We start from the raw sequence: 72089 nt of genomic DNA, 5'->3' as shown, positions 1-72089 counted from the left end.
AGAGAATAAGTTTCCTTTTTGAAAGCCACGCAGTTTGGTAACTTCCTATAGCACCCCTAGGCAATAATACACATATTTAAGAAAGAGAGTACCTAATGGCTTCAGGACCCCCATGGTGTCCGAAGTGAAGCATTCCAGGAGGAAACAGTCTATCAGAACTGGGGCTGGGTGCAAGGAGAACTAGGGCAAGAAGGTTTGAGATGGAGAAGTTGGTGAAGTCCCCTCTTAGAAGTAAAATCTCAGGGCAAGGAACTCATCTGGGCTTCCATTTATCATGACTGGATGGAAGAAGGGAACCAGGAATTGGAACTTAAAAGTTCTTAATATCTGTTTTGTGTGTGCATGTAATTAGCAGGGAAATCCTTAAGAGCTACAGAAGTAGCAAGAGAGAGTAGATGGGAAGGGCTCTGGTCTATAGATTTAGGTAACTGGGAAGACTGTTGCACCTGTAGCCTGGTTTGGGGAGAAGATTTCCAAAAGAAAGAGATCATGGAGACTGGAAAAGAGAACAGAGTATTGTCTCATAGTCTCCTATTGGCTGACTTCCTTAGAGGGAGTCCTGGAAAACCACTCGGGAATGCCTCAGTGGGACAGCCCACTGTCACTTCATTTACCACATGGGCAACCTTCTCTTCCCTGCCCAAGTCTTACCCAGAGCTGTAACTTATATAACTACTTTTTCCATTTCTCAAGCCCAAAATATATGTATTATCCTCAATTTTTCCCTTTCCTTCACTTTCTCATCCCCACGTATCAGGAAATCCCGGATGGATTACTTCTAAATATATTTCCTTTACCACATCTCTGACCTTTACTCACCAGCTCCCTTAGTCCCTTGTACCATCATTTGCCTGGACAACACAATGACCTTTTAATTGATCTCCCCACTTTCAGTCTTCCCTCTCTAATCCATTCTTCACTTGATAGCAAAAGTGACACTCTTAAAACAAAAATCTGATTATATAATTCCCCTGCTTAAAATTATCCATTCACTGAGAATAAAACCCCAACTTTTTATAATGGCTTACAAAGTATTTTACTGCTATATCCTCTTTCTCTTTCTCTCTACTGTTCTTTGGTTCTAGTTGCACTGTTCTTCCTTCAGTTTCTCTACCTGGTACTCTTGCCCACTACAGGGCCTTTGCACTTATAACCTTTTTAAGCTGGAATCTTCTACCTACAGCAGCATGGCTAGCTATTCCCTAACCTCAGTTTCAGCTTAAATGACTCCTTGGAAAGGCCTTTCTTGGCAACCATCCAACTTTATTAATCTTGATTTTAGCACCTCATTTTTTCTTTCATCGTTGGTATTATAACTTGCAATTACTTGTTATCCCCTCCTCTCCACACACATATATCTCTCTCTTTCTTCTTTGTCTCCCTCAAAAATGTAAGATCCATAAAACTAGGGACCATAATTGGTCCTGTTTACCACTGTATGCCTAGCATCTAGCACAGAACATTGGTAGGTGCTCAATAGATATTGTTTGAGTGAATAAGCACTTAGTGCAACCACAATCCAACAAGGCCCCAGGACTGGAAGTTGAGGGGATAGTCAGAACCATTTGCTGGGAAGAGGAATTTTTTAAACGTGCATATGATGGTTAATTTTATGTGTCTACCTGACTGGATCAGAGGATGCCCAGGTATCCAGTTAAACATTATTTCTGGACATGTCTAAGAGAGTATGTCTGGATCAGTTTAGTATTTTTAATTTTTTTTCACTTTTAAGTGGGCTCCATAGCCAATGTGACACTTCATGTGGGGCTTGAACTCATGACCCTGAGATCAAGACCTGAGCTGAGATCAAGAGTTGGATGCTTAACTGACTGAGTCACCCAGGTGCCCCCAGATCAGATTAGTATTTGAATTGGCAGGCTCAGTAAAGCAGATGACCTCCCTATTGTGGCTGGACATCATCCACTCTATTGAGCACCTGGATAGAACAAAAGTCAGAGCAAGGAGGAATTTTCCCCTTTTTTTCTGCCTCATTTCTGCAGCTGAGATATCTCATCTCGACTCCTGCCTGGGATTTACATCATCAGCTCCCCTGGTTCTCAAGCCTTCAACCTCAGATTGAATTACAGCACTGGCTTTCCTCGGTCTGCAGCTTGCGGATGGCAGATGGTGGGACTTCTCAGCCTCCATAATTGCATGAGCCTATTCCTCTTACTAAATCTCCTTTTATATCCTGTTGGTTCTGTTTCTCTGGAGAATCCAGGCTAATACAGTGCATGAAGGATAATTTCACTCAGTATGACAGTAGCTGTATTTGCAATCCAAAATGCTGGGGGAAAATATTATACTTAAATAATGTTCATTGGGGCGTTATTTATAATAGCAAGAAAGATAATAGTCTCTTGGCTACAAGTGGAGAAAAGGACATATTTACTAACAGTCACCATATGGAACTTTTAAAACAATCAAACAAGATATGTAGAAGCAAACGTCAATGTGATCTTTATCTGTGATGTTAATCTGTCAAATAGAAGGTCAAGTTGTGCGTGTGCGTTTGCGCCTGTTTTGTCTTTGCAACTTAATGGAATAACAAATTTGTCTTTGGTTAAAGTCAATATTGTACAAAAATCCTGATGAAACCTAAAATTTGGAAATACCTTTCACAAAAAATACAACTGGATTCAGAAGTTGTCTGAGGATTTTAGTGGCCCAAATGCATTGCGAATGCCTTGTCTGGGGGGAGGGGACCAGTGGCTCTAAGATGGCCTGAAGCAGTGGTTCTCAGGGTGTGCTCCCCGGACCAGCAGGAGCAGCAAACTCTCAAGACCCATCTCCGACCTAATAAATCAGAAACTCTGGAGCGGGCAGTGGGAGCGCAGAGACCAGGAATCTGGGTTTTAGCACTTTCTCTAAGTCATTCTTATGCATGCTAACTTTTGAGAATTAGTGGCTAAAGCCTCAGGCTGGTTACCGGTTCTGTTTCCAGAGATCTGCCAAAGGGACGATGTTCTGTTCTTGAGCAAAAGAGCTAGTCTCCCTGTGGACCCTGACCTAGCAAACAGCCCCACAGTCCCTTCTGCACCTTGGGAACACCCCAAATCCTGCCAGGAGTGGTGAGATTCTGTACTCCATAAATCCCCAGATTTGGTCAGGAATCCCCTCCTTCCTTCCCCATTGGGTTTTAGGAGGATCAGATTCAGTAATAAGTTTGCTTGCTTTGTCCTTGCTCTGTGAATGTGTCTCTGGGTAAAAAGCCACTTATTTAGGGGGATGAGCTACTTTTAACACCTCTGGAGTTGAAAACTGGTTCTTAGTCTAATACACTCCCTGTATTGGGTCTTGCATGAGATGGAACAAAACTGGCTCTAGAGTTCCCGTAGCTGAAACAGAGACTCAATACACTCCTGTTAGACTTTGTAACAAAGGAGAGCACAGGATCCCAGAGGGCAGAAGTCTGAGGTTACAGAGTTTATAAGGGACAGACCTCAGACTAGCCCCCCAGGTTTGCTGCTTCTAATTCAGTACTTTAATAGCTGTCCTCAATTCAGTTCCCCTTCAATTTCCAGACTTCCTCAACTGGGGAGCAGGGCCAATGTGAATACTCAGGCAGTTTTATACTGATCAAAAAAGAGCTGCGGAGGGGTGTGGGGGGAGAGCACAGCCTGAGCCAAGCCCTGACTCCTGGCTCGGGTGGGCGGCGTCTACCAGGAAATCCTTTACAAATGTGGAAGCCCTGCTGGGGACTCTTCCAATCCTGATGTCTGAGCCACACCTGAGACCAATTTGATCAAAACCTCTGAGAAAGGGGACTGCCATCCATGTTTATCTATTAACATTCATCACGTGATTCGAATGTGCAACCAGAGTTAAGAACCACTGTTCAAAATTATTTCCAAGCTTCCTTTACCACGCTATTTCTTTTTAAGATTTTATTTATTTGAGAGAGAGAGAGTGCATGATCGAGCACAGAGGGAGAGGGAGAAACAGACTCCCCGCTGAGCAGGGAGTCTCATGCAGGGCTAGATCCCAGGACCCTGAGATCATGACCTGAGCTGAAGCCTGACGCTCAACTGACTGAGCCACCCAAGTGGCTATTTTTTAATTTAGGTACAAGTGGCATATTGCATTATATCAGTTTCAGGTGTTCAACATAATGATTCGGTATCTGTATATATTACAAAGTGGTCACCACACTAGTCTAGTGAACATCCATCACCATACATAGTTACAAAGAATTTTTTTTGTGATGAGGACCATATTATTATTTGTCTAATCTTAACCTTGTCATCAAGGAGACACTAGAGATTTGCTCAATTATTGAAGTTAATATAATCTGGTCATCTCCACACAAAAGAGCACTGGTTGATGAAATTAAATATTTCATCCAACACTGAGCCATCAATTCCACAGTGTAGTCATTGGACCTTAAAAGCGAAGCCTGTTTTAAGGATAAAGACTATTTCTATTTCTATACCTAAAGACTGACGACTGGAAGCTGAAAATTTCAGTCCCTGGTTTTGCAAAGCAATGAGATTTGGGGGTAGTCAGGGATCAGTTTCCCCTTGTTCTGGCTTTTCAGCTATGACTCATAAAGTAAGAACTTCCAGGCTCTTGGAAGTATTGGATAGAAGCTTCTGCCTTCCTTCTTTTGCCAGCTCCTTCCACGGTAGGATTGCTAGAAGAGTGCTGAGCTATTGGCATCCATCTTTTCTCAACTAGACTGTCCCGGGATATATACTCTTCACCTCAGATGACAAGCTCAAGGGCATCCTTGGTCTGTCAAGGGTCCTCCCTCTGTGTGCAGCTCAGGAAAGAACAGGAAGTCTGACTTACTCATAGGTGCTAGCAGCTTACTCTAGTCCAGCTTAACTGCAATAAATTTCATATTTTGATCTTCATTCGACTTCTGGGTCTATTTCTGAACTGAAAGAATAAAGACTAATTAGTCCACTGGAGCAAAAGAATAAGCCTAATTAGTCCACTGGAGCCCTAACACGTGAATCTCCATGACCAAAATGACTAGCTTGACAGCCCTATTTGTGGTGTTTCCACAAACGTCGTCCTACCGAGTTGATACGCTCGCTGCAACATTATCTCTCCAGCTTTCAATCAAACCAACTGGTTTTGGCCGAGAGAAATGGTGGTGGATTAGGAGAGTCTGGGAAGTATTGGTCATCCTCATTGTGCTCTTGTGTTGATGACCGGAGGCTGACTAATTCAGTAGAAGGCTTCTTTTGTCATATTTTGTAATGATTCTAGGATAAACACAGCCTGAATTGATTTATAGCTCCCATGAATCGACAGAATGAGTTTGTGGTTGTTTTGGGATGGAGTACTTAGGATTGGTAGAGTCAGGATTATGTAGGACTCTTCACAACATTTGCAGGCCGAGTTTCATTGCTATTCTTGCCCTATTGGAAAGACATATTTGCTAGCGTTCTTAGAAAAGGGCTGGGTTACAGAAGTTTGGGGTTTATTGATAAGGACAACTGATTTAATCTTTTTTGTGCTAAGATGTTTCCAGTTGTCAAATAAACTTTTACTGGCCGAGTAATCTTATAATCATTGCTACCGTGGGACTCAGTAGCCATAAAAGTGGTAGAAAATTAGTGAAACTTTGTGCTCAAATCCATAAGGTGAGAATTAGAAAACCGTATATAACAAGCCTCGATGATCTAGGTACAGAAATAGATTGAATTAAAGATAGTACCTTGATTCTGAAAGCCACAAATTGATATTTAAAATAGCAATTCACTTTTCTTCTTAGGAAACTGATGTGGCTACAATGCTTAACCGTGGGCGCAAGTTTGGCTCTTATGCCGGAGCTCAATTTTCTCGGGTTTTGAATTCTGAGGACTTCACTCTGAAGAAAATTGAATGTTTTCAGCCACAATAATTGGTTAAAAGACATTTCTGGGAAGCGAATATATTGATAGAATTATGTAGTCAAAGATTTAGGTAAATTTATGGGCAAAAGACTCTTTAATGTCCTCAGAGTACGTGATTAATAATTTAGAGTCAAATTTAGGGGCACTCCACCTAGAGAGAATTACATTATCCAATTTCTGTTAGGTTATCCTGAAGTGTAAGCAGCAAGCTCGTTAAAAATAAATGAGGTAATCAGACAAATTCTATGACTATGCGTGAGCTCCTCATTAATGTTTCACTAGACAGCATTAAGAAAGGACTAAATAGACTGCACTAGATTTAGAAGTAATAAATGGACTTCAAAAGCAAAGCAACTTAATGACCTTCCAGTAAACACGAAGACTTGAAACAGAAAGGATGAAGGATTTGAGAAGCCTGTCAGCTACACTTTTTGGCTACATCTACAATGGAAAACATGCAATAGAGTATGATCAATTAGCTGCTTAACTTGTTGAATCAAGAGGCCAGGTTTAACTATTACTTGGGAGCCGGAAATCACTGATTGGAGTGTCATTAACAGGTGGAAGTGCCTAGTTCTCCCTTCACTAAGTACTGTTTGACTACAGCGTGGTTTCTCAACGGCAACACTATGGACATTTTGGCCTGGATAATTCTCCGTGCTGGGGCATGTGTCCTGTGCCTTGGAGGTAGATGCCAGTGACATCGCTCAGTTGTGACAACCAAAAATGACTCCAGACATTGCCAAATGTCCCCTGACATTTGTACCCCACGCTAGTGACAGGAGGCATACCCGTTACATAGAGGCAGAGGACGCCCAGAATACAAATAGCACCTTTCCAATCAGAGTGGGAGGCTCGACACAGCATTAAATGAGAGGATTAACTTGCAATTATTTGGTCAACTTGGATTTCACAGACAATTAAACTAGTTAATTCAGATCAAAATTTCTTCTCCGAGATTTGACTTACCAGGATCGGCATCAACTCAGCTAGGGCTCTAACTGCTAGGTGTGTGTTTTATTTTGACTTCGGGTTTCCGGCCCAGAAATACCTCAAGAGCAAGGCTCAGGACAAAAAAGCAGATGGGGCTGCCCTCATCCGCACGATTCTATTTCTTGGGCCCTGTCACTGTGCACACACACATCCGCCTGCAAGGATTCCTTCCTTTGGTTTCTGGTGACCTGGTTCTTGCTCCAGAGTCTGAACTGCCCCTCTCCCACCCTACCCCTGACTAAGCAGATAGACCACCACAGCTTGGCTTACCAGATAGCTTGATAATTAAACGTATGTACTTTAGGGCCAGATAAAACTGTGTTTGGATTTTGACCCCATGATTTATCAGTATGTCATCATGAAAAAAGAGATTAGTCCTAACAATACTCCCAAGGTGGTTGGGTCAGTTACATGAATTGGTTAGGACACTAATGCTTCTGCCAAAAAGAGACCTGATCACAATGCTAAAATAGGTAAGCGTTCAATTTTTCATGTAGAAGTGGAGACGGAGGCAGCCCAGAGCTGGTATAGATGCTCCAGGTTGTCACCAGGAACCAACGCACATCCTTTATTTCTGCTCCGTAATTTTTGGTGAGTGGTTTCCAACCGCCAGGTTAAAAGATGGCTGTTGGGTGATTTCCTCACTCCCAGCAGAAGGGAAAGCCCAAAGAGTAAAGGAACTTTTTTGAAAGTGCTTCTCAGTGAGTTATTTTTATTCTCATTGGCCACACATGTGAGAGACAGGTACCGTTGTCCCCAGGAATTCAAGTCAACTATTTCCTCTTAGAGCTAAGGAAATTCAAATCTTCAACATACAAGGCTGCCTTGCTTTATTGGGAACAATAAAGGTGGGGACACATAGAATAGGGCACACAAACAATGCTAAATTGGGGGGAAAATAAAGGAAAATGTTACATTCATTGATCAGTTCACGTCCTTAGCAGTTTAAGTGGAACATCCAGTAAAAATGCATTTCCATCTATGTGGGAGAAATGCAAATTATTTGATGATTATTTGAAGTTTAGAATAATTGGGACTTTTTTCTTTTCCCCAGTGCCATTATAATGCTAAAAGTATAACACTTAATGAGTACTGATATTATTCATCAAAAAGTACCATTCCTTTTATTTTTCTCTAACTATAGAAAATCTGTGCCTGTGTGTTAATGTTTAATGATTCATTGTCTGATCTCAGGCTTGTATTTTGCCCTTTTGAAAGAAAATGCTAATTAAGTAATAAATGAGGTATCATGGAATTTCCTATGTACTACTCAGAATAGTTGTAAATCTGTGCTTTATAAAACATAGAATAAGTGTGGCAGACATCTTTCCAAAAGTCATTCTCCCTACCACCTTGACTACTTTCTTTCTTCCTTGGTAGCTGAGCCCTGATTTTGTTCAAGTATTTGCCTTCTCACATACTCCACCCCAGGAGGGACTCACTGATTCATTACTGTAAACCAGTTGTAATTCCATTACTCTTGCCAATGATTGGTGTAAGCATGGGCACGTGATGCCGTTTTCAGCTGGGAGGTTTCTTCTCTGAAGAGACACAGATGAGAACTGGCCCTTTCGAGGGTTTGGATATTGTAATGTGAAGACACAATGCAGCCATTTTTTTTGGCTACAGAGAAAGACATTGTTGGTATATTTTTGAATGGCATAACAGAAAGTTGGAAGGTGCCCAGACCTTGATAACATCCTTGAACTTCTGAAACAACCCTGAACCATCCTAAATTTTTAGGATGAAATTTACTATTTAAGCTCCTTGTTGGTAGGTGTTTTGTTATTTGCATCTTGATTGTTGAATGACATAAAAGACTTTGCTGTGGTCTCTTACGTGCTAGCTGCCTGTACAATTTCTATTGCCCATTGTTTCTTATTAACAGAACCATGATTGTATTCTTAGTAGCAGCTGACCACATTTCCCAGCTTCCCTTGAAGCCAGGGCTCAACTGAGATGCAAACAAATGGATGGGTGTGTCTTCTAGGCTTGCTCCCTAACAGGCACTAACTCAGTCCAGATGCTCTCTCTTTTCCCCTTTTCTCTTTCCTCCTTTTTCTTGCCAGGAATATGGATGTAAAGGGTGGTACTCCAATAGCCAAATTTGACTGTGGGTAGACTTTAAGGATGAAAGACACATACAAACAATGGTAGAGAAGGAAGAAAGAAGGAGCTATGGTCTCTGATTGGCCACAGAAATGCCCTGCCAGCACTGGACTATCTACCTTTGGACTTTTTCTTGTTTAAAGCCATTCTTCTTGGGATTACTAATACATGCAACCAAACCTTATGCTGAATGGAATTAGAAGTGATACTTTCGGAAGAAATTAAGGGAGAAGCAGAAGTCTTATTTCTTAGAAGACAGATTTCTTTTTAACTTTAAAATTGCCAATGAGTAATTTTGAAAGATCAAAGAGCCACTCAAATTGTATTTAATAATTCTACTATATATATATATATTTTACACAATTATCCTAAAAAATATTTTCTTTTGAAGCTGACTGAGAAAGCAAGGAATAGAGACCATTATAATACTTGTTACTATGTTTCTGTGAATGCCCAGTAAGGAGTCCAAAACTGGGTCACCAAATTTATGTAGGCTGCACATATTTATTGAGCACATAAAATAGGAGAGGCACTATGTTAGGCACTGTGTGTGTGAGAGAGAGAGAGAGAGAAAGAAAGAGGGAGAGGAAGAAAGAGGGAGGAAGAGGGAGGGAGAGGGAGAGACGGAGGGACAGATAGAGAAAGAGAAAGAATCAGATGTAGACCATACATTCATAGAACAAAATGAAGGTTTACTGGCAGAAAAGAATATGAAAAAGATAAGGCCAATTTTTTAAAAATCAAAAATCAAAATGCAAACAATTGCCTAAAGAATGGAAGGAAATAAGCCAAAATGTTAAAAGTTCTATGTCTTACAGTTATTTTCTTTCTTATTTTCTTTTCATGTTTCCTGTAAAGAACACCCAGTTTTTTGTCAGAAAAAACCCCAAAAACTTCATAAAATATTCTATTGTTTAAAAAAAAATGTAGTTGTTAAAAGCAAGGAATTTGGAGCCAAAGTCCTCCACCCATTATGTCCTGGGAATTCTTGGCTTTCTGAATTCTCTTTGGTGGCTGCTTAAAATTCTTTAGTTGATCAGAGTGGCTTTAGTTGCAGGTTTTGAACCTATTAAAATGCAGATTCGGTGGAAGGTCAGTAATCAGGAATACTCATGGTCTTTTAAGAAATAAATATTCCTGTTCCCATTCCTAGCAATACTGAGTCATTAAGTCTGGAGGAGAACAAAAGCAAGTGCATTTTTCCTCCCCGGGTGATGCTGATGTGCACTGTGGGCTGAGAACCATTGCTTTAGGTTGTGATCAGTTATTTGAACGTTTGTATAAATGGGGATGCAAAGACAAGTTTGCTAGGGAGTGAGGGGACATACAAAGGCAGCAGCACCTAACAAGGAAGGGACGAGGGGCAGTCAGCTTTGGAGAGAAGCACAAAACCTCCAACTTCACCCTTCTCCCAGGACCGTGCAGTAAGATTACAAAGAAACAAAATGTATGAAAACCTACCCTTTAAGTATTCAACTTATTGAGACAACGCAACAGCGAAGCGCTTGTCTCAGAGCGGTAGAAGGTAACGAAGAGAAAGAGAAATAGTTTGTATCTTCAGATACACGATACAAAATCAACTTGAACGCAGGTCTCATTTTTGAAGGCTTAAATCAGGACCAAAGGTCAGGACAGGGTCACTGGAGACAAATCCAGAAGATGTGATTTGGGTGTCCCCGGATATCATTAAAAATTGGGAGTTGGTAAAAAAAAAAAAAAAAAAAAATTGGGAGTTGGTGTTAAACATAGGACCCTGCTCCCTTAGGCGATTTAAGGGACCCAGATGGGGATCATCACAGCTTCAACACAGAGCCAAATTCTGCTCCAGGGTTTGCATAAATGACTCTCACTATGAATGGCACGCATCCATGCCAGGATGGGTCTTAATCTCCATCTTTGTTTACCACTGATAAAGGAAGATAACTATAGGAATCATTTTTCTCTCTTATATTTTGCCAGAACAAAAGAAAATCCATCATCGACCCTAAATAGCCAGTTGTTTATATTGGTCATTTTTTGAAAGCTCTTAAAGCTCTGCATTCCATTATGTTACAGTAATTTCTTCCTCCATTCTTAGAGTATTACTACTTGAAAAATAAACATATTTTTATTGCAAGTAGAATGATAATAAATCTTATAAATTCAAACCAGGAATCAAAGGCCCACTGAGTTAGGAGGAAATCAAAGGACTGTAAAATGTATCTCATCATTTTCCCCTGGGACATCTGATTCTTCCAGCGTCAGACTCTGCCTGCTTTCTTGTCCTGGTGGGCTGAAGGATGCGGATATTCAAGATGAGGCATTACATCTACATCACTGATTGTACACGTAGAATTTTGATGCTTACAAACGTTTAATGCATCAAAGGGGAAAAGACCTTTTTTTTTTTTTTAAGATTTTATTTATTTGAGAGAGAGGGAAAGAGAGAGCACGGGGGAGGAGCCGAGGGAGAGAGAGTCTTAAGCAGACTCCGTGCTGAGCAGGGAGCCCAACGTGGGGCTCGATCTCAAGACCCATGAGATCACAACCTGAGCTGAAACCAAGAGTAGGGCACCCAGGTGCCCTGAAAAGGCTTTTACAAAGGACTTCATTTCGTTGATCAGCTTCTAGGACTTATCTTCTTGGATTTAGTTGGAAAGATTTATCCAACTGAAGAATTAATTTTTTAAAAATCAAAATTAAAGGCAACTAAAGAACTTCCTAAGCTCAACATGATGAAAATCAGAATTTCTTGTAGGAATGGAGATGAATTCTTTAGTGCCCAGGTAAGCCTATCTATTTTCCTTTACCTATCCCTGAAAATAAAAGAGAATCACTGCAGAGAAAAGATGCCATTATCAATTTTATACAGAGAAGTAAATACCGTATTAGGTATTCTTACAGCAGAGAATATTGTAGTGTTGCTGATAGGTGACTATTTTACATTAGCTGCAGTGAAAACTAAAATCTTTCTCTTACTGGAAGTACCAAGTTAAGTACTTAAAACAATCACAGAAATGCTTTTTTTGTTAAGCGCAAGAAAAAAAAGACATTGGGTTACATACTTCCAGGGAATATAGGAAATGGTGATTCTTTCTTTGGAGGAATAAAATGTAGTTTCTCCAAAGGCAATCCTTCCCTACAAAAGAGGAGCGAACAGGCTGTAGTCTTAAAATAAATCATTGAACACTAATACCCAGTTACAGGTTTTATTACTGTAATCACAAAAGGCCAAAGACCAATATCTTTTCCTATAACAGCTGCGGCCAGTTAACAGCCATTTAGAAAAGACCACGTTCCAAGAACACACACCAAAATAATTGACGTCATCTGCAAAAAGAAATAGTACTCTGCAGCCTCCATCAGCAATCCTGAACCGTGGCAGTTATAAATAACCTCACTTAGCCCACACTGCCACTTCTGTCTGCGAAGCAAGCTCTGCTCCCCTAGATCGACCTTCTGAATAATGACACCCAACTTCAGTTACACACTAGAAACCACTGACACACTTTCTTTGTATTTGTTCACAAAAAACTGCCAAGCCTGGCTCTTTTGGAAGCTACGGATAATTTCTAGTTTTCAAGATGATATCAAGTTATGTCATCTTTCTCCCCCCCAATTAAGTAGGTGTGTTCCAAAGTCACCCCACCTCGTGCTCTGCACGCCTAGCACAATGCTGAGTACATGGCTCAGTGACACTGTGGATTACCCAGGGTGGGTGTCCGATGCCAAAGGAAAGATAGTGACCCTACTTTGAACCCTCACTGGCTACAAACCAAGGAATTTATGTCTCATCCATTCCAATTTCTGCAAGTTATAATAAAGCACCTTCTCAAACTCATGAAAGGGAGAGAAATCTTGATCTATCACTGCTGGCAGTGCCCCCCCTCCTTTCTTTCTTTTTTTCTTCCCTTCCTTCTTTCTTTTGTACTCACCTCCTCTTCCCCTTCCTTTCTACTGACTCCCGTAAGCATTTATTGTCGGGTATTGAGCTAGCTGCTGAGGCATATACGAAGAAATGTGTTTTTTGCCCACAACCTGCTCAGAGGAGCCCCCGGTTTACCATTCATAATAATGATAGCTCCATCCACTGTAGGAAGACTTCATTCCCGGGGTCTTTTATACATCATTGTATTTAATCTTCACAACGATCTTGAGAGGAAGTCATTCGACAACCCCATTTTACAGACAGGAAAAAAAGCTGAGTGGTAAATTAACTCACCAACGTTCACACAGTTATGACATGACTGGTTTGGGATTCAAGCGGTCTGTTTGGATCCCAAGCCAGTGTTGATTCCACAATTATATTCTGTTCCTAGGGAGGGGGTTGGGGGATATTTACCACTGCACTAGCAAATATGTGATCTTTCCTGTTTTGCGAAAAGATGTCTCCGAAAATATTTGCATCACAGTTTGATTACAATTCATAAAGACACACACTTAAAGCATGTAAGGATATTTAAAGCACAAAAGGCTATGATTTAGATCAGTGTTATTTCAAGCCTGATCTACAGACCAGCACCAGTAGGTGAATCAGTCTGTGATGAGATAAACCCAGAAACCGGGAGGAAGCATTTAGGAACTTTAATAGCAATTTGTTAGAGTCATGATAATAATTATATAATAATATATAATAATATAGCCTAATGATGATGATATAATAATAATAATACAATGTAGCATTCTATTTTGGCATTATATATATATACATATATAACATGTATATATATATATATATAACATTCTATATCTTTTTAAAATTATTTTTTCTAGCACTTCATTTTTATTGTATTTTAAACAAAGTCTGCATGAATTCAGCATTTTAAAAAACTGATACTTCACCAGAAATAGTTTGAGAAGCCCTGGTTTAAGTCACCATGAATATAAATAAGTGAAATTTAGCTACTAGTAATAAGCAATCAACATGATTTTCCAGACACACCTCTAGGATACCCAGAATAAATCTTTTCTGTTACCTGCACGATAAACCGCTAGCCGATTGCCGGGCCCGTTACTGTGGCCTTTGGAAGGATCAGGCCCCTTCGGGCACATCTGCCCCAGAGCTCCTCCGACAGGTGCCTGGAACAAAGGGAGGTTTCAGGAGGTGTTGATGAATGTTGACTGGAACAATTAGTGACCGGTGACCCATGAGGTAAAAGTCTTTTCTGAGTTTTAACTCATATTTCTTGGTGAAGAAAGAATGAAGTGTTGACATACTGGTGAACCTTCCAGTAATATTGATCGTGGGACTTAGTGACAGACATTGCAGATACTTTTAAGTGGTACTGTTTGCATACTATGTTGATTGGGAGTTGTGTTCTTTGCCCTACCTTGGTGGAGTATTTCAGGGAATAACGCAAGGCTATAAGATCATCTCAGGGCTCTCCTGTGGGCAGAATATAGACATATAATTTGGTACTTGGAAGAGACATCTTGGACAATTTATGTACCCAGGAATCAGAATTGGCTTATTCATGACTTCTAAGGGAAGTCATGCATTTAAGGAGTTGGTTATTGCAACTGGTGATAAAATGCTGCTGCTGGCAGAAAATGTTATTTTATGAAAGCTTTTAAAAGAAATCTTTCCACACACCCTGAATGATAATATATTTAAGATTTCAATTGCACGTGTCATTTCCTTCTTTTCAGAGCTGTGTCCTGGCTATGAAAACATCTTCTGCTTATAGTGACACCTTAACTGAAGTTGATGGGGTTGATTTTCGGCTGGTTGGTGACACGCATGAATCCTTCATGGAAAAATCTGAGCTATGGAGTTGTTGCATGGCTTCCCTGCCCCCAGAGACCAGCGGTGAGCGCACAAGACTGCTCTTTTATCTGCGACTAAGGAAGCTAACAGGATGACTCAGAGGCCAGGAGAAAACATGCTCTAGGGATTTTTTCTTTCAGACCCCTAAAATGGGAGGAAGATTAATGGCAGGGAAAGTCACGCTGCAGATTATAATTCTCTCCAGGCGGGTTACAAAGGTGTACTGACAAAAGTGCACTGCGAGGTGGGGGAGATGAGGAGAGGAAAAGTCTTAGAGCTGCTTTCAAAGCCATTTATCAGAAAAGAAAGTATCTCTTAATGACGCCATGTCTAAAAATTCTTACCTGGCATCCCTATCTGTTATATGCTGCAGTGTCAACTAAATATGCCTTCATAGCAATCAGAAAATAGAATTTATGCACAGGATATATGTAAATGTTAGATACATATGTTTAGTAAAACTAGCTGGCTTGTTTTAAACACTGAAATGAAGGAAGGCTAAAATTTCATAGATGGGTGTGCTCATCTATTTGATGAATTACACAGACTGGCAGCTTTATGAATACTCTAAGTACCCTGGCTTTCTGAAAAAATATGGAATATTTATTGTATAATATAGATAGCAGGATCTCAATATTATTCCAAAAACTATATATAAGAGGGAGAGGGAGATGTTCCCCCTGGAATTGTTATTTATTGCCAAAGATAAATTTGTTGGGCATGATGGGGTTCAGGATATGCTACCCCCAAATATGGCACCTTGGCTTATTGAATTTCTTAAGCTGAAGGAATCTGAGAAAATGGCAGGTGCAGAAAGGTCGCTCTGACCTTCCTCCGTTCGTTCTCCTTCCCTGAAAGCTGGAGATAAATCTCCCATGTGAAAAGTGCCCTCCCTGAACCAAGAGGAAGGAAGACATTCTTATCACTAGAGACAGGGAATTTGGGGCTGAGAAATCTGTACAAACAAACCTTCTTAAACTAACCCTTATCTTTCTAGCTATTTCTTCATTATTTACTACCTCTAGCCTAAATCCCTTTGTCTTGTCAATTTTTCACAAATTTACTGTTTCTTTGTCTAAAAGGTATAAAAGCTTCCTGTTCTAGCCACTTCTTTAGGCATTTTTTCTCTTGTGAAGACCCCTCTGTTCACGTAAAAATTCGATACACTTTGTAAGCTTTTTCCCTGTTACTTTGTGAGTTTAATTTTCAGATCCAGCCAGCAACCCTAAGAGGATCAAGGAAAACCTTTTCCTCCCCTACAGGAGGGATATAACCTTTAGCAGGATAAGCTAAACTAAGTCAATTCAACCATTGACAAGGTGTCATGGTCAATTCACAACCCAGGTATGAACTAGACTCCCATGTTACAGCTTAAGAAACAGTTCAAAGCTCAGCAACATTGAGTATGATCTTAACTGGGCTAAGAGAGAATTGCTTTCTTCCCTTTCAGAAATTTTGTAAAGGAGAAGTAAATTTTATTTTGGGGGAGAATGACCAGGGTGTTCATGGTTAATTAGTATTCGTTCGAAGTAGGGGAGTAGAATAGGAAAAAAAAAAAGGAAAAAATAACACTTATTGTTGATAGAAGATGTGGATAGAGGTCAGAACCTATTCTTGAGGTTCCTACAATAAAGTTTACGGAGTAATGAAGGTATAATATATTACATGTAATTCAATGTTAAATAGTAAAAAGTAATTTTAGAATTTTATACTCAAGCTTTACTTGTTCTGAAATGTTTTTCCATACCTAAGACTAACCACAAGAATCAAGAAATTTTTGGAGCCAGGGCATATCTGCATAATCAAGAAAAATAGGCAGATATGCCTTGACTCCAAAAATGAGAACATATTTCTATCTTCTAACTTAGCCAAAACATTAAGATATTTTTTTAAATTTTGGAATAGATAACAAATCACAGATTAGGAAGAACGTATCCAAACATTCTCCAGACACCCTCCCCCCAAATCAATCTTACATTTAAAAACCTGTAAAATATTTAAAAGGAAGATCATGATTTTCCAAATTCAATTAAGTAGTAATAGGAAAGGTTGAAGCCTTCGGGACTTTCCAGATAACAAATTACAGGGGGGTAAATCCTTCTTCCTCTGCTAGCTTCTAAGCACAGTTCAGGCTAAATAAGAGGCTCTTCATTCAACCCGTTAATGGGAAACATCCATCACCTCTGAGTCCAGCCTTAAAATGGTCCTCAAGTGGAGACCATTATTAAATGTTTAAAGAAAACTGAAGTCACAGAATGACATTTCCCCAGCTTATGATAGCAGGGATTAATCAATGAAGACAATTTGTACATTATCTTTGGGATGCGAATATAGAATGGTTTTAAATATTCCAAATCCTCAGAGCCTACTTAAAAACTGATACTGATGATACTTTCTCCAAGCTGTTTATAAATGACTTTATTTGCAGCAGTGGTCAATATGAATGCTATTTCATGTGCCTATTACAGAGCAAATGCGTAATAAACATTTGTCGTACAAACGAACGAACAAATGAATGTTAAGCAATATAAAAACAGTCAGATCTGTGTTACTTTGGCAGGATTAAAAAGATGCATTTGACCAATCCCAGAGTAGCTTATTCTATTATGTTTGTAATTTACCTACTGTATACAATCACATATATTTTGTTTACATTAGACTATAAATATTTATATTAATGTCATTTGATACAAATTCAATATTTATAATTGGGTATATTGGTTTAATTTGAGAATTTATTCAATGTCCTTAATGTACCTCGATAACATTGTATACATTGTAGGGAATCAATTATGTCCTTTGAATGAATGTTCTGAGAGCTCAGGAGTAATTACAGGGATCTTTTCATGGACCTAAAAAGCAAGAAAATGTCAAGGACTTTTATTTAATACATTGTTAAATATTTCTATCATCTCAAGTCTTTCTGTATCATATCCCCCTCTTCCATCACTTTGCCCTTAAAATTTTTCACGTTTGTTTAATCTAAACTGCTACATTGGGAGGAGAGAGGGCATGTGGCTTCTTTTTGCTTATTACTGTGAAAATGTGTTTTTTGATAGAGAGGTCCTGTGAGCCAGCTAATGCATTGGCACGTGAACCAGGTTTTACTGCCAAATGAGTCAGCTGAGATGGGAACATTAATTTATTTGAATGGACATGAATCGACAATGCCATAAAGAGGTATTGGTATAGCTTAATGGAACAAACGGTCAGGAAAATGTAGGTTGGGTATGATGTGATTGGCAAGCATCGAGAATGTTTCCATGTTCACTAGTATCTCCTCTTCCTAATCTGAACTGTTGTTTCTTGGATTCCTCCACCGAGTTGCAAATACCCCGGAGGAATGACACCTTCAACTATTATCAGGTGTTAATATTAGATTAAAATTGCTGATATTCAGATGTTTTGACCTACATAAGTAGTACTTTTATTTGATCCAACATCATACCTTCTTAGGGATAGTTCATGAGATTACCTTGTTATTGAACTGAGGAGAGAGGACAAGAAATCTCTAAGACAGGAAAGATCTAGAGTATGAAATATTGCCTAGAGTTGACTGTGTTTTCAGGACCCATGACACTTCCCTCATTCTAGACTTAATGATTCCATTTTTGCTTCCAAGATTCCGTCTTATATGGCCATTTTATATTCATGTAAAGTTTATAGTGCACTCATGTAAGGCTTGATGTAGACTGAAATCCCCCAAGGTTTTTCATTTAGGTTGATTCAAAGCCATGTTTTCTAGGACTTGTCCCTGAAAATTGGTTTTTAACATCTAGAAATTAATGTTCACCTCTATAAAAATCATTTCAATTCAGCTTAGTTCTGTAGCCTCCACAGTCTGGTTAGTGTTTACTGAATACTGGTTAAGATTATAGACTTTGGAGCCAGATAGACCTGGATTTTACTAAGTCTAACTGCCACCTGTTGGTTTTTGGACCTTTAAAGGCAAGCTGTTTACTCATTTTGAGTCTTAACTGACTCGCCTTTACATGCCACTCATACTTCTCAGAGTCATTAGATGAGTTATATGCGCATTAGATGAATTACTGTGCTAATTCTGCACATTCCAAAGAAAAGACTAGTCCTCGAATGGTTCCCAGGAGATAACCTCTTACCCCTTGGCATATCCTGCCTGGAAAGAATGCTTTAGGATGCCTGCGGTCTTGGGCTACACTGTATCAGGTGGACAAGATAGTTTATGCTAATAAGACGACTTAGGGTGAACCCCTGTTCTTGTATGCCTGAGGTCCTGGACCACATGTTAATTTGTTTTCTGGGGACTGGAGACCGAACAGCTAAGGTCAGTAATGCAGGTACTGTATGCCTACATGACAGATCCCCAGTTCAAATCCTGGATACCAAGGCAAGGGAGAGCTTCCCTGACTGGCAACACTTCACACATGTTGTCACATTTTATTACTAGGGAAGTAAGTACTGTCCTTGTGACCCCACTAGGAGATGATAACTGGAAGCTCATGCGTGGTTTCTCCTGGTGCCTTCAACATAAGTGCCTTTTACTTTTGCTGTTTTTAATCCGTACCCTTTCACTGTAATAAATGGTGACCACAAGTATTATGGCTTTCTTGAATTCTATGAGTCCTTTCAGAGAGTCCATTCTGATGTTGGTCTTAGGGACCCCCACACATCCGTTTACACTCTGCTAGCTATATATCCTTGGTCAAATGTTCTAACCTCATTTAATTTCATTTTCTCATCAGTAAATGGGGATGATAATAATTATAGTAGCTACCTTGTAGTGAAGTTCTGGGACCCAGCCTATACTTTATTTTCTCCACAAGCATTACTTAAGAGTTACTATAGAAATTCCAGGAAAATATAAAGTGCCAGCACACAGCGTATATACATACATATATATATATATATATATTTTTTTTTTCCAACAAAAGTTAGTTCTCTTAAGCAATCTCTTTTGCAAATTCTCATATCTTCTCCCTCCCCTGGCCCCAAGATAACATTTCTGGGCCAGGAGATCTAACTTCACCTAGTGCAGAAATGTCTTCTTCCAAACTATTCACGCCTCATGGACCTCATTCTCCTCTTATCAGTGGCTGACTTTTCCCATTTTCATCCCCAAATCATCTCCTTGATGGAGAAGTCAGGCAAAATAGGAGCTTTGCTTGAGCTTTGTCATCTGATTGGCTTCAAGCAGTAAACTGATCTTCCTTGATCTTCTTGAAAAATTCCTTTTGTTTTCTTTTAATGTCTCTGGAATTTTTTCTTTTTTTCCCCCCATTCCCAAATGTTTTATACTTTAACTTTTCTGGCCTTACTCCTTCCTACATGTTTGTGATATTATCTACCCCCTTTTTTTAAACAAAGTTCTTCACTTAATTAAAAATTTTACATTATTGCTACTATTTTTCCTTAATTATGAAACTTATGATCAGAATTAAAACATTAAAAATATTTATATCTTAGAAAATAAAACTTTTTTTAAGAAGTCTAACTCTAAAGAAACCACAAATGTATTTCCTTTAAATAACTTGGTTCACAGCAGACCTTCTTATGTAACCACTGGCTTTGTTAATTACCTTCCCCATTAGGATAATTTCCTTCTCTATTAGGATAATTTGAAATGGCAGAGACAGAAGATTTTTTTTTTTTTTTTTTTTTTTTTTTTTTTTTTTTTGCGGGGAGAGTTTTTCAGCTCTCTCAAATTTCATGTAATGAAACATGCCCATCTGTTCCCTGAACTTTTAAAAAATATGCCTTTCTCAAGGCCATCGTAGAGATTTGAGCATCTCCAGATTTCTCTTCTTGGTTATCAGGAACACCCCTTCGTGCTTCAGTTTTAAAGTGAGGGTCTTACATTATATGGTCTAGAAGTTCTCATCAAGCACTATATTCTTTTTTTTTTTTAAGATTGTATTTATTTGAGAGAGAGACAGCAAGAGTGCACAAGTATGGGGCAGATGCAGAGGGAGAGGGAGAAGCAGACTCCCCACTGAGCAAGAAGCCCGATGCGGGGCTTGATCCCAGGACCTGGAGACCATGACCTGAGCTGCAGGCAGACGCCTAACTGACTGAGCCACCCAGGCACCCCCAAGCACTATTTTCTATGCTTCTACTGTCTATAGGAAGTTGTATAGATGAGCAATAATTGGAGAAGACTTTGTAAAGAACAGCTTTCCCAGGCATACATGCCTATGGCAAGGATCAAAGAAGTGCCCCAAGAATGCAATCATGGTAGAGCCAGTGACAGATTTGGAATCAAACCTGAGAGTATTATCAATTTTTAAGTCTCATTAATGAACAACCCTTGGAGATGACTGGGTAGTTGAGGGCAGCATGGAAGCTGGTCTAGAAAGTTGGGGTTTAATTATATAGCATGAAGTGATCATATTTTCTCTTTGCATCAGTTCCATACATACACAAAAATGGAGATAAAAGTATTGAGGCTACACTTGGAACATACGTCTATTACTTTATGTATTCAGCACTCTACTTTTCTGGAAACTGTCACTAACTCCCCTGTATTTACATGGTTTCTTTTGAAGCTGCCATGTTTATTCATTCAGTTATTCAACAACTATTTATTGAGTACCACGTGTGACACTTTTCCAGGCCTTGGAGACATAGCCATGAATAAAATATACAAAAAATTCCTCATGGAGCTTGCGTTCTGATGGAGGAAATAAGACATTAAACAAAATAAGTAAATATTTGGTATGTCATGTAAAACGTGCTATGGAGAAAAATCAAGTAGGAAAGTGAAGAAAGATGAAGGGACAAAGTGAGAGAAGCACTATGTTCCGTAGGTGGCCAAGGCGGACTCCATCCAGGGTATTTTTGGAGGTAGATCAAAACAGGATGGTTTAAACCCAGACTGTAGAATGAGGAGTAGAAAAAAAAAAAGCCTGTTAGAAGCAAAAGAGAAGCACGAAGACACAAGAGAGTAGCAGAAAAAGAGGATGTGGGTGGAGAGAGAGAACCTGAGAGAGAACTTTTCAGGTTCTGCGTAACATTCCAATATACTTCTGATAAATCCTTTTTTAAAAATCCTTCTGACAGATTTTAAACTGGATCAATTTCTGTCACTCCCAACGAAAGAATCCTAATTCATACACATATTAAGTAAGATAAATTGTAAATTCAAGGCTTGCTCAATGTGGGAGATGTTGGTTACCTCAGAAAATAAGAGCTCGATGCATCTGATGCCAAGAGTACAGATTTGATAGCAGAGTAGAATTAATTTTGCTGTTCCCTGGCATTCCAGAAATAAAATGTGCAAAAATATCCATTTTTCTGTTTTTTTTTTCAAGTTTTTATTTATATCTAGTTAGTTAACATCTATGGTAAAATTGGTTTCAGGTGTAGAATTTAGTGATTTTTTCACTTGCATATGACACCCAGGGCTCTTCTGTTTTCTTTTAATCGAATTAACTCTGATTCTGCACTGGCATGGTGGAAAATTCAAATGGAAGCATTATATTTCACCTCTATTTCTGTTCTCCCTCCACTCTCTCCACCCTGGAGTCACAAAAGAATTAGGGAAGATTATTGATGTCTAGACCACTGGGAAAAGGCTCTCTAATCCTCAAGTTGATATTGTTCAATCCTGCTTTAAACTTTCTCTTAAGTCCCTGGCTCTCTGCTTCTGGCCAAGAGAGCACAGAAATCTGTGCCGAGGCTAAAGGATGTTTTGCTTCCTAGGGTGCAGTCATCCCTTCTGAAGTTGTGGCACTTTCCTGGGAAAGGAAAAATCTGGAAGCAGGCTCAAGTATCCACTCAGGTAATCATGGAACCTGCAACTCCTTCACTTTCTCTGTCTTTATTCTCAAAATAATTCTATTCTCTTCTGGCCTCCAACACACCCCCATGCATAGTGTTTTTATTTAGCTTAGGCTTTTAGAATAGACCATAACAGTAAGTGACTGCCATTTCCAATTCAGCTTTCCACATTGCAAAAACTCCCCAAAGATTTTTTTGGCCTTTCTTTCTGTGGTATAATATACATTACATAAAATTTTCCATCTTAACCATGTTTAAGTGTTCATTTCTGTGGCATTAAGTACATTTACACTGCCGTGTACCCCAAAGATTTAATGAGAGTCTGGCAATCTGACTGAAATGGGGAAAGATGAAAATATAGAAATAAATACTACATTTGAAACATTGTTGTTTTAGGGCACCTGGGTGGCTCAGTCATTAAGCATCTGCCTTTGGCTCAGGGCGTGATCCTGGCGTTCTGGGATCGAGCCCCACATCAGGCTCCTCTGCTGGGAGCCTGCTTCTCCTTCTCCCACTCCCCCTGCCTATGTTCCCTCTCTCGATGGCTGTCTTTCTCTCTCTGTCAAATAAATAAATAGATAAATAAATCTTAAAAAAAAAAAAAAGAAACATTGTTGTTTTGTGTATTTGTTGGATGAATGGGGCAAGTTCCATAATTGGTAATTTTGAGCAGGAAAGAGGCATCATTAGTATAGTATAGTATAGTATAGTATAGTATAGTATAGTAGGTTTTAAGCTGCAAGAGGATGATGAGGAGAAAGGTGGCTGTAAGGAAACTTGGGGAAACAATGAAGACAAACTTTATCTGTCTCACAATACTCATACTATCATTTAATGTATTTGAAGCAGAAGTAAAATGAAGACTTTTTCTCCACTCTACCTTGTGCCAGGATCAGAACAATGTTCCTGAATTTCGATGCGGGCATAAATAACTTCCAGAAACAAAGTCTCAAATCGAAAGTAAAATTTAATTTTATGAATTGCAATAGTGCCTTTTAATATTTAAGCAATGGTTTACTAAGGGATGCAATCCACAGAAGAATGAGTATTAAAAATTTTTTTTTAAGTATTAAAAATCTTAAACTTATTAAGAATTACAGCGAGGGTCATACGGGGTGGGGTGGACAGGAATGCATCAAAATAAGCTCAAGTGATGTAGCATTGGCTTGGCCTAGAAGTTTCTTTTGGGAATTTGAAGAACTCGTATCCATTTATTCATTCCAAAGTATTTAGTTAAGCACCCACTATGTATGAGGCAATGGGGATACAGCAGTGATCAGGTAGTTTCCTTTCTTTAAAGAGCTTACCTTTAGGTGTATTTGAATTCTGAATCGTGAATCCGAGGGCACGATAAATCGAATAAAGCAGTGAACCGAGGGAGCCATGATTCTTTACAAACCGCGGCAAAATCTGTATTTTAAGTTTTCTATTTTTGTAAGTTGGGTCCTCTTAGTTCTGGAAGGCGGGTGGGCAGATGGGATGTAAGGAGATTGCCCGCCGAATATATACACAGACTTCGTGTTTGGGTTCAAGAGTTTAGGACTGGAACTCCAAATTACACCTGCAGCAGCGAGCTAACCCGACCTAGGAGGCAGATGGGACCACAGGAGAAAAACAACTTCACCGGAGCCCTCAGAAGGTACAGTCCCCTCAGCCTACAGAAGGCCATGGACTACAATTCCCACATGCCCTTGCGACCGCCCCTCCCGCCAGCACAATTTCGAAGTATGGGAAAGATGGAGGGACGTCGGGCGCACTCCTGTTGCGTCATTAGAGTGTGACTCCAGATACAAAATAGGTCTGGGCTACAAAGTATGGCAGCTGCTGAGGCGGCAGTGGTATCGTCGTCACCTTTGGAAACAGACACAGCCCTGGTCCCTGAAACTGCAGGAACAGCCGCAGCAACGGCCGCCACCTCATCAGCGACGGCTGCAGTCGCGGCCGTTGCGGCCGCTGCCAGAACCGGATCCGAAGCCAGGGTCTCCAAGGCCGCTTTGGCTACTAAGCTGCTGTCCCTGAGCGGCGTGTTCGCCGTGCACAAGCCCAAAGGGCCCACTTCAGCCGAGCTGCTGAATCGGCTGAAGGAGAAGCTGCTAGCAGGTACTGCAGCCCGGGTGGGGACCAGGCTGAGGCGGTTGCCGCGAGGGCGGAAGCCGCAGAGAGCCAATGGGCTTTTTTGCGAACTTGTGGCTCGAGAATTAAAAGGAGGGGAAAGGGAGGATGACCACCGAATTAGCTCTGGACAGAAATCTGGGGCATCTTGGGCTTGGACTTGCCCTGACGTGAACTCCTGTAGCCTAGTTGGCAGTTTTTGTTCTCAAGGGAAGAACAAAAAACAAAACACAAAACCCCACACTTACACAAATAAACCTCTTTCCTTGGGCAAACTAATATTCTGTAATTTGATCGCCCAGGAGACTTTTGTTTGGCTCACGTTGATAAACCCCACCTGAAGGAAGCACTGGTTCTCTACCCCCGAAGTTGCATTCTTAAAAATAGTTTGGAGATGCAGATATTACGTGATTAACCAAGACTTTAACGCAGTGGTTTTCACACAGCGGGCATGAGAATAGAGTCCCTTGTGCAAATGCAGAGTCCCGATCCCTGCCCTTCCAGAAATTGTGATTTTGCGGTTCTGGGGTATTTTTTAGGAAACCATTTTTAAACTGTTCCTCCGGGTGATTCTGGTGTAAGTGGCCTTTGGACCACATTTTGAGGAACACTAAGTGTAATTTAAGAGCATTCTTTTTTGTTTGTTTCTTCATGTACACTGGGAGAATATTAGAAAAGCCTGGAGGATCTCTCGGTTCATCAGCCCAGTAGATTATTTCTGACAGTGACATCAAGGAACTTTAGATTTATTGGACACCTACAATAAGCCAGATCTAACCTATAGAGCTGTGAAGATGAAAGATACAGTCTTTTCTCTTAACTGAGCTTCTAGCATAGAAATTTCTGCAGACTTTGGTGGTAAAACTATTTAGCTGCATATTCAGGGCTTTCCTGAATTTGGCCCTGCCCTGTCTTTCCATTAAAAAACAGTACAGGAACGTTTCTTCTCCCCTTCCCCCTCCTCCTTCTTCTTTTTAAGATTTATTGATTTTAGAGAGAGAGAGAGCACAAGCAGGGGGAAGAGGCAGAAGGAGAGGGAGAGGCTCTCAAGCCGACTCCCTTGCTGAGCATGGAGCCTGAAGAGGGGCTTGATCTCAAGACCCTGAGATCATGACCTGAGCCCAAATCAGGAATTAGCTGACTTAACTGACTGACCCAGGAACTAACTTTTTAACATTGTTTAGTGTGCCTTGGCAAACTTTATTATACTTTTTTAAAAATGCAAAAACAAATTATTCTGATAGGAATTTGTTGATTAAAACTGACACAATACGGATTCAAATGGCATTTTAATGACTATAGGTACACTCTTGCAGATGTTTAATTCCGGTGTCATATCTACTCATTCTTTTGTTATACTCCCCCTTTACTTTGTAACCTGTAAGAATGGGTCATATAGGGGATGTTGAAGGAAGGACTTGCATTAAGAATAAACTTTGTGGTGTCATCATAGAGTTGTTTCCTACATACAATTGCTTCCATTTGGCCTGATTTGTTAGCGGAACTAGGGCTTTTTTGATTCACAAGGTAATGATTACCATTCTTCCTCTCACACAGGAGTCTGATGGGATTAAAGCCATATCCTGGCCTTCTGGTTAATCTGCCTCTAAGAGCTAAAGTCCCTTGTTGAAACTTGGTTAAAACATTGTTTCAAGGCTGTTGTGAGGCCATCTTCTAGAAGCCTCTCACTCAGTTGCAGATATTCTCATTACTCCATTTCTATATTGCTTTGATTGGTCTATTCTGTGAGTATGTTAGTTAGACCAGGCTACCTGGGAAGGTTCTAAAAGATAGGAATTTCAAGGCCACACATTCTGATGCCAGCCAGGTTTGACACCCACCGATTCAGGCCACCGTTAATGGTCATAGCCTCTATTAACACTTCTGGCCTTTCCCTATATTGATTCATATTATACTTAAAATCCTTGCTCTTTTTTGTCTATGTGAATCCTTCAAAGCCCAAAACGTAAGAATTTTATAGCTAGAAAAGACCTTAGGAGAAATTCTTCCATAAATGTTACCAATAAGGTGAACCAAATTCCAATATAGTAGAGGTGGTGTGTCTTCAAACTTGAGAGAGGTAAATTTGGACACAAAAGGAAGAAGCAGGTTTGTCGGTCTTCATACTCTAAGGAGTGTCAGGTTGAAAAATACAGAGAGTTCTCCAAAAGTTTTCTATGAATTTATAGATGAGAGGTCCATGGTGAATTGCAAGTGAAAGGTGAAAGGTTTGAAGCCTGGGCCTGTCCGTATGCGTTTGTGTTAAAGCAGACAGCCAGGCCCTTCCAAGCATGGTGATGTAATCAGAGAGTGGCATGAGGGCTGTGTTCCAGACAGATGGTGTTCTGTAATTATGTGGTCAGGCCAGGCAACCCAGCACATCCTTTTGGCCGTCTATTCTGTCTTCTCCATCATTGCTCCGCTTCCCTTCTTTTCTTTTCTCTGTCCTCTCTTTTCATTTCTTTTGCTCTATTTTTTATCTTCTCTGTGTCAGTGGTTATAAGGGAAGTTTGATGAGTTTGGGAGATGTAGATCAATACAGCTGTTCTTTCCTTTCTCATTTGAAGTTCAGTGGCCAATATTCTGTCAAGGTATTGATATATATAATAATAATAAGGATAGTAATAATAATAACTTATTGTCAGAGTGCTGTATAGTTTCCAGAGAACTTTCAGATAACATTATTTCAGTTTATCTTTACAATAGGAAGATGAGGTGGCCCAGGTTGGCATTTTCTTTTTTATCTAAATGCTTCAGAGTTTAAGAGGCAACTTAACTGTTAACCTACTTCCCACACAACCTTTTGTTAAGATTGGCTTCTTAAAGGAAATGAGAATTTTGATCTGGAGAGAAGGGCAACAAAAATAGATAGTTTGGGAACTTAATGTTCTTAGAAGTAGCCTTTTGAAAGGTACTCCTGACATTAGGAGTACCAGCAAAGAATACCAGGAAACCAGAGAGAATTAGAAATGAAATCAAGAACTTTTAAAACTAGCTGCCTGTATAAAAACTAACTTCTTTTCATCATTCTGTAACAGCCCACCCAACTCCTAGGAATTTACTAGGTTTTTCAGGGTGAGCCTGGATATTCACTCACGTTTAAAAAAAAATTTTTCCCCCTAATCTGTTAAGTTTGTACAGTCATTTTTGTTTTGAGTACTCCATCCACCCTCCCCCCATATTTATGGAGATCTTCATTTGTCTTGCTAATTGCTATTTCTCATCCAATTACTCTCATAGAAGCTGGAATGCCTTCTCCAGAATGGACCAAAAGGAAAAAGCAGACTCTAAAAATTGGACATGGAGGGACGCTAGACAGTGCAGCCCGAGGAGTTCTGGGTAAGAGATATGAATGGAAGTTTGATGTAACTACCACTTATTATAGAGAAAAATATTGATTGAGAACGAATAAAGCCATGCCATTTCCAGTCTTTTGGAGTATTTCAGATCCACTGGATTTATAATGCCATCTTCTAAAGAAGCCCTTAAGTGGTAAAAATATACCAAGCTATTAGAAATAGCCACTTTTGTGTGTGGATGGGACTTTGAGAAAGGATTTGTATCTGTGAAGAAAAGAATTAATGTAGCAGGTCTGAAATCACTAGGTTAGAAAGGCCTGCTTGCGAGGCTTGCTCTTGGTAGGCATCTGGGAACTTGGATTTTGAGAGTGTTCCCATCCCTCCCTATCTGATAAGGGTGGTTTGCTGTGCCCCAGCTGTTGGTGTGAACAGTGCGGTGTATGCCGAACACCTGCTTTCCTTTTAGGAGTCTGGAATTTTGTCCTACCGCTTGGGCAGGTGTGTCTGGGTAACCATCCTCATCTCCCCCAATTAAGAACTTTAGGTGCTGAGTTTCTTTCCTTTTTTTTTTTTTTTAAAGATTTTATTTATTTATTCGACAGAGATAGAGACAGCCAGCGAGAGAGGGAACACAAGCAGGGGGAGTGGGAGAGGAAGAAGCAGGCTCATAGCGGAGGAGCCTGATGTGGGGCTCGATCCCATAACGCCAGGATCACGCCATGAGCTGTAGGCAGACGCTTAATCGTTGTGCCACTCAGGCACCCCGGGTGCTGAGTTTCTAATAAGCTTCCCTGAGTAGGAACATTGCATACACTTTTTACATTTTGGAGAAAGGAACGTGCTCAAGTGTTCCCCGTCATAGGAGGAAGAGAGAATAAGGAAACTTATGTGTGGATTTCTCCAGTGTCCTTTTCCCTTATGATCCTACTATGTAAAATTATTACTATGTCCCTGTAGTAGCCATGTATGAATCTTCCAACGTGGAGTGTCTTGTTGGGGATTCCTGACAAGGTATTTTGCCCTTTTTTTTGTCTCAGATTTCATCTCTGAGATCAGCTCTTTTGAGAATGTGAGCCTTATGGTTCCTGAGAGGAAGTCACACTTTCTCTTGGAGATACAGTGAGCATTATTGCTTATGGAGGCAAATTGGTGGAATTGATTAACAGGAGAAAAATCACTTATCCCTTTTTATTCTTTTTTTTTTTTAATGCCTCTGGTATAGGTTCTAAAGTTTACCTTTACAGACTGCTTAAGTGTGTATCCACAGAGTAGAGTATGTTTTGCAAACTTTTTGTAGAACTCTCTCCATAGTCACAGAAATACATATGTTGGGATTCCTGTCCCCACATCCTAGAAACAGAGTTCTGTAGGACAGTACTTACTTTTTTACATGGTTTGGTGTTTTGTATTTTATTTCATTTTTTTTCATGTTGATAATCCACTAAATTTATTTCATGATGCACTAATGGGTTGTGATTCATGGTTTATAAAATACTATGCTACAGTGCCAGTACATTTTATTAGAGCTAAAAAATTAGGTACAAACAACAAACCTCATCTAAGCCATCCAAAGGAAGTGAATGCTTATTTAGAAGAAAAGGGTAAATTTGGTGAAGAAAATTCTATTCTTCAAGAAAGTTAGAAACAATGTATGATTTTGCATTTTCAAAAATTACAGTTTTTATTTAATTCCTTTGGAGAAATATCTTTACATTTTCTCCAAATACATTTGGAGAAAAATCTTTACATAGATTTAAAAAAACACAAGAAAGTCCATTTTCCTGAATTAGAGAACTTGAATAGGCAAATTCTGACAACTTAAAGTTATTGCTTCTTACCATAACTAATGATAATCATTTAATGAGCAACATACTATGCATGAAGTCTTCAGCTTAGGGCATACATAAATTATATACTTTAATCCTCTTGTAAACCTGTAAGGTAGGTGTTATTATTCCTCATTTTACAGAAGAAGAAATGAAGACCCAGAGAGAGAGTGCATTGTCATAGTTTGTGGCAGAGTCAAGATTTCAAGCCAGATGTGCTCAGTTCCAGAGCTTCTGCCCTAACCTGGCATGGCAGATACCTGGGCCTCCTGCCCTCCTGCCATGCCCATGGCAGGATTACCTAGCAGTCACAGCGTTCTTTGCGACTGGTCCTAAAAATGGCTTCAAGGTTTTTATCAGTTCTCCTTGAGTTGAAGCCTATTCATTGTAACCATTCTGTTCTACTGCTTTCCAAGGCCAACACCAAAAATATAAGAGACAGGATAAGGTCTGCTGTTTATTTATGAACAGATGAATTGTATTCATTTCTGGTAGTTTTTACTCATTGGTATGCAGAAAATAGTGATATTCAAGGCAGTGAATAAATAAGTTTATTTTTTACCCTCAAGTTAAGTGATTTTGTTGAAATTTCCATTTTAGTATTATGAAAGGCTGGCATTTGGCTAAGATTCATATGAGTGGAAGAAATTGCATTGCACATCATTTCCTATTTGAAGGCTTAATTTATATTTGATACCCCGGAACCTTTATGATGATATAATCTGTGCATATGTCAAATTTCTTAATTTTTCTTCTAATACCTGTAGTTCCCAATGAGGAATAAAGTTAAAAAAAAATGTAGATATTTAGTCATAGAATAAAGGGTATTCATTGTTCAAATGAGTAGTTCTGGAGACTTAGAAGTTGATTTTTGTTTTATGGTGGAATAAACACAGGGTTCTCATCATCATGAGTTTGTGAGCTGGCTGCTTTACTTACTAAGTATACACAGCCTGGGAAAATCTATAACCTCTGAATCTCTATTGTTTATCTCTTGAAAGGGGTAAGTAACATCTACCATTAACTTTCAGTAGATTTATTGAAATATATGAGATATCTGTAATGTACAGATATATGCTATACTCTGTCAAGTGCTTTATAAAGGTCTTTTTTTTTTTTTTTTTGGACAAAACTGGTCCTATGTGAAAAAAATACACTTTTACTTTCAACATGTAGACTGTTTTTGCTTGGATTTTTTTCCCTTGTAATATTAATGGTACAGATTTAAGAATTTAGTTGACAATTTCAGATATAATCTGAAGTTTGGGTTTATAATTCTATTAACCTATATTATATATAATATATATGACTTATATAATTCTATAAAGAGGGCTTGCAAGATTCTTAAAAATCCTATGGTAAGTAGAATATTGGCCCCCTAAATATGCCTATGTCATAACCTCCAGAATCTATGAAGGTTCTTCTTTTTTTTTTTTTAAAGATTTATTTATTTGAGAGAGAGCACAAACAGGCAGAGTGGCAGGCAGAAGGAGAGGGAGAAGCAGGCTCCTTGCTGAGTAGGGAGCCCAACTTGAGGCTCGATCCCAGGACCCTGGGATTGTGACTTGAGCGGAAGGCAGATGCTTAACTGATTGAGCCACCCAGCACCCCCAGAATCTATGAAGGTTCTGTCACAATGTATGTTAGGTTCTATCACAAGGGAGAATTAAGGTTGCTAATGAGCTGCCTTTAAGATAAACAGATTATCTTGGAATATCCAGGTGGACCCTGTGTAATCACAGCAGTCTTTAAAAGTGGAAGAGGAGCCAGAAGAGAGAGATGTGGCAGTGGAAGCAGTGGTTGGAGTGAGGTGATTGCTGGCTTTGAATGAGGAAGGGAGTCACTGAGCCAAGAAATGTCAGCAGCCTCTAGAAGCTAGGAAAGGCAAGGAGCCTCCCATAGAAAGGCTCTAGAGAGATTCTCCCATAGGGCCTTCAGAAAAGACTGCAGCCATGTAGACACCCTGATTTTTAGGTTAGTAAAACTCATTTCAGACTTCTGATCTCCAGAACTGTAAGATAATAAGTTCGTTGTTTTAAACTACTAAGTTGGTAACTTGTTACAGCAGCAGTAGGAAACGAATACACCCATTTATTATAAATCACCTGAAATGGAATCTCAGTTTCTGCCTGTCACTTTAAAATTATTTTGGGGGGCGCCTTGGTGGCTCAGTTGGTTAAGTGTCTGCCTTCAGCTCAGGTCATGATCCCAGGGTCCTGGTATCAAGTCGTGTGGCAGGCTCCTTGCTCAACAGGGAGCCCGCTTCTCCCTCTGCCTGCCACTCGCCCTGCTTGTGCTCTCTCTCTCTGACAAATAAGTAAATAAAATCTTTTAAAAAATTATTATTTTTTTAACTTTAGAGGTTATAAAATTACTGAAAAAAAATTTAGAAAACATAAAGTTAAAAATTAGCTATTTTTCACCTTCAGCAATAGTCACTGACATTTTTGCTACATTTTCTCCTAGCTTTATATCTATTGCAAAATTTTTAAGTTGAGCTGTTTTATTATATATACATTTGTATCCTTTTTTTTTTTTTCTTAAAGATTTTATTTATTCGACAGAGATAGAGACAGCCAGCGAGAGAGGGAACACAAGCAGGGGGAGTGGGAGAGGAAGAAGCAGGCTCATAGCAGAAGAGCCTGATGTGGGGCTCGATCCCAGATCGCTGGGATCACGCCCTGAGCTGAAGGCAGACGCTTAACAGCTGTGACACCCAGGTGTCCCTGTATCCTTTTTTTTTTTTAACAACATCATATCACAATCATTTTTATGTTAAAGAACTTTTGGTAGACATTTTTCTTTTTTTAAACTTTACTGAAGAATAATTGACAAATATAATTGTGTATGTTTTAAGTATTGAAATCATATCAAGTATCTTCTCCAACCACAGTAGTATGAAACTAAAAAATCTATTACAGTAGGAAAGCTAGAAAACTCACAAATATGTAGAAATTAACGCACTTTGAACAACCAGTGGGTCAAAGAGAAAATCAAAGAATATCTTGAAACAAATGAAAATAGAAACACAACATACCAAAACTTATGGGATACAGAAAAAGCAGTTCCAAGAAGGAAGTAAACATTATTTTTGAGGGCAACATAATGTTCTGTCCTAGCAGTCAAATACAATTATTTAACCATTTCCCTATTTGAGGTCATTGATCTTAGCAGAGTTTTGTTATAAGACTAATTTTGGATTTCATTTTGGATTATTAAGATAGATTTCCAGAGTGGAAAGACAGGTCTTTTAAGATGGTTGAAACTTTGAACTGCAAAAGCTTTGGAATTACATGTGTCATACCCTTGTCTGTTCCAAAGTGGCTCTCATCATTTAAAGTAGAATACTAGGACATTTGGATACGTTTGGAGATAGTGGATTTTTTATAGGCAGACATTTGAGCACAGGAAGTTTGGGAGATGGAGAGAGTAGTCATTGTGAGATAGTGCTTGGCAAACTCTGTTACTCATTCATTCTCCTAATTCTTCCCACTTTTCAGACTGTTGTGTCTCTGTTCATGCCTTTCTTTTCAGACAAACTGCTCATTTCTGTCTTTTTCAGTATTAGAAATCCTACTGACCTTTCCATATTTGGCTGAAACGCTCTCTCCTGCACGTGCAGCCTGCCCACCTTACTCTTTTACGGTGCTAATGTAAAACTTCATTCTATTCTTTGTTTTTGTTAACTCACAAAGGGCTGAAACTAGGCCTTACTTACTTCTGTGTCTGTATAATAAGTACTGAATAAAACGTTGAATGATTGAATGAGAAAAAAAGCTGAGTAAAAATTCTGTCCAGTAAACTGTCCCTTGAATGAAAAGCTACTGGTTGGCTGGGCCTCACCTCCAAATAATCTTTCTACATACCACTTTTGTAGTACTCTTCCTAGAATTCTGCTTTCACTAATCACCTGGCTTCAGTGGGCCTTGGTTATAGAATGAGAAGGTTAAGCTGGGTAACTTTAAAATGCCTTCTTGTTTCAAATCCTATCATTCTGGATCACTGACCTAGCAGAGAAATCAGTGTTTCAACCATGATGAAGTCAAACATGTCAGCCTCTTCTAAGACACCTGCACTCTGGTTGATCAACCCACTGTGCTCGTTCTTGTATCTGAGAATTTGTGCAGTTTGTTCCTTTTTCAGGACATGCTTCTCTCTTCTCTGTATGCTCAAATTCTTTCTTTCTTTTTTTTTTTTAAAGATTTTATTTATTTATTTATTTATTTGACAGAGAGAGAGACAGCCAGGGAGAGAGGGAGCACAAGCAGGGGGAGTGGGAGAGGAAGAGGCAGGCTCCCAGCGGAGGAGCCTGATGTGGGGCTCGATCCCAGAATGCCAGGATCATGCCCTGAGCCGAAGGCAGATGCTTAATGACTGAGCCACCCAGGCGCCTCTCTGTGTGCTCAAATTCTAAACATCCTTTAAGGCCTATCTCAAGCTCTGTTTGAAGTGCTTGAATGAAGCATTATCTGGCCTCTTTAGTGGTTTAGAGTACTCCCTTCTTTGACCTCCTACAGCAATTATTCTGTGTTCATTTTGACTCTTACTCATAAACTCTTACTGCTGTTTAGCATTATTCACTCATTTATTCATACACCATTTTTTTGCGCACTTGCAATTTCCCTTATCTGCATTTTATTTTCCCCATGAGGTTATAAACTCTTTCAACGTCAGGAAATGTTCTGTTCCATTAAAAGTAGTGTTCTTGGGACTGTGTGCATAGTAGCTGCTCCAGAAATACTGACTGGGGATTCTTGAACGGAACACAGTTGCACTGGATCTTTGTTATGATACAAAGTTTTTTTTCTGGAGAGTAGCAGCTATCGTTTGAAGAGTATGATGCTCGACAAAGGACACTAAAGGCAGACCGTTGTTTTTATCTAGTCATTGAACTAATATGACTCCATCATAGAAGCTTGGGGGCATTTGGGATGACTTTATATAGGGGTTGAGATTTGAGCTGGGTTTCGAAGGATGGATTTTGAACACTAGATAGTTGGGGGGCTTTGTAGTGTGCAGTAGAGGTAATCAGAAATGGTTATAAAATGGTATGCAGTGGAAGAGAAAGGGATAGAATGTAGAACAGTCAGGTTGGTAGTGGTTTCGGCTAATTAGGTTAATGGCAGTGGAAAGAAAGCTTAGATGAGTAAGGTGGCAGAAGAATGAAAAGAAAGGGGGTCTACTATTAGTCTGGTCTGAATTTCAACTCCACCATATACTAGTTGTTAGATGCTGGGCAAAGTGCTTAGTCTCCCTCTGTCTCAGTTTCCTCATCTATAAAATAGGGATAATTGTATTATTTTTTAGAGTTGTTATAAGGATTAAATGAGCTAATGAATGGAAAACATTTAGACTGGAATTTGATACATGGTAAATGCAATGAATGATATCTGCTACAAATAATTGTGATAATTCTTTTAGCTGGTCAATCATTTCTTGTTTTTTCTTGCAATTCTGAAATTGTGGTGTTTATACTGTGTTCCTTTACAAAATTGTATCCATTGATGAGAAATACCTCAGTTCTTATGAAAATTTGCTTTCTGTTAAGTGAAGATATGATTGTAAACTCTCATTCTCTCCTGGTGAAATGTGTTGTCGTAAGGATAAATAATGTTTGAAATTGAAGCGAGAGGTGGGGCATTGTTGTACTTAATATGTGGTCTGTGTGAGTATACATTCTCCAAGCTCTCATTTTACCTTGTATTTTTCTTAGTGTTTGGTTGATCTGTTATGTTTCTGTTTTCTTGATTGTATACTGCTGGACACTAATCATTTTTAAATGGTTCATTAGTTATGATGATGGCTTTTGCTTTGTTTGTTAATGAACTCTATCAAAAGGCTTTCTCATACTGTGGTTTAAATTGTACTATGTATTTTTCACTGATCCACATATAAAATTCCAGTGAGTCCTCTGAGGGTGTTCTAAAGTTTTTCATTATGTAATTGTCTGGGTTGAGTTTTCTATCATGTTTAACACTTTGAGAGGGAAAAGAAAGTGTCCCACCCATCCTCTCTTTAGAATTTCTAAGTTGCATGATAAGTTCAACTGATTGGAGCCCTCTAGTTGTGCAACATACATGTTCTTTCCAACTTTATATTACATGTACCAAAAATTTTTGACCAAAATATATAGATATTTCAAAAATCTAGTTTTCAGACTAGAGTGTCATAATATTTCTTTCTTTGATTTATAGTGGTTGGAATTGGAAGGGGAACAAAAATGTTGACCAGTATGTTGTCAGGGTCCAAGGTAAGAACACTAGAATACTTTTGTTTTTCTTTTCTCTTGAATGTTTTTCTTAATGACCTATGTTTTGGATTTTAATCAGTTAAAAAATTGTGTACATTGCATTTACAGATGTTATTCCTGAGTATTAATTATGTTGATCATGATATCTGAGATTCAAAATATTGAGACTATAAATTGGAAATTCTTCAACAAATTGATTTATAGAAGCAAAAACTCTGCAGTGCTTATCATTTTAAAAATTCTGTTGTCTTTTTATATATTTCGTAGATGAAAGAGAACTTACAGATCATAAATTCTATTGGCAGATTTTTTTTAAACCTTGAAATTTTTATAGAAACAATACCGTTAAAAAAAGAAAGAATACCATTTTGTAACCCATACACTTTTCAGCAAAAGACCTGCTTTGTTCACTGGTTACAAAATGTTTACTAAAGACAAGTGAGGCTTTTTTAGGGTGATAAGTTACATCATTCATCTGTGAGAGTAACCTTGGCTAAATCAAAAAGCATTTTTTGAGGCAGTTGAGGAGAGAGAGGAAGGTTTATGCAGGGACAGGAGAGCTGTAAATCTGTGGATAGCTTCAGGCAGTCAGCAAGAACCCTCATGCAAAACAGCAGGGTAGAAGGAACATTGAAATAGAGGTCAGCCTGTCAAAGGAGTTAACCTCTCTGGGCCTCTTAGTTTTTCCTTAGGAAGAATGATTTGATCCCCTCTAGAGTCTCTTGCAGCTCTAAGAGAGACAATCATATCTGTATTCTGATTGGCAGTGAGGTGCTGGTTATAATAGTTGCAGCTAGGGACCAGCGAAAATGCCTATGCAGGGAAGATTAATAAACCACTTGGTAGAGAAGAATTTCAGCAAGTTCCTGGACTTTTTATGTGTTTTAAAACCCTTCCTCTAAGTGGGATATGAATAGTTGGTAAAATGAACTTGTCTAAATTGTTTCTTAAAATACATATATGGTCGAGGACCATTGAAATAAACCTTCCAGCTTATTGCAGACTAATGACTTTTGTAAAATATAATTTAAATGCTATGGCAACATCAAATTGCTAAATAAGTTTCTAAAGAGCCTCATTTTCTGAGCTTATCTCATTGCGGATGCTGGCTCATGGAGCACACTTTGAGTGGCAGTGGTCTAAGTAAGCTTTTCTTAAAATAAAAAGCCCTCGAGAACATACTGTCTTTGACATCCCATTTTAGTTATCAACTGGAATAGAAACCTGTATCTTTCAGTTGGAAAGGATCTTAATACCTTAGATAAATGGAAAAATTTCAGTTTGTCTTACTGCATAATCTTTCAAATATTGGTGTTGAAAAATCACAGAATATAAGAATTGTGTTAGAATGGCAGAGTTTGATGGTTTTGCTAAATTTGTGCATTGTGCTTAAATACTTACACATGGCTTTTAAAATTTTTCTCTGATACAGGGTTTCACCATTTGTTTAATATTTGTTTCTTCTTAATATTTGTTACTTCTCCCAAAGTATAGACAGTGGTTACATTGATGCAGAATTATGAATGATTTTTGTTTTCTTTTTTCACATTATTTAGTATTTTCCGAAATCTTTACACTGAACAAATCACTTTTATAATTATAACCAAAAAGATATGTTTGCATTAAGGATTTTTTCTTTTACTCCAAGATAAAAGATGTTGCATTCATTGGAGTATTCATTATTCACTTCTCCCCTCCTCCCAAAAGCACAAATACAACACACTGTTGAAAGGTTTTACATATAAATTCCAGGCGTATTTGCAGAAATATGACCGGAAATGTAAATACATCATTGGCTGTAGTTTAAGCTTTATTTATCACGAACCATTTTGGTATTCAGCTAGGAAAGCTGAATGTCATACAGTGAAATCACTGATCCTCGGATGACTGTATCCTAAATAGAAAATCCCAGGTGCATCTTATTACAGAAACCTAGTTCTTGGATGCTTCACATTTCAAAAATAGACATTTTTATCTTGTTAGCTATTTGTTTTTCTTACACTTTTAATTTTAGATTATGTACCTGTTTAAAAAATTAAGTCATTTAAATTTAAGTATGTGGAATATTACATTTTTATCAAAAGTAAAAAATTTTTAATGAATTTTTTAAAATTGATTTTGTCTTAGCACTGGAAGGAATCTTAGAGATTGCTTTCAAAAATTTTTTGACCAAGACCCATAGTTGGAAATTCATTTTACATTGTGACCCTATATACACATACACGTATAAAAAACAAAAATTTCAGGGGTGCCTGAGTGGTTCAGTCCATTAAGCTTTCGGCTCAGGTCATGGTCTCAGGGTCCTGGTATAGAGCCCTGGTTGGATTCCCTGCTTAGCGGGGGAGCCTGCTTCTCCCTCTCCCGCTGCCCCTCCCCCTAGTTCGTGTGCATGCTCGGTGTCTCTCTCTCTCTTTCTCAAATAAATGAATAAATAAAATCTTAAAAAAAACAAAAAGCAAAAATTTCGTCAAGCAGCTTTAACCCTATGTACAATGTCCTGTTGGTATTTTTCCTTCTACTTCATTAAAAAATATTGGTGCCTGCAGCCTCCAAACTAGGCACGGACCTGCCAGACCTACCAGTGGACCTAATGTTGACTCTTTCTCCACTTTAACAGGTGAATTTTATTTACATCACAATGCTACCAGAAAAATTTGTCTTATAGTATGTGTCAGGTAGAGTTACCTCAAGAGTAGAATTATTTTGTTCTCGGATGGCAGGTATTCAGTGTTCACATTACAGCCATATCACAGTGCATCCCTCCCTTACCATCCAGTCCTGATTAGAGACGTTGCTAATAGAACATGGCCTAACACTCTTTCCTGCTGAACCAAGAAACATCCTTAGAATTCATTTCATCATAATACCACTTCATACAGCCACTATCAATTAATGGGTGGAGTGCTGACCTTTTTAATATAATCCTTATGCCATCAGATGATTTGGTTCCATTCTTTGAAGACCAGAGACCATTCAAACCACCCAACTCCTTTCTTGCATTCTTTCCAATTCACATCAGTGTACGATCTAAGAGTCCCACTCTATGTTCTTCACTGCTTCCTCTCCTATCTTATAGTACTCTTTCCTTTTCCAATTATCATGTTTCTCTTGAGCTTTTTTTTTTACTGCATGCTCTTTTGGGTTACATGTATAATGTGTATATAAAGCATCTAGGTTTTCTGTGTAATTCCTTAAGTACAGAAGCTGATCAATAAATCCTATTAAGAGTTGACCCTTGAAAAATGCAAGGGTTAAAGGTACTAACCCCCTACGCAGTCAAAAATCACCGTATAACTTTGACTTCCTAAAAATTTAACTTACTAATAGCCTACTGTTTACCATAAACATTACTGATATCATAAATAGTCAACACATACTGTGTATGTTATTTGTATTTTATACTGTATTCTTGAAGTAAGCTAGAGAAAAGAAAGTGGTATTAAGAAAATCATAAGGAAGAAAAAGTGCATTTACAGCACTGTACTATAAAAAATTACATATAAGTGGACCCACGCAGTTCAAACCCATGTTATTCAAGGATCAGTAATATTACTGTTTCCAAGTATTTTGTGTATCCCCAGAGCTCTCTCTTGAGTTCCAGGCCTATTGGCGCTCTCTAACTACATGTTCCAGAGACACTGACATTTATGTTGTCTAAGCAAGTTCTGTTGGAAATCTTGAGTATAGTTAATTTCATTCCTTTTTCATATCTATGATTTCTGGTAGCCTGTGCAAAACATGGCACTTATCAGAAACAGGAAGCATCACCTACCAGTTCTTTAGGGAGAAACAGTTTCTCTGGGCGTTAAAGTGAGAAAGAAGTTTCTTACTGTGAGGGATATTGCATGACAGACAGTGGTTCTCAAAAATAGTTTTATAACACATATAGGAGTGGATCTTTATAAAATGTAACTTAGGTAAGATAATTCTGAGAGAAGTTAGACTAATGTGTCCCTTTGGCCTAACTTGATCTAAATACCTAGAAGAGGCAGTGGTTGCATGGTTCCTCTACTAGCTTCCCTAAATTATACTTTCTTTGAGCCAATCACTAAGCAGAAGCTGGATAGCAGATATACTTAGAAGTAACAGACTTTGATGAGATTTGGTAGTACTACCTTTGTTAGCTTCCTATATTGCTGATGAAGGTCAGTTACTTACATGTGCATTAGAAACCACATGAGCAGGTGGAAGGGCTGATGTCCCATTATGAAATCACTGGTGCCATGTGAAAACTAACTAGCATTTTGCAGATGTAAGGCTACTTTCCTATCTCTGTGGAGATAAACTGAAGTACCTATAGGCAAAGCCAGCATTTCCTCAGAAAGCAGCTTTGTATCCCTCCAACAGTTGAACAGATATTATCATTGGGGTATCCAAACTTTTCCACCCTGATGTATTCAAAAGACAGTAACCTTCCTCCAAGTATAGTAGTATTTTGAGGTTAACCAGTCAATGTCAACTCTGAAGTGTGACTTGAATATTGCTCCTGTGAAATATAAGCCAGCTCTCCAGGACTTGTGCATTTCTGTCGTTTTCTCCAGAGGCGAGTCCAATTTGTACCTTGTCTTTACACTCTATTAATATTCATGCATTTCATAAGTACTATATTGAAAATTTGAAGGGCTTACATTTATGATCGGTAAAGAGCTATTCCTTTTTTAATGAAGACATTCGAAGTGACATGTTCTTGGTCTGGTAGGTTTTAAAAAAAATTCTTCCTTATCGTAAATAATATTCGTTTGTTTGTGAAACTTTGAATCATAAGCTTTTAAATCAAACCTTGGAAAAAGCAGTTGCCTAGTTGAGATGGAAATGATTATGTATTCTTTCTGTAATATAAAAACAGTTTCCTTTCTCCTGAGGAGTACAGAAGCCAATTTGCTCTTAAAGCTGTCTAGCTAGTATCTTGCTATGGGGTTCAGGGAACCTGAGATGAGTAAAGTAGAGAGTAGAGTAGTACTAGTAGCAGAGAGAAACCATGCATCCCAAAGAGCACACAGTGTACTGGAAACTTCTTTAAAAATTCCATAGGACCTCCATTTGTTTTGTTGTGGTCAAATTATGTTGTAATGAATACCTTAATAGAATTCAGAATTACCAGGTGTGCATCCTGTCTCTGTGTAGAATTTAGGGCAGTGAACAGAAATACTTTGACCCCGTAGGAGAAAATGGTGGTGTGTGTATACACATTCCCATGTCTTTTTTCTTCTAAGCCATATCTTCTTGCTGGTGAGGTTTTGTTTCTCTTGGAGGCTTACCTGTCTGGGTGGATTTTTCTAAGTAGCTCGTGGACCATCGACTAGAATTAAAAGATTATTATCACTAGATGCGAAGACAAGGGAGAGCTAAAAAGCAGCTATAATTTAGATCAGCAGTTCATAACGTATGGTCCAGGGACTTCTGAGGCTTTTTCAGGGGTCTGTTGAAGTCAAAACTGTTTTCATAGCTTTGCAATCTGATGAGCATATTGTGGAGTTTTTCGGAGGTTAGCTGATTGATAGCATGACTCTGATAGTTAATGGAATGTTTGCATGTATATCAGTGTTTTAAACATTTTTGTGTTTTAATTTCTAACACAGTAACTATCAACAGATAGAACTCATATAAGAAAAATTGTGCTAAGGTTTCTAAATAACTTTGAAGTGTATATAGGGGTTTAAAACCACAATGTTTGAGAATTGCTGATTTAAGTATTATTTCCCTTAAAAAAAATCCAGCATGTAACCAGATTCATTGTAAGCAGAGAACCTGGAAGGATTTGAAACTTGGCAGGTACAATCTGGATATCCCAGACTATGGTGAAATGCACAGATAAGAACTTCTCCACCATGTATATGATTCTATCAACAACTTTTTATTAAGTAGCTACCACGTTTCTGTCTAGTAAGAAACGCAATAGAACAGCAATGCAAAATCCAAGCTAATAGTTTGTAATTGGAGAAGATAAGGATCAATGTATATCTTTGTATTTCTCATAAGCACCTAGGAGAATAATTTGTACATTCACAGTCCTTAAGAAACATGATTGAATAAAAGTACACACGAATGAATGAATGAATACATGATGTGGGTTTGATACAGGCCTTCATTCTTACGTAAGAAACTTGTATTGAGCACCTACTCTTAGCTTTGCTGTCAGGTAGGTGATTGGAAGTTGAGATGAATTAATAGGGTGGCTTTGAAAGATGAACAGGGGGTAGGGTTTGATTCTTAGAAAAGAGAGGAAGCTCAAGGCTAGGAAAGTACCATGTGCAAGAACCCCTGGAGCCTGGAGATGAGAATGAACATTACATATTGGAAAGCATGTTCCAACATTAAAAGGTTCCTGGTTAAAAATTGTTACATAAAATAGCGCAGAAATTTTTCAAGGCACAGTATACATGATTGTATGGTTTTTCTCACACAGCGAGATAGATGATTAAGGCAAAAATCAGAGCATTTTCTTGCTTTACTGTTTCTTATGGGAACTCACTATAACTAGTTGAGTTACTCTAACCACTGTTATTGTGAATCATTCTGTATCTTTTTTTTTTTTTTTTATATATAATAATGATGATAATAGTATTGTTCAGTGTTGCTTACCATGGCCAGGTCCTGTTGTTCTTGGCTCTGCCCTCTTGAGATACTATTATCATCTCCATCTTAAGATAAGGCCAACAAGGCTCCAACAGGAAAGACTGCCTTAACCTCCTTTACGCATGTGATGGAGTCAGGATTCAAACCTTTGAGTCCACGCTCTTTCCATTCACCCTGCTATATGCACTTCTCTCCATGGTACACTTAATCCAGGTTGATTGTTCCAAAATGGAAGCAGGAGTGGAGCATCTCAGGTGATGAGACTGAATGTTTAGTTACAAGAAACTAATTTTTGTCAATCCTAATGGAATTTTACAGGGAACTTTTTAAATTTTATTTTAATTCCAGTACAGTTAACATACAGTGTTATATTAGTTTCAGGGGTACAGCATAGTGATTCAGCAGTTCTATATGTTACTCAGTGCTCATCACAACAAGTGTACAAACCCCATCACCTGTTTCCCCCAGCCTCCCACCCACCTCCCCTCTGGTCACCTTCAATTTGTTCTCTCTAGTTAAGAGTTTGCTTCTTGGTTCGCCTCTTTTTCCTTTGTTCATTTGTTTTGTTTCTTAAATTCCACATATGAGTGAAATCATATGGTATTTGTCTTTCGCTGACAATACCAATGAAATTTTTAAAAGCTAATTCAAATACATTGGAACATTCTCTCCTGTATTCCATTGTTTAAAAAAATTATTTTGAGGGGTACCTCGGTGGCTTAGTTGGTTGAGTGTCTGATTCTTGATTTCGGCTGAGGTTATGATCTCAGGGTCCCAGGATTGAGCCCCATGTTGGGCTCTGCACTCAGTGAGAAGCCTGCTGGAGAGTTTTTCCCTTTCCCTTTGTTTCTCCCCCTGCTTGTGCTCTCTGTCTCTCTAAAAATAAATAAATAAAATCATAAAAAAATTATTGTGAGCTATGTAATAGAAGATGATTTCATCAATGGGCTCTAAAGCTGGTATAAAATGCTTGTTTATGGGAATTTGAAGTTTTAATATTTTTCTCATTTTTGTCTCTGGTTCTTCCACTAGCATAATAAACTTGTCATTAATAAACTTATGGTGATGGGTAGTAAGGAGGGCACGTATTGCATGGTGCACTGGGTATTATACGCAACTAATGAATCATCGAACTTTACATCAAAAACCAGGATTGTACTGTATGGTGAATAACATAATAAAAATATTATTATGAAAAAAAATAAACTTATGTTTCTGCAGTCTTTGAGTTTTCTCTTTAAAAAATTATCCAAATAACTACAGATTATTTTCAGTGGGAATTACATTCCTTGAATTTTTCTTACTGCTTCATGTGATGTTCCAAGTAAAACTTGAATATGATCAAAAAAAGAGCAGTATAAAGAATATGTAATACAGGGGCACCTGGGTGTCACAGTCAGCTGAGTGTCAGACTCTTGATTTCAGCTCAGGTCATGATCTCAGGGTCCTGAGATTGAGCCCCGCGTCAAGCTCCGCTCTCAGCAGTGGGGAGTCTGCTTCTCTCCCTCTGCCCCTCTCCCCGCCTCTGTGCTCTTTCTCTCTCTCTCTCTCTCTCTCAAGTAAATAAATAAATCTTAAAAAAAAAAAAAAAAAAAAGAATATGTAATACAAGTGTGCCCTGAGGTGAGAAGTAAAATAGTCCTCAGTTACCTATGAATGCTCTAATTCTTTGCTTATGAATAAATGATCAGTTCTTAGAAGTGACTTTTTTCCTTTCAGAGAGCTCAAGAAGTAGCTGTTTCTCTTTATGAAGAAAACACACATAATATTAAGCACACTACCTCTGCTGTACTAGTTGGGCCCACTTTCTACATATTTAGCTTTTGTTTAAATATCTAAACAAGTTACTGAGATTAGTCTTAGTATTTCATGTAGGAAGTAGTAAATTTATTTATTTATTTATTTATTTGACAGAGATAGAGACAGCCAGTGAGAGAGGGAACACAGACAGGGGGAGTGGGAGAGGAAGAAGCAGGCTCCCAGCGGAGGAGCCTGATGTGGGGCTCGATCCCAGAACGCCGGGATCACGCCCTGAGCTGAAGGCAGACGCTTAACGACTACGCCACCCAGGCCCCCAGTAAATTGATTTATTTTTAAATTAATTTTAATTGTATGTGTGGTAAAATTTTTGAGTCTTGTGATGGCCATGCAGGGATTTATTGTGCCATTCTCTCTACTCCTAAGTATATTTGAAATTTTTCCTTCAGAATCAAAACTGCCTAATATAAACCGGTTTTAGAAATAAGTGTGTAAGAACTGTGTTTATAAGCCGTAATTGTCAGTAGAATCAGGCTTTTCTTTGTCACGTTGGCTGGGGTGGGAGGTTTACACACGCGCTCCCCACGCATCAAAAATTAACAAACAGCTGTAGTCTCTTATTTTTGCCTTTATTTTGTGTCAAGTTGGTAGTATTAGTGAAATTCTGTATAAAACTTTAAGACATACAGAACAGTTTTTCTTTACCTTATGACCTATTTTTCTCCCTTGCTTCTCTTCCTCTAGAGGTATATTGCCATTGGAGAACTGGGGAAAGCCACTGACACGCTAGACTCTACTGGGAAAGTAACAGAAGAAAAACCTTACGGTATGATGTTCATCTAATGTAGTCGTCTTTTTTAACACTTAGAGAAAGTTTCTGTGAATTCAGAATTTTAAAATAAATCTCTCGCCGGATATTACCGGTGATTATTACAGTTTTTAGTACATTTTCTTAGGTTAATAGGATTGAAAGTTGTTGATCACATTTTTACTTATTTGGTATGAGTTTGTTAATAAAGATTTATCATCATTGCCTCTTTTCCAGTTCAGCATCTGGCTTTCCTATGTTTTTGTGTTGAGTGTCCTTAATATATATTACATACAGCCCCCGTACTGAGACCAGCCTTCTTCTTGGTCATAGTAGCTTCACTTGTCTTGTTAACATTTATATGTAACTTAGTATCTTACTTGACTAATCAAGCAACATAATCAAAAGATAAATCACTGATTTATGTTGATTTTAAATAAAATAGATGTTGAATTATCTTTGAAATTACTGTTACTAATAAGTAATAGCAGACTCTCACTTAATAGAAACCCAACCATGATTTTCAGTCAGAAAGCTTTTAAGAGATTAAAGAGGCCTAGGACAATAGGAGGATGTCAGAGATTTCCAGAGTATACTAAAGTATACGCCAGTACCTATATAATCAGAAGAATGGTGAAGAAGTAAAATTGGTAAGACTTCTTGATAGGATGGGATGGTGAGGGAGAGGACATTGTCAACCATGACCTAGGTTTCTAGGTTTTAAAGTTGGTTACATGATGGTGCAATTCACTGAGTAGGGATACTAGAAGAAGACCAAGGTGATGAAAATACAGTAGACCCTTAAACAGCACTAGTTTGTCTTGTGTGGGTCCACTTATACATGGAGTTTTAAAATACATACAGTACAGTACTGTAAATGTGTTTTCCTTTTGATTTTCTTTCTTTTCTATTTTTTTTTTTTTTTAAGATTTTATTTAGAGATAGAGTGCATGCTTGTGAGCAGGGGGAGGAGCAGGAGAGAGAGAATCTCAAGCAGACTCTGTGCTAAGTGCAGAGCCCCACACAGGGCTTGATCTCATGACGCTGAGATCATGATCTGAGGTGAAATCAAGAGTCGGTCACCTAACCGACTGAGGTGCCCCTTTCTTATGATTTTCTTAGTAACATCTTTTTTCTAGCTTACTTTACTCTAAGAATATAGTATATAATATATATAAACACAAAATATGTGTTAATCAGCTGTTTGTTATTGGCAAGGCTTTTGGTCAACAGCAGGCCATTAGCAGTTAAATTTTGGGGAATCAAAAGTTATACATGGATTTTTGACTTCATGGGGATTCTGTGCCCTTTAACCCCTGTGTTGTTCAAGAGTCAACGGTACTTAAACATTCCCTTCCTTCCTACCCTTAAGCGTTTTGGAATTTAAAAAAACTCTACTTCGTATTGTGTAATTTGTAACATTACTTACTTTAAAGGAAACTTAGTTTGTTAAAATCATCTCATTATACGTTGAAGTAAGTCATGGAAAAACCAAGTAACTTTCTTCAGGCCAGAAAGGGAGACCTCACTATAGTTTATTGAATAGTATTTGTAGTCCCAGACAATGAAAGGTCAGAGAATTTTGCTTATTGACATGAGTTTTCTGTACGATTTTAGTAAATCAGCAAATGTTTGTCATCAATTTAAGCTGCTATAGCAGGTACCAAGGGAAAGATAAAGAAGTATGAGACCTAACCTGTGTCCTTAAGGAGCTTCTAATGAAGAACGAGGACCTATGTTCTCAACCCTCTGAAACCCAATACTGAGACCTATAACCAATATTTTATAATGCCTTCTTCACTCTCTTGAACTAAAATTCAGAGATACTCTCCCCTACCTACATGCTAGGAAAAAAGTCACTATAACACAATAAACAGAATATAAAGAAGAAATAAAAGTAATCTATAATAAAATAGGTATGTTGCTATATAAATGCATGGCTATTTCTGCACTAAAAGTCGTAATGAACTAGTGCGATGTTGACACTTAACAGATATGAATGCCACAAGTATAAAGGCAGACTGATACAGGTGTGTTGTATTGATGGCTCAGTATTGAAAAATTCAGTATTTGAAAAACCGTACAAAAAATACTTTGTGTTTAAGTGGAAAACAGACTTAGATTCTAGCCTCAGGTGATTATAAACAGGCTTTCACCTACATGAATCTGGCAGACATCCAGAAGTTATGTGGTACACAGAACACTTGATTGCCCTGTCCCGGAGGACATTCAGCATTCCTGGTCCTCAACCATGAAATGCTGCTGATGCTGCCACCCCACCGGTCACTGTAACAGTAAAAAAAATGCAGTTCTTAATTGACCCGTTGAGGACAACTGACATATGGGTAAGGCAATAAGGCAGGATGCAGTAAATGGCAAATGAATGCTCTTAAGTCATTTTTGTTCTATCTAGACAAACACTATTTTTAGCCATTGTTTCAGAAACCTGAAAGCTCAGAAGAATAAGAAAATGAGTCTGGCTCAGTAGACTCAAAGCTCAAACCATATTAATAGGACCCTTCCTTTTCTTCTCCTTCATGGTACCTTCCTTTATCCCTAAATAGCTTTTCACCATTTATAAATACACATTTGCATGTTAATCCCTAAACTCTGGGGCTGAGACCGTGTCTCTTTGGTCCTCACTGTGCTCTTGGTTTCTAGGACAATGTGTGGCATATGTGAATAGATAAGGCAGGCAGTAAGTAAGCATGGCAGAGATGACTGTGGCTAAGTCACACAAAAGGCAAAGTTCTTCCTACCTTCTGCTGCTCTTATCCATGTCTACGTATTAAGTCTCAGGCATGTGTTGCTGGCATCTTTTAGGACACTTGGCTTCGTTGTGCTCATCTGCTCTTCACTAAGCTCAGGACACGAGGCCATGGCGTCCCAGGCTGTCTTAGATGTGGGCCAGGCTTCTGGGAAGTCCTGACTGCTTCTGCGATAAGAATAGGTTTTTCTGTCTCTTTTGTGGCTTTTTTATTGGGAGGCAAGAAGTGTGAAAGGAAAGTGGTATCTCGTGCTAATCCTCTGTTCTAAACACTGCAACCCCCTGGTCCCAAGGTAGGATGTTACCAAGGTCTTCTCTAACTAACGTATCTAATGGGAGTGGCTCTTCTTGGACTGCGCTTTGGCTGCCCACACTTCCTGGAGGAAGCTGACGAGTTGAATTGGGTCTTGAATTGTGATTTAAACAAATAGGGCACACACTGTAGTAGGGCTGCTGCGTGTACCTGGGTATCAATCATCTTATGGTGCCTTTTGTTTGTATTTAAACCTTTTTATTATGAAGTGTTACACAAATGAAGAAAAATGAATGAAACTTAAATTTACAGCTCAATGAACTATCTATCACAAAGCAAACTATCCCTGCAGCTATCAGTCTGGTCAAGATTCCATAGGAACAGTTTTCAAGCCCCATTCCATATACAACAATTTTCTGTTGATACACATTTGGGTTGACCCCAGTTTAAGGCTTTATGAATAAAACTGCTGTGTGTATTTTGTACCTCTTTTTTTGGTAGACACATGTACTCATTTCTGTTGGACATACCCCCATGTGGAATTGCTGGGTCATTGGGTAATCCTACTGTACTGGGAATTGTCAACAGTTTTCAACGTAATCATATAACTTTGCATTTTCACCACCAATAAATTTGAGTTCCCCTTGCTTGGACAACACATGGTCTTAATAGTGTTTTTAATGTTGGCCGTTCTGATAAGTGTGTAGTGGTATTTCATTGTGAATTCATTTGATTACTAATGACGTTCAGCACTTTATTATATGTGCTTTGGCTTTTAGCCATTTTCTTTTGTGTATTGTCCAGGTCTCTTGCCTCTTCTTCTTTTTTTTTTTTCCTTGCTGTATTGACTTGGCTTTTTAAAAATAATGATTTGTATGAGATCCTTATATACTGTGGATATATGCTCTTTTGTTATATGTCTTATGGATATTTTCTCCTACTCTGTGGTTTATCTTTTACCTCTCTTAATTGTCTTTTGAAATAGAAGTTTTTAGTTTTAATTTAGTTCACTTTGTCAAGTCTTTTCCTTTGTGATTAGTCCAATCCTTTTGGTACCCAGTTAAAAAAAAATTTCCTACCCCAAAAGTATGAAGATATTTTCCTATATTCCAGAAGTTTTATTGCTTTGCCTTTCACATTACATCTATAATCCACCTTTTTTTTTTCCCCCTATCTGGATATCCTGTATGGGTATTCCCATATGGCCGAGCACTTTTCCCTGCTCCATTGCTTCCTTGGTCACAAATCAAGCACCTTATAGATACGGGTTTGTTTGGAGTTTGGAATCTATTTTGTCACACTGGTCTGTCTGTTCTTGTGGTAACACCAAACTATCTTAATTGCTGTAGTTTTAGAATAGGTCTTGATATCTGAAAAAGCAAGTCTTTCTAATTTTTTAAAGATTTTTCTTTATAGGTTTTTTACAGCTTTCTTATCAGAGTAAGGAAGTTGCTTCCTGTACCTAATTTACTGTTTTTTGATTGTTTTAAATAAGCTTTACCCCCAACGTGTGGCCTGAACTTAACCATCCTGAGATCAAGAGTCACGTGCTCTACTGACTGAGCCAGCCAGGCACTCCATCTCTTGTATTTTTTTTTTTTTAATCACAAGCAGACATTGAATTTCATCAGATACTTTTTCTGTATCTGTTGATTTTTCTCCTTATTCAAATATTAAACTAACTTTACATTTCTAGAGCAAGCCCAAATTGATCATGGTATGTTATCCTTTGTATAAATTGTTGTATTTAGTTTGCCAGTATTTAGTTTAGGATTTTTGCATCTTTGTCTCCGAGTGAGATTACCTTCTGTTTTTCCTTCCTGTTAATATCCTTGACTGATTTTGATATCAAAGTTATGCTGACTTCATAAAATTCTTTTTTTTTATTCTTTAAAATTTGTGTAGATGGGCATTTTTCCCCCCTCATGTTTGGTAGAATTTACTGGTAGACATCTGGAGTTTTCTTTGTCAGGAAGGTTTTTAATTATGGATTGGCCTTCTTTATTAAATATCAAACAATATTTTTTATTTCTTGTTTCATTGTAGATGATTTTTACCCTAGGAATTTGTTTATTATATCTAAACTTTCAAACTTATTAGTATAAAGTTGTTTATACTATTCCTCTATGACCTTTTTATTTTGAAATAATATCAAACCTATTTTTATAGTTTTCAGTATGTAGATCATTCAGTTCTTTTGTATATGAAATCCCTAATTGTATTCAGCCAAGTTTCTTCATTCCTGATGGTTGTAAGAGCCCGCCTTGTAAGAGCTTTGGTAGTATGCTTTGGTTAATTTTGTGGCAACTCATGGTATTATGTGCAGCTTGGAGTGTAGCCAGTCTTCAGAGGACCCCTGTAGACTCTCTTTCTCTGTGTGGTTCTCTCAAAATCCAGCTGCTGCTTCTTCCCCAGACTCTGATTTTTATTCAGTGAGATTGTTACCAGTTGGTGGATTGTAAAATTCCTTGGTTCTTATCTTCTTGAAGGAAAGAATTCAGTTGAGAGACTTAAGAGAATTAAAGCAGCAAAGGTTTTATTTAGCAGAGGGGAGGGACACTCCAGAAATGTAGCAAAAGGGGTTGCTCTGAGGGAGTTGGGGTGGTCTCTGGGTGAAGACTGGGTGGTCGCTGGCAGTTTCCTATCTGCCATCCTCCTTTCTGCCTTCCTGTTCATGTCTGTCTATCTCCCTACTCTAGCAAGATCACAGTGCTTTTTTCGGATTCCCCTCCTTGCACCATGGTTCAGAAAACATCTGCAAGCGAAAGCAGGTGATCTTCAGAACGGCCTTGCCTGTTTCTTTCTCTTCTCTCAGGGATTACAGTCTTTGCTGTCTGTTGTCTGATGTTCAAAAACAGTTGTATCCTATATATTTTTTCCAATTAAACAGCTGCTTATAGTGATAATACTTGTCCAGTACCAGTTACTCTGCCACGGTTGAATATTGCTTTTAACTCCATAGTTCAGTTAAGTACCAGCTATCATGATGTAAATAGAGTCAACAAATTTTAAGCGAATAATAATGTGTGACATGATCTTGCATATATTAATATTATGAGAATGACTTTTTAAAATTAATTTCAAATGAATACTGGCACATCGATGATTTATTAGTCCCTAAACAAAGAATAATTACCCAAGTCCTATGACACTTTTATCATACCCATCTTCTTTTATCAAATCTACTTCTTTTGGGTAGTTATTCGATATAATTGCTTTACAGACTTTATTCTCCATTTCTTTTTAAATTCTTTGGAGATAAAGTCTGTATTCTTTTTTTTTTTAAATATTTATTTATTTATTTGAGAGAGAGGGAGAAAACACAAGTGGGGGAGGGCCAGAGGGATAGAGAGAATCTCAAGCAGACTCCGCACTGAGCAGGAGCCCGATGTGGGGCTCGATCCCACAACTGTGAGATCACGACCCACGTTGAGACCAAGAGTTGGACCTTAACTGACTGTGCCACCCACGTGCCCCTAGAGTCTTTATTCTTACTATTTATTATTATTTGGATTGGACTAATATCACATTTTAGAGATAGCCAGCATGCTTCACGACATACTCATAATAATCATATGATTTAAAATAATCATGTTGTATTCTATTGTATTAAATTCACCTTTACTGTAAAACAACTTGCTGCATAGGCTTTCTGTCTGGTGATTCAAATATCAGATGAATAATTGGCCTAGGTGACTTTTAAATGACCTTTTGACCTTGAGATTTTATCGTTCCTTGGCTAATTCAGCAAGAATGTCTTGAGTGCCACTGTAATTGTGTACATTACATAAGAAGAACTGCCTTTGCCTTTAAGGAGCTTAGAGTTTCATTGGTGAGATAATACCTGCATACATATTAGGTAACAGGTAAAAATTGTGTATGATCAATTGCAGAATGAACAGGATAAACCAGAAATGCCTGAGATGTTAAGTCAGAGAAAGAAGCACTGGCAGAAGTAGAATGACAAAGAGCACATCTTGTCATCTTGTGTTGGGAAGTGTCAGTAAAAGAGAGCCACCGAAGCAGGAAAACGAGTATGCATTGACAGGAATGTTAGTAAAGAGACCAACCTAGCAGAAGTTGAAAGCCGTTTGATCTTATTTTAAAAATGTATTGCTAAGTTATGAAGTATTGCAGTTCTCTCAGTAATAGCGTTTCTCTAGCAGTGGTCAGCTTGGAGGTAGCATTGGCTGTCTAGATTTGGAAGTTTTGCATCACTAAGATGCCACCAGTAATTGTTTTAATGTTGCAGTAGAGTGCAAATTTTTCATGGAAAAATCCTCATCATATCATGAGCTACATCTGTCTGAAAAAGAGTATGAAGAGAATACCCATCTGAGGTGTGTCTTTATGGACCTCTAGGTGTTGGGGAAATTCTCTTGAGTTCTGTAGCTCTTCTCTGCTTGAGTCTAGTAGATTCTAGTCTGTTATTTGTGTTAACTTGGGGATCCAGGTCCCACTGAGGTTAAGACTGTCTTGTTGTGTTGATTTTGAAACCTGAATATAATATTCCATGCTGTCTTTTAATTTCTGTTCTGGTGTTACCACAATAATTCAAAGCACATTAGGTTTTTTAAAATATTTTTTAATAAAATCAAATGTAGCATGTATGTATTAGAATAAAAAGTTTAAATAAATTTCCTACAAAGTGAAAAAGAAACACTGTAATTTCTTTCCATTGACTGTGACCTGAACAAGTTATAGAATATTTCTGTAATTATTGAATATGAAATACATAAAGTCATCTATGAATATGAAAATCCCAAATACTGAATTTCAGTGTGTTATAGTTTTTACTTGTTAAAATTACAGAAATATACTTTAATATTATAGTAATAACATTTTATAGGTAATAATATAGTTAATAATAATCTGTCGGAAAGAGTATTAAACAAAAGCTGAAAACATGACTAACAGACACTGAAGGCTTTATGTCTTCATTCAGATTTTCTAAATCATTGTTTAAAAAATGCTTAGTAATCCTGGTATCCTTGCTCTGTATATTCTTTTTTTGCACTGGCTTATCTTTAAAGTCAGACTCCTGGGAGTGTTTGTTTAAAAGAACAGAGAAATCCTAAGAGCAGTGAAGGGAGGGAAGGAGACAAGTAAGTACAACTGTACTTGGGGACAGAACTGAATGTGAAGCTGTGGATTTTATGCCGTACCATAGAACAGTTTTGAAATCTGGCAGGTAAAGTTTTTAATGTGGTTAACACTTAATAATCTTCAATACTGCATTAAGTTATTAACAGTCTTTGATGCCTGGAGAAACTTAAGCAACTTATGGATATTTTTCTTTTCTTTTCTTTTTTTTAAGATGTTGTTTTTAAGTAATCTCTACATCCAAGGTGGGGCTTGAACTCAACCCCAAGATCAAGAGTCACACATTCCACCAACTGAGTTAGCCAGGCGTCCCCTTTTTTAAATTAACTTTTTTTAATTAAAAAAATTTTTAAATGATCTATTTTTTAATTGAAGTATAGTTGACATTCAATGTTATATTAGTTTCAGGTGGATAACAGATATTCGGTGCTTACCATCTGTCACCATACAAAGTTACCACATATTATTGACTATATTCTCTATGCTGTACTTTTCATTCTCATAATTTTCTTACTTTACAACTGGAGGCGTGTACCTCTTAATCCCTCTTGCCTATTTTGCCTATCACCACTTATCGTGGTGAGCACTAGGTAATGTGTATTGTCAAATCACCACATTGTACACCCGAAATGAATAACATTGTATGCAATTATACTTCAGTTAAAAAAGAAAAAAGAACTTATCTTGTTTCTCCGCTTACCTTCCGATCTCCTCATTTTTGAATACTGCAGTACTATTTCTATAGCTAATGCAACGTTTTTCTCAGGTCTCCTAAAGGCTATAGTAAGAACCAACTAAATGTGTATGAGATGGCTGGTTAAGTTTTGGAGAAAATTTGGAGAAAAAAATTGAAGCAAAAGAAATGTAGTCTTAATATTCCATAATATAAAACTTTCTCCCTCTTTATCTCATTAATGTGAATTTTATTCATCTCAACAAGGTAGAATTTGGCATACAAATACATTTTGTTAGAAACTTTTTAAATGGAATTTTCAGAACTTTCAATGCTGTGAAAACAGCATGTATACTTGTGTGGTTGTTTTAGTGTTACATTTTTTATTCATTTTTGGCAGATAAAATAACACAAGAAGATATTGAAGGCATTCTACAGAAATTTACTGGGAATATAATGCAGGTACCTCCCCTGTAAGTTCCATTATTGAATTTGAATAAATGTTTAATTTTTATTTTTCAGTGTTTAACATCACTTTAATGAGAAAAAAAGGGGGCTTCCTTTTATGTATGGTGAGGCGCGTTTTAGTCTGATATACATATGATCAAGTAAAGGTGAGCCTGATTTAGGTTGCAGAGCTTCCAGCACTCTCTGAGGTAGTGGAATGTGGCTTCCTCTGTCTCTGGATGTGGCCACAGCCTGACATCTGTGCTATTCCATTGTTTATTGGTTTTTCTGGTTCCATCTGTATCCCTCAGGGCAGCTCTGGAGTGCAGAGATGTCAGTCTTCCTGGAATTGCTGTGAAGAGACCAGTCCAGGCTAGTATTGGTGTCAGAGCTATGATTCATAGTCCAGTTGGTACTCTTTTCCAGGTCTGGGGACCATTTTTTTAGGCCCAGAATCTTATGCTTCACAATTCTCTGCAACAAATGAAACAGATGAGATTTATAATTTATTAAAGTATAAGAATATTGAGTACAACTTAACCGTATTTTTTGTGCACATTACCATTTCAAGCAAATTGCTTCTTATTAAAAAAATGGCTAAATTGTTATGTGTCAGGAGAAGTACTGACAGTTCTTTTAGAATTTAGTATTTGTTTGTTTGTTAGTTTTAAGTAGACTCCATACCCAGTGTGGAGCCCAGTGTGGGGCTTGAACTCACGACCCTGAGATCAAGATCTGAGCTGAGATCAAGAGTTGGACACTTAACTGACTGAGCCACCCAGGCATCCTTAGAATTTAGTTTTTATGTTTTACTTTAAAATCTTGATTTTTTTCAGGAACACTGAAATATCTATAGGGAAATGCGTCTTCATAATTTTGCCTCAAATAAAAGTTTTAAAAATTTTGCAGGATATGAATAAATGTTTTTTTATCATTGTTAAAATAAATTGCACGTTTATATCTGTTTATAAGAGCAGTTTTAGAAATTTTTTCTCCGTTGATTATCCCAAGGATTTTGTGGGCTAATAAAATTTTATCACACAAAGCTTAAGATCTGTTAAGTAGATTAGCATTTTAGAAATAATTTGTTAACTTTTATGTGAAAATGAATATTATTGTATTGGAAGTTGTTTCAAGGAAATATAGCAGAGACCACTGTGACCAGAGGCCTTGTGCCCTTAACCTGGAACGAGGACCAGTGAACACGTGAATAGACCACTTCCAGAGAGAAGGTTAGAGTAAAATTGACAATATTGTTCATTGGGTAGCAGATTGAGCTTTAGCTTCAATCCTGGCACCATCATGGAGTAGATTAGAAGAAAAACATAGTTCATATTTAGAAAGATTCAATTTAAGGGCTGCTGGTCCTTCTTTCTTCCCCTGCTGTAATCTGGAGTTATTCACTTTCAGTCTTTCTTAATCTTGTCTCTCTCCTTCACTCCGTCTCTCCCTCTCTTATCTTTGCAAGCTATTCTGCATTAAAGAAGGATGGACAGAGACTTTCAACCTTGATGAAGAGAGGCGAAGTAGTAGAAGCAAAGCCTGCCAGGCCCGTTACCGTATACAGTCTCTCCCTTCAAAAATTCCAGCCACCATTTTTCACATTAGGTAAGGTGGAAGAATTTGAAATCATTTGTAGTTACATGTACCTTCATTCTGCATTTGGCTGCTTTTGGGTAATTTAATGGATCCCTAGTAGATTGGAGATTTTTAAAATTTGAATTTAAGTAAGGTTAGGATTTATTAACACTTTTTTTGGTAACACATTTAATGAAAGTACTGATAGCTACGTGGAAGTTCAGAAATACTTTTCTAAATAGGCTGAATTTTTTGTATATCGTATTATCTTCTAAAGTTGGCAGTAACATACCTTTGATCTCTAATTGCAAAGAGTAGATACGGGTTATATACTTCCAAAATTTTATATTTTGTGTTTTATTATCTTATGGATGTTTGTTCCCCCATTTTGGCTAGTACCTGGTAGTTTACCTTCAGTTTTAAAATTTAAATTAATTTGTCTTTTTAAAACAAAGCATTTTTAGTTTTTTTTGGACAGGAAATTTTAAGAGCGGAGTGATTATTTCTCCCCTTTCTATGTTACCTGCAAGTTACTGCTAAAAATCCTGATAATATGGAAATAATGGGTAAGGGAAAAATGTATTCTTGGACATGCGATAAATTTTAATTCAGGTTATCAGTTTGAATTTATCTATAAATCTGTATTTGAAATAAATTTAAAAAACAAAAAGTTTGTTTCTGTGGTTTGGAAATTTTATGATCTCCTAGTCACGAAAAGTAGTAGCTGAATCATGAACATATATGAGCCGTGAAGAGTCAAAAGTTGTAGTTCCTCTAAATTCCTAGGCTTGCTTAAACTGCTCTTAATTTCACAGTGCCCACTAAATAGAATTCCCTTTAGAAATAATTTCCCCAAATTTTTTTCCCTCAACTTCTGTTGCTTTGACAGACTATTTAATGTATATAAAGTTCCTATAGAATGTGGTTTTTGTACAGTTAAAAAATGAAGTCACTTCTTTCCTTTAGTGTCCTGACTTTAAAATGTTTGACAGATAATGAGAAAAACATACTAAAAAATGCTTCATTCCACGAAAATGCAGCAGCTGGGTTGGCACAGTAGATATTATCTATGAAAGGAAGAGAAACTTGAATTTTTACAATTGCATTTAAGTTGTAAACACTTATTTTGTTCACTTGGAGGTTGTAATAGGCCGAAAGAGCTGTCTTTTCACCAAAGTCAAATATAGTGCAAGAATGTTTATATACCTGCTTTGAGCCCAGTGCTCATTTTTATCTTAGCAGTGGCCCCCAGCCTTGAGCTGATGGGGAAAAAAAAAGAATTAAAATCCCTAGGTAGTGAGTTTTGGTTAATTCCCTCAAGTGGCTTTTTTTGTATGGTAAGACTATAAGCAGCAGGAATGTAGTCCTTTTGTGTGGAAATTCAGCATATCTTGTGGATGAATAAAAACAATCCAGAGTCTTGCTCTTAACCAATAAACGTGTAATATACTGTGTTAAGAAGATGTTTAGATATGCATTCACTCTGGAACATTGTGTAATTTTAGTTATTTTATGATTTCTTTAGGAATATTTCCAAGAGAACATTTAAATAGACTGAGCTCTCCATGTAGTATATTTTCCCAAACATAATTACTGTCCCTGATAAGGGGTTTTTGTTTGATGTATTTTTGAGTGTGTAAATCTGAAAATATCTTAAAAATCTACAGCTCCTGAGAGCAAAGCTGAGATGTCCAACTATTTAAAACCAATTAAGTGAACAAGGTGTACAAATCTGAAAATATTTTTTAAATGCACAGCTCACAATAGCAAAGCTGAGATTTCCAACTATTTAAAACCTATTAGACGAACAAGGCTGAAGTATTAACGTTGGTGTGACTTGCCAGTTAATTTAAAATGTGTTCATGAGTTTCTGCTGTTTGCTCTCTCCACACTCTGACTTTTCAATCTCACAAACACATATGCTATTGGATGAATAATTTATGTTTTAGTGCATAAATATTTTATCACTCGATTGTTTGCATAGTGCATTTTTACATTTGTTTAGGGGCATCATTTCTATGTAAAGTGGATTTCATAGGAGGTTAGCAATTTACCATGTCACTGTTAACATTCCAGATGTTGAATGTGGAGGAGGTTTTTATATCAGAAGCTTGGTCAGTGACATTGGCAAAGGTAAGCATTAAGATGAATTATGAATTATCATTTAGAGAGTAATATTCTTTTTTGATGGGAAGAGGGAATTTTCTATTTTTCATATCTCTGAGTGCTGGCCTTAGGGAGTTGTACTCTTGCTGCCTTCAGCTTCAGAAGCATTGAAGGTTTATGGCATACAATTATCAGCATCAGCAGCTGCCGTGAAATGCTTGTAACAGGAGTGAAAGAAAAAGGAGCAGGAAATGAAGATGGGGATAATCAATGTAAGAACCAACATTATTTCAGATATAAAATATTTTATCGCAAAGGGGTAAGATTAAAAGATTTATCCTTCTAAGTTACTTTCATTGATACAAGTAAAAATTTTTTAAAAACCGGAAGCCACAGTCTTACAAACAGCTGGAAAGTTGTGGTTCCCGCTCTGCCATTTGCTGGCAGCTGTGGCACTGGACAGGTCAGATTACCTCACCTGCAGATGAGGGGTATACTTACCTTGTGGGCTTGCTTCATGGCTAAGTAAGAAAAGTATTGCCAGTTCCTTGTAGACTTTAAAGCAGTTTATAAGGTGAGTTACTAAATATTATTTTGCTACTTTATCATTTCTTAATCTCAAGGCTCTTGGTTCTTAGATTAGATTATTACAGTTTTACATTTGAGGTGGTTTGGAGAGGTTTGATCAAGATCTTCTGTCATTTGAACATGATCATGACTATGAAATACTGAATCATTTGCCCTGTGGATTTTCTTTTCCCTTTTTGTTGCTATAGAGCTCTCTTCCTGTGCCAATGTCCTAGAGCTGACCCGAACCAAACAGGGACCATTTACACTAGAAGAGCATGCCCTTCCTGAAGACAAATGGACTATTGATGACATTGCACAGTCTCTGGAACGTTGCTCATCTCTTCTCCCAGCAGAGTTGGCACTTAAAAAGTCAAAACCTGAGGAGTCTAATGAACAAGTTTTGAGCTGTGAATATATAACTCTGAGTGAGACAAAGGGAGAAGATGATGTAATTAAGACATCTTAAGATTGGTTTGGGATTGTCGTCGTTTCTTCGTTGACATTTGAATCCTGTGTACAGAATGACAAGCTACGTGCAAAAGACAAACAACTATTTCTTTTTTTTTTTCCACATGATTTTGTGTGTGTGTGTGTGTGTGTGTGTGTGAAGAAAAATGTCCATCATTTACAGTTTCTGTGGTGTACAGTTAATCTGCTCTACATTATAAATAGCCTTGCAGTTAGTTTTCAGTTCTTTGCCCTACTACGAAATGTTCTTTTAGGATGTTATCATGTTGTTAGATTGGATTCAGGAAAATCAAATCTTCTGATTTGATTTTTCTTCCAACTCTTTTCCTGGAAAAAGTTGAACACGTTTTCTAATCAATGAAAAAAGAAACATGAGCTACATGTTTCTTTGGTGTCACAAAAGTGAATGTAAATTAGTGTTACTTTGACTTTATTTTGGCTTCCTAGTGGCTCTATTGTATTGAAATTCTTTATGTTTGAAAAAGCCATTATTTAACTCATGTTTTGAGGTTTACGGTTATTAAGAACATTTATTTGCTAAGGCTGTACTACCCTGGTAATAGGTATGTTTGTTTAGATCTTGGAAACTAATAAACTTTTATAATAAATAGTTGTAAATAAATTATTGCTGCTACCACTAATAGAATGTAAATAGAAGACTAATAATTAGATTCACCTCTACCATGAGTGCAAAGGACAGCCCTGTGGCTTATATTTTGGCAGCTCTGTGATCTTTCCTGATGACTTCATCAACAGTCAGCCACCCTGTACCAAGTTATTAAATAGTGTAATTTTTAAAAAGTAAGCTAAAGAATGTGTCTTCAATTTAGAATTTCTTTTCTCTATTTTTTAGTATTTATATCTCTACAGGGCATTTATCCCCATGACATTGGTTGTTTTTTCTTTTCGGTTTTTTTTTGGGGGGGGGGTTAGTTTGCTGTTTCAAATTATATTTATAGATGTTGAGATAGCTGCCCTGCATTTCCAGTTAATCTCTCCTGCTCTAAATATTTTAAAACAGTTATTCTCAAATGTTTTCTTTTTTCTTTTTCTTTTTAAAGATCACATTCATTTATTTATTTGAGAGGGAAAGAGAGAGCAGAAGCACAAGATGGGGGAGGCAGAGGGAGAAGCAGACTCCCTGCAAGCAGGGAGCCCGATGCGATGTGGGGCTCAATCCCAGGATCCTGGGACCACGACCTGATCTCAAGGTAGATGCTCAACCAACTGAGCCACCTAGGTGCCTCTCAAACATTTTCATTCAGATAGCTTACTGAAAGTTCCAGGTCCCTTTTTAACATAATTTTGAAAACGTGGTCATGTTACAAAATGGCAAATTTCATATATAATGAGTGCTTCATATTTTTGTTATGGGAAAGGAATATATTACGTGGTCAGTCTTTAGAAATGTCCAAATCCTGCTTCATCGATTCAGATAAATATAGTTTCTAAGGGAAGAATAGTTGAAAATTTCATAAATAGGAGTTTCTAGGTTTTTATGGATTGCTTTTCTTTTAAAAGTAGTTGTCTCAACCTCTAACTCAAAAATTTAAACATGTAAACTAATGGGATTTTATTTGTAGTTAACCTAATATAAATTCAATATGAAAAGTTCTGTGCCTCAATAGAGCATTTTCATCATATTGGCAACATATTTTATTTATTTATTTATATTTATTTATTTTTTTAAGTAGGCTCCATGCCCAGCATGGAGCCCAACGCGGGGCTTGAACTCACAACCCTGAGATCAAGACCTGAGCTGAGGTCGAGAGTCGGACACTTCACTGACTGAGCCACCCAGGTACCCCTCGGCAACATATTTTAAGTGAAAATATGAAAACTAATACTAAGTATGACGCACAAAATGATAAGAAAAAGAGTTAGCTATCTTGATGCCGTAACATAACATACCAAACACACAGTTATAAGTTGAAAGTTTACAATTTTACTTATTCGTATCTCGTGCCCTGCGGTTTGCATCGGCTGGACGTGGCAGTGGCTACCTCTGCCTACTACAACCGCACAGCTTATAGGATGTCTTCCTGCACTGCCCGCTAAAGTCCAAATAGAGGAAAATTCCGGTTTCAGAGAACAACTGGGCCATTCGTGCCCTCTTTCTTAACTTAAAAATTGGCATGTATAATTTACTAATGGAGAAGAGTAGAGATTATATCTTTTTTTATATTGAAAATACTGAAGGAAATTTTGCCAAATGGAAAAATGACCCATAAGCCTCACCATCCTGATGCAGTGACCTCAGAGGTTTAATTTTGTATTCCTGTTTTCCCATTTTTTGTTGACGTGATTGCAGTCTTGACACCTAGATTTTTCTGATTGACTGTTTTTTCATTTCATGATAACACTCATTTGTATTTAGTTTTGATAATTATTATTTTAATCGTATTACTTCATTTTCAGTTTATTTAAGCCATTTCCCTATTGCTGAACACTTAAGTTATTTTCAATTTTATTAGGATCAATTTCTGGGAATGGGATTATTAAGTGGAATAATAAGAACAGTTTTATGGCTCTTGATATGTTTGCCTTATTACTTTCCCAGAGAGTTCTAACATTTTACAGTGGCACCCTTTGAGTATATCAGTTCATTAAAAGTTTACAGCTTTGGGTGGGGGTTTTATATGTTGTTGCTAATTTAGTAAGTATAAGAGTTCAAAATTGCTCTTAGTTAAGCTTTGCTGTGACTCTTCCGTACACTTTGTTCATTTATAGAAATAAATGTCTTAATGGTTTCTTGATATATTTGTATGAGTTATTTATGCAGTAAATATTTGGTAGAAGTATTTTCATGGCCTGTTGTCTTTTTAATTTTCATTTCATTTTTCATTTTTGCTACATTTGCTAATTAATTTTAGTAACTGTTCCCCTTTTATAGTTGTCATATTTATGAATACAAATAGTTAAAGGTTTTTAATTTTAAAATATTCTTAGCTGTCATAAACAGCTGAAACTGATCAAGAGACTCTGAAAGGCTCAGGGCTCATCGATAAAACATCTGTTTTCTTCCGAGAGGCTAGTATTTAAGTACCAACTATTTTGTTTTTTTCATTATGTAGTTCTAGGCCTGAAGTTTCATGATATGATAAAGTTGTTTCGCCTGTAAGAAAAAGAACTTCTGGAAAATGTTTCAGCCTGGAACATACCAAATTACTTAATTTTTACACTTTAGATTTTTTTATTTCTGAGAAATATTTTTGTCTGATAAAAGTTATCAGAGGTGGTCCAAGGATTATTTTACTTTTGATTTTAAAATTCATGAGCATAAAATAATACAGAGTTTCTCTCTGCTAATTCAAAATTATAAAATTTGAACAAGGGCTAAACTCATATTTTCTTATACTGACTAGATCTTTTCTTCTTAAATACTTGAATTAGTACAAGCTACTAATCCATCATCAGAAATGATTAATTTTGTAAAATAAAATAAAATAAAATAAAGAGTACTTTATATCAGGTCTTCAATACATTTTATACTCCTGACCAGTTTGAAATTTGTATCAGACTTACAATGGGCACTTAGAGGTTCATTTCAATAGTGAGTTTTTCTGTTTCAAAGGAAGAAAGTAATTTACCTTCTGTCATTATGTATATAATAGAGAAAATGTAATTCAAAAAGCACTCTGAAATGTTGAAAAATTTAAATAGAGGAGTATAATAGATAGTTTATGTATTGAAATCATTATGATGGCCTTACAGTTAAATCTGTAGAAGACTTGTCTTAAAACTATTTCTTTACATTATGTGCGGACAGCCCTAGTCTGGCCTAATCATTAAGTGTCATTTGTTAAACACTTATTACAGGGCGTTTGAATCAGTAATGCCTTCATATTTTCAATTTGAGTTAAATTCTATGAACAAGAATATTTCAGATTGCTATTGTAAATGGTGATACCAGCAGGAGAGTTGAAGTCAGAAATAACTATTTTCTTCTTATCCATGACTCTTAAAATATAACGTATTAAGATCATTTCTGTCTCTACTATTAATCAGCTTTTTGATCCAGGCAAATCACGTCCATCTTTTGGGGCCTCAGTTTTCTTATCTTTGAAACAAAGGGCCGGACTAGTCTAAGAACTTTCCCAGCTCTGAAATAGTAGACTTCTGAATACAAAATAAATGTGTATTTATTCTGTTCAGAAACTCATTCCTTGTAACCTGAATTTTCACGTTGTTCATCAGATTCACATCCTTCGTCTCTTTGAATGTTGCATCTCTTCCATCCAGTTGTCGTACTAGATTTATGTCTTATCTCCTCATTTTGTTTTATGTGTCTGATTACTCTTTCATATTTTCTATCTCTATCCCTCTATGCCGTAGCTTGGGGAATTTCCTTGAATCTTTTCCAGATGATGAATTCCTTCTGCTATTTTAGTTAACTGTTTACTTATATATTCATTTTAATGATTATTGTGTTTTTAGAAAAGTTCTAGAATATCACCTTTTTTTCAAAATCCCTCTTGTGGGTTGTCTTGTTCTTTCATCAGATTTTAGTTTAAATATACATATATATTTAAATATAGTTTCAGTATGCATTTTTTTTACTTTTACTGATAATATCTATACAGAAAATTGCGTATACCATAAATGTATAGCCTGATGAATTTTCACAAAGCAAACACATGTGTAACCGCAACCAAATCAAGAAACAGGACATTACTAGTCTACCAAAAGCCCTCCAAAGTTCTCTTCCAGTCACTAGCCACTGACCCTCACCCCACCACCAAGGATAATCACTTCTAACATAGATTATTAATTTGCTTTCTTGCTTTATATAAATAGAAGCATGCAGTATATACTCTTTGATGCCTGACTTCTTTTGCTCAAAATTACATTTATGAGATTCTGCCATCTTGTTGCCTGTGGTTGTAAGTTATTCGTTCTCATTATTGTTTAGTATTCCATTGTGTGAATATACCACCCTTTATTGATTCTACTGAATGATGGGTACTTGATTAGCTTTCAGCTTTGAATATTTTTTTAGTATTCCGTTATATTTCACTCATTCTGTCTCATTTTTATATTGTTCTGCTTCTTTTAAAAATGTCTTAGTGTTTGCTGTAGGATTTATGATATACATCTTTAATTTATCACACATTACCTTCATTGTAGCACTGCGTATATTATGTAGAAACTTTACAATAGTGTATTTCCTTTCCCTATCTCCTATTTTTTAGTGCTTTTTTCCTACATCTTACTTTAACATATGATATAAACCCTATAATATATTGGGCTTTTGTTGTTGTTCTTTGTTTTTACTTTATTACTTTAAACCATGGTTCAGCAAACTTTTCCTGTAAAAAACTTGATTGTAAATGTTTTAGAGTTGGAAGGTATATGGTTTCTCTTACAGCTACTCATTTTTGCCACTGTAGCGTGAAAGCAGCCATAGACAATACATATAAATGAATGGATGTGGTTATGTTCCAATAAAATACATTTACCCTCATGTTGTAGCTTGCTGACCCCTGCTTTAGACTGATAGTTATCCTTAAGAGATTAAAAATTGTTAAAAAAAAACTTTTATATTTCTCTAGGTCCTAGTGTTCTTCATTTTTCTTATGTAGAACCAAATTTCTACTGCTATCATACTTCTGTCTCCTGAGTAACTTCCTTTATTTATTTATTTATTTATTTATTTATTTATTTATTTATTTTTTAAAATTTTATTTATTTATTTGACAGAGACAGCCAGTGAGAGAGGGAACACAAGCAGGGGGAGTGGGAGAGGAAGAAGCAGGCTCCTAGCGGAGGAGCCTGATGTGGGGCTCGATCCCAGAATGCTGGGATCACACCCTGAGCCGAAGGCAGACGCTTAATGACTGCGCCACCCAGGCACCCCCTGAGTAACTTCCTTTAGTATTTCTTTTATTTTTTATTTTTTTGAAGACTTCAACTTATTGAGAGAGAGAAAGAGCATGTGAACAAGGGGAGGGGCAGAGGGAGAAGGAGGGAAAATCACAAGCAGATTCCCCAGTGAGTGTGGTAGAGCCCAATGCAGGGCCTGATCTCAGCACCCTGAGATCGTGACCTGAGCTGAAATCAAGAGTCAGATGCTTAACCAACTGAGCCACCCAGACACCCCTAATATCTCTTTTAGCACAGGTCTGACAGCAATGAATTCTCTCAGCTTTTATCTGAAAAATGTTTATTTCACCTGCATTTTTTGAAAGCTATTTTTGCTGGGTATATAAATCTGGGTTGGTTAACCTTTTTTTTTTTTTTTTTTTCCCATCCAGCACTTTAATGATGTCATTTAATTATCTTCTGACTTGTGTAGTTTTTCTGGCTACTTGCAAGGTTTTATTTTTTGGTGTTTAGCAGTTTGACTCTGATGTGTCTAGGTGTGTTTTGCTTTGTATTTACCCTTTGGGCCTCTGAATTTCTTGCATTTTTGGTTTGTTTTCTTTCATCACTTTTGGAAAATTCTCAGCCATTATCTTTTTAAATATTCCCTGGGACTCAAATTATTGTTATATTTACCATTTGATATTGGCACACCGGTATTGGATGCTCTGCTCTTTCTTTAAATTTATATTTCAGTTTGGGTAATTTTTAATGACCTATTTTTAAGTTCACTGATTCTTTCCTCAGTCCAGTATGCTGACACACCTGTTAAAGAAATTCTTCATCACTGATATGTTTTTAATTCTGGTATTTTGATCTAATTCTTTTTTTCTGGTTTCATCTGTCTACTGAAATTCCCTATCTGTTCTTGCATGTTGTCTACCTTTCCACTAGGTTCATTAACATATTAAAGTTATTTTAAAATCTTTGTCTGATAGTTCTAGCTTCTGGGCCATATCTTAGTCTAGTTCTATTGATTGCCTTGTCACGTTGTCTTTCCTTACTTGTGTGTGTTTCATATTTCTTGATCGCCAAATATCGTGCGTAAGACAGACTGAGCTACTTAGTATTTCCATCTGGAAATGGGCACACATCTTCTCTCTAGTCATTAGTGTGGGGCGTTGGGGGGCACTCTAGTCAGTAGCTGAGATAGGTTGGGTTTGTTGTTAATCTTACAATCCACATACGAGCCTTCTGATTGCTGCTGCTACTGTGTTTAGTGGACACATGGATTGTGGGAGGGTTTTTCTCAGATTTTCTCTGCATGCTCATATTTCAACAAGTCTTCATACATATGCCACAGAAGGAATCTGACCCATGCTTTTTCACCTTTCACAGGGGGGAATTGCTGTTGCTTGTTACTCGGTGGGCTTCAAGGAAGTATTTCTTGGTTCTCTCATGACAGCCTCAGAGTCTTAGGCCTTGTGCTCCTAGACATCAGGGGTGGAGTTTTTCAGCAATTCTGCCCCTTCACCAGTGGTTGCAGATCTCTGCTTTGTGTCAGTTCAGGATCCTGAGCCAAGTTCATTTTTTACCCTGCAGTGGCAGGCAGCTTTTGCTTCTGCCCTCCCTTCAAAGGCAATGGGTCTTTGCCTGGGCCTCTTCTCGCCTGCCCAAAGTTTATGGCTTTTGCTTCACGTGAGGGAAGGAGTCATGTAGGGGGTGGCTTTCATGCCTTTGTGCCACCCACAGGGTCTCTCTCAGGTCTCCTGCCCTGCCCCCAGTCTAGCCTATAGATGGAGACCCAAGGTAAAGAACTAGGAAGTGACTTCCTTTGTGTCTGGGACTCCCCAAATTCCTAAGCTGTCACTCTTGGCCTTGAAGAATTTATTACAATTTCAGTTGTTTTCGTCTTAACCTGCTTTTCTGATGACTGTCTTCTGTACTATGCCAAGACTGAAACAATTCATCTTTCCCGTCTCTTGTCAGAGGAGCTTGTTACCCATTTGAGTTCATTTTACCTCTCTGATGGGCTCAAAAAGTTATCCAGCTTTTTCTCGCTGTTAGGGTGGTATTAACATTCTTTTGAAGCTTTCTGTGTCCTAAGTGCAAGCCGAACCTTAAATGATGGTTTAATATTTTTCCCAGCATATGTAGTTGCAAGGGTTTTGAGGCTGTTTTGTTCCCTGTTTTTGCTAGAAACAGAACTCTGCATATCTAAAGAGTAGTGAGGGGAATGTACCTCAGCTGCAATACTCTAACGTCATAGTTAATTTTATATGATTAGAAAATAACCTGTCGATCCATGGACTCATGGCAAGCCATTTAATAAATTAGCATTCACATGTATAGGGTGCTTTGAAATTATCGGATTCTTCCATTGTAGGTGAGAAAATTAGTGCATAGAAAAGTAACTTTTCCCAACTCCAAATTAATGCATTAGTAAGAATAGAACTTAGAAGCCAGATATCTTGTCATTAATAATCCTTTGGCTCATGGAATTGGCTATATGATCTAAAGGTGACATATAGGTGTTTTGTTTTATATAATTTAAATATATCAGTTGTCAAATATGAGTACCTTTGCATGGGGAAATGATATATAGCATGCAAAAGAAGTCTTGAAGACACAGTCCAGGCCTTTAAGAAGCTTTCACTTAATTACTTTGCTTACTGACTACATACAAAAAGATAAGTATGGTACAGGACAATACATGAGGATCAGTGAGTGGTATTGCCAGAAAATGCTAGTGATGTTTAATGGAGCAGCAATTAATTCTGCAAACATCTGTTAAGCTCCTAATGAGAACAGAGGACGGAGAACACAGGATGTCCAGTGATCAGGATAGGTGCATAGAGGACGAGAGCCTTAAACAATAGATAATTTTCAAAGAGTTAAGAAAGGTGAGGAGTTTGGGGGGGACAGTAGTTCCAGCAAAGAGGGCCGTGTACAAGGCATATTCAGTGAGGAAAGAGTCCAGGTGGAGAGGAGCATTTGCGTGAAGATGTGATTGGCATTGCATCATTTGGAATCTTGAAAGCCAGAAATGAGTAACGCTTCAGAGGAGGGACTGGTTTATATGGAAGCTTTATTTTAAGGAGATTAATCTGGCAGTCATGTGTGGCAAGAACTGAAGAGGTTGAAACAGGAGGCAGAGAGCCCAATTAGAACCGAGTCTGGTGAACTGATCCAGGACTGAGATAATGAAAATCTCCAAACCAGAGTATCATCAGATAATGGATGTTTGAGTGAACAGTTTAAAGGAAAACTGACATTATTCAATTTATTTATTAGATAGTTGAGGGCCAGGGAATTGGAGGGCAAAATGATTAGCGATAGCCATCAAATAGTTTATCTAAAGGGAATGAATCTGAATTTTTGTATAAGAGTAGTATTTTCTTGGGAGTTGGGTAATTGGTGTAATTGCCTTTGCTAACGACAACCATTATTGTGCCTTATTCCTTTTTAATCAGCCATGAGCTCCTCTGTGAGCAAACAGCCTCCTGGAAGGAGCCATGCCTTCTCACTTCACTCCAGTGTCTGGCACGTAGTAGGTTTGTTGAATTTCATCTGTAGTTAAGGATTCGCAATAATTATGTGAAATATTAAATCATGCTCATGGTTGTAGGTTTTCCAGGCTCTTCTGCTTTTCACCGACTATTAACGTTAGGCAAGTTAGTTAGCTTTTCTGAGGCCCTTTCCTCCTCTGTAAAGTGGGAATATTAATAGCGTCTACTTCATAGAATTAGGAAGTCTAAATTAGGCCATTCACGTAAAGTGTTTAGCATGACTTAGAACTTAGTAAGAAGCAAATGCCATATACCTTATTTATACATAAGAGAAGGATAAACCTGAAATTCTCATGGTTTATGAATTCAAAGTATACATTTCAAAAAGTGCTTCTAAGATACTGTTTTCGTAGGAAGAATTGAGCTGAAACAAGGAACTCCTGACAGTACAGATGATTAAATGGTGCAATAGGCTATTGATGCAAGTAGAAAAAGTCTTTAGAGAAGGTAGATGTTTACCTTTTGATATTAAGTGTATATTAAATCTATATATTTACACACCTATACACACACACACACACACATAGGCCACGCAAGTTAGTAAACCTTTTGCATTTATATCGTCTTACTTGACCCTCCAACAATCCTGTGAAGTAGGAAGCATCAGTCTTTACTTGTCGTTTAGGTGAAGAACTTGGCGTGGCGCTGAGGACAAAGTGACTTGCCAGGAGTAGCATAGCCAGCGTGGCAGAACTGGGTCTCTGTACTCATCTGGTTCCAAAATCCTGTTTATGTTACATCTGGAGAAAAGTGATCTGAAGCACAGATGTTTAGTGGGAGGAATGAAACACATGCTGTAATGCCAAAAAATAACTGGGCATAAAAACAGAAAACAAGGCATTTGTTTCTGTTATAATATGACAGAAAATAAGGCTCTTGTGGTTTGGGATTGAGCATTCAGAGAAGAAATGGGGAGCAGTTTGATTTGGGTGACACTGCTCTTGGAACGCTGCATCTGGTTCTGGGCTACTCATTACTAGGCTTATGGAAACCAGCTGGACGAGGTTCAAAGCAAAGCTCCAAAATGATTAAGAGGCTGATGGCATTGATTAATAAGGAAAGATTAAAAGAATTAAATATGTATAGCTCAGCTAAGCAAAGACTAAGGAAAACCAAGCTAAATGTATACAAATATCTGAAATGTGTAAACATTAAAAAGGGAGGTTAATTATTTAGCGTGATACATGAGTATAATATGCAGTAATAGGATGAAAATTTAAGCTGAGTATAAAGAAAAATTGCTTGATAATTGATTAAGGCTATCTGTGGCATAGCCTTTCCCTAGAGAAGCAATAGAAATCTCAAGCCTTATGACTTCTAAAACTTTCCTGGAAACTGGGAAGTAGATGATGTGAGAGGATTATTATTCATTTGGTCAGGTGTAGTAATAGTATTGTGGTTATACAAAAACATGTCGCTTTTTAGAAGTATTCTGAAATATAAGGGTAGAATCACATGGAATCAGGTTTGCTTAAAGATACTATAGCAAGAAAGAGAGAGGGGAAGAAAGAAAAGGAAGGGAGGAAGAGAGGGAAGGAGAAAAAAAGATGAAGGGAAAAGAGATGAAGCAAGTGTGTCAAAGTGCTGATAGTATTGAATCTAAAGGAAGGCAACGTGTGAGCTCATTTTACTTTTTTCTTTGCTTTTATGTATGTTTGAAAACTTCCATAATAAAAAAATTTAAATTATATTTTCCTGAAGAAAACTCAGTAGTATATTAATCCCTGGCCTCCCTGAATAGAAAAGCCTTCCTGCCACACAGGCAGACTTCTGGTTGACCAGGGCCTTCAATGTGGGGGTAGGTGCCTCTGTTCACCATCTTGCTCTGGCACTGGAGATTGAGCTGGGCTGAAGGACTCTACAACTGTAGATAGAAATGAAAGAAAATTATTCTACTTGTAAGCCTTTAGTGGTAGCTGCAGGAGGTAGAATTTCTAAGGCACAAGAACAGAGAGTAGGATTGTTGAACCATTAGCAACTGACCTCTCTGGTCCCTTGTTCATGGAAAATACTGGCCAATAGCAGAGGTCTAGGTGACTTGGAATGGACAAATCTTGTTCTCTTCAGTGAAGAAACACTTTTCCCTTTTGTTTGTTGAGTGTGAAAAATAAGAAGGGGGTAATTCATAAAATGAAAGATTTCAAAACCTAGCAGTCATCTGTGAAGCTAAAGCATAAAGAAAGAAGATTTTTAAAAACCGTCTTCTCTCCCTTAGCTTCTCTAGGAAGATCTAAATGTTTAGGGCAGGGGATTTAGGAAGCTTCTGGAATGTGTGCCCTCTTCTCTTTTGTTTGTAGAGGAATATAAATATTTTATCTGAATTTCACTGGTAGCAATCAAGCATGAACACAGACCTGGTATTTGAGGGCCTGTCATGTCTGAATTTTTCCAGAGTGCACAAATAGGCCAGCACATGGCAGCTGGAATGAGGCTGATTCCAGCTGAGTGTAAAGATGGACCCTGTAACCACCGGGGCTGTCTGAAAGTGAAGCAGAGGCTGAATGGTGGACATATTTGGTTGAGGCCATCCCATGACCAGACATCCTTTCTCTAGCCCAGGGTCACTGTCTTAGCTCGGGCCCTTATCATGTCTTACCAGGGCTATGCAGTCGCCATAATTGGGCTTCCTTACCTCCAGTCTCTTCCTCATGCCTTTATCCTCCACCTTCCATCCAGAGTGGCTGTTCTGAAACACAGCTGATTGTGTCACTGCTCTGTTTAAACTCTTAGCACCTACAGGATAAAATATGACAAGGACTATTTCCCTGGTGCTTCACACCTTGCCTGGCATGGAGACATTATTCAGTGAAGATCTGATCCAGTGCACGCAACCTCAATGCCTTTCCTCTCCCAGTTGTCTCCCTTTGTACTTCACAGTCTCTGCCCAGAAGGTGGCTATTTCCCTTGTCCACCCAGCAATTTTTTAAGACTCAACTTAAAGTTTATAGTAACAAAGACTTTTCTGATGGCCCAGGTAGAATGAGTCCATCCTCATCTTGGCTATCGTAGCACCTTATATATACATTCATTACTATACTTAGCACCCCATTTTAATCAGACCCGTTTTCCCCCCCGGAACTGTGGGCCCTTTGAGGGCAAATACTATTTCATCTCTTTCCCCCACTGCCTGGTGCATTCTAGGCAGTCATTATCATCAGATAAACCTTGGGAGCTGTGGTGTTCCAGGGATGGGAAGTGAAAAAGTGAGGGGCATTTATTCAGCACATATTTACTGACTGTTTACTTTTTATCCAGGCTGCTTTCCTGTCTGTAGTTCAAGGAGAGCATGATATACAGAACCGGGGATCTAGCTGACCTCTAAGTTAACCTTGAGCCTATTGCTGGTCCTTGAATGAGAGAATATTTCCCCCATTTCTGTGTCTTAGGGGCAGAAGGATGAGTAATGCAGTGTTACATGCTAGAGATATCTATTCCACTACCCTAAGCTGCCTCTCACTATATGAATCTACGAAAGAAACAAGATGATATGTAACTTATCCTAATTGGTGGTAGCATTGTTTATTTGTTTCCTTTTTAAGGAGGAGGAGGAATTGGATTGTTTGTTTGGTTTCTTCATCAATAAGAAGCATCTTAATAAAACTAGTGTGGACATCTGTCCCATTTTCAAAAATTACAAGTTTTGATCATTGCTAAATTGTACAGATCCCAATCTGT

At 37.7% G+C, this 72089-nt stretch overlaps 1 protein-coding gene across 1 annotated transcript; it reads left to right on the top strand.

Annotated features, from left to right (window-relative positions):
* The first annotated feature begins 24208 nt into the window (after positions 1–24208).
* Positions 24209–59850, top strand: TRUB1 (TruB pseudouridine synthase family member 1). The gene is made up of 8 exons (XM_008684881.2): positions 24209–24549; positions 27802–27900; positions 35881–35936; positions 45015–45096; positions 54275–54347; positions 55790–55929; positions 57976–58032; positions 58782–59850. The coding sequence occupies exons 1-8, from the start codon at positions 24264–24266 to the stop codon at positions 59039–59041; spliced, it is 1053 nt and encodes a 350-aa protein (XP_008683103.2). The 5' UTR covers positions 24209–24263; the 3' UTR covers positions 59042–59850.
* Positions 59851–72089: the final 12239 nt, after the last annotated feature.

The sequence above is a fragment of the Ursus maritimus genome, unplaced genomic scaffold, assembly GCF_017311325.1.
Source record: "Ursus maritimus isolate PB19 unplaced genomic scaffold, ASM1731132v1 scaffold_7, whole genome shotgun sequence".
In the NCBI taxonomy this organism is placed as follows: Eukaryota; Metazoa; Chordata; class Mammalia; order Carnivora; family Ursidae; genus Ursus; species Ursus maritimus.
This window is presented reverse-complemented; position numbering and strand designations above follow the sequence as displayed.

Bases quoted from the DNA above. Each gene is read 5' to 3' on its own strand.
- TRUB1 (XM_008684881.2), top strand. From the start codon at position 24,264: ATGGCAGCTGCTGAGGCGGCAGTGGTATCGTCGTCACCTTTGGAAACA. The intron at 35,937-45,014 runs GTAAGAACACTA...CTCTTCCTCTAG, and splicing joins GTATGTTGTCAGGGTCCAAG to AGGTATATTGCCATTGGAGA. The intron at 55,930-57,975 runs GTAAGGTGGAAG...TTAACATTCCAG, and splicing joins GCCACCATTTTTCACATTAG to ATGTTGAATGTGGAGGAGGT.